This window comes from Phaseolus vulgaris, chromosome 2, assembly GCF_051622355.1.
Source record: "Phaseolus vulgaris cultivar YP4 chromosome 2, ASM5162235v1, whole genome shotgun sequence".
In the NCBI taxonomy this organism is placed as follows: Eukaryota; Viridiplantae; Streptophyta; class Magnoliopsida; order Fabales; family Fabaceae; genus Phaseolus; species Phaseolus vulgaris.
Window position 1 is genome coordinate 14790139 of NC_143499.1, and position 72089 is coordinate 14862227.

A 72089-nucleotide genomic window follows, 5' to 3' on the forward strand; every position below is an offset into this window, starting at 1 on the left:
TAGTTACATAATATCTTCCAATTCTAACTTAAAATCTTTATTGGCATATTTCAATATATAATGTAAAATTAACCCGTTTTATATTAATAAAATATATTTAATTTATTAGGTAATTAACCTAAAATAATTATATTATTTTTTTATCTTTAATTTTGTAACTTATTTTTACGTCATATATTTAATATTTTTACTTTTTATATAATTATTTAACTTTTATTCAATTGTTATTTGATAGTCTCTTTTATATAAATATAATTTATTTCTTGATATGACATGGAAGAAAAGAAAATGTGTATCCTTCGGACATTGAATACAATAATATCATGTTCAATTTCTATTTTTTACAAAAAAATATTTTATTAATATTTGAAAAAGAAAGAGTGCAAGTTCGGGCACAAGTGCAAGTATACTCGTTGGTGATGGGGAGGGAGATGCGAAAAAAATTCATACTCATTGGATATGGGTATAAGGAAAGGGATGAAAATAATTTTTACTTTAAAGAGACAGGGATGAGATAATCAAATCCGCATTCACCCCACCTTGTTGTCTTCCCTACTTTCATACATTTTTTTTTACTTTAGACTATGATTTTTGAGACTCAAGTTTTTGAGGAGATATCAACTTTAAAAGAAATAATAAATTTAAAGTTAAAATTATATTAAATATATAAATTTAAATCTTAAACTATTAACTATATAGATTTAAATATTAAATATTTAGTTATTTAGTTCTAAACCTTATTTCTTTTTAAATATCTTATTTCTGATGACATTTCATGTGTTCTTCTTGAATCAAAGTAGTGAAAATGATGCGGAAGCAATGGGTGAGTGAAACAAAGCCCTCCTAGGAGTTGTGTTGGCTTTGAAGGTGCATGATGAGTATGGGTTTGAGAGGTTCGGCCAGCTCAATGGAGAAAGGTGAAAGGAGTGAAGTTTATAGCCTAGATTTCTAGGAGAAGTAAAGCTAGTGCACAAAATGGGCAGCATAACAATACTCAATTAAACTTGTCAAATACAATGAGATAGCCTCCCTATTTATAGGCTATGTGGACGTAAATGTTAAGCCACATTTCTAAAGAAAATAAAACCAAAATTAAATCTAAATTCTAAGGTGCAATGACCGGCCATACACAACCCTAGATTCTAGAAGGTTTCCATAAAAAATGCTTCCTACACTATCCTATCTACTAAGTACCCCCAATGGGCCTTTATGCAAACATATACAAAGCCTTCTCTCTTCCATCCGTGGCCTCATTTGCTTGTGTTTGAATATGTTTGGCCATTGATCTTGTAAGGGGTCCTAGACGGTCTAGCTCCATGGATAGCCTCCCTCCTTCACGTCCTAGACGCTCACCTTCACGTCCTAGACGCTCACCTTCACGTCCTAGACGCTCACCTTCACGTCCTAGACGCTTACTTTCACGTCCTAGACGCTCACCTTGGTCTTGGTCTTGGTCTAGACGCTCTCCTTGGCTTGTGCCTTGGCTTCCTTGGGTAGGTGTGCTTGGCCCTCCTCCATCATCCCCTCCCCCTTGGAAAGGATTTGTCCTCAAATCCAGCTCGTCATCGTCATTGGTACCTACAAATGGAGAAAGATCAATTACATTAAAAGTGTCATGTACTCCATATTCAAGAGGTAGGTCCAATTTATAAGCATTGTTGTTGACTCGCTTGAGAACTTGGAAAGGTCCATCACCTCGGGGACTTAGTTTGGACTTCCTTTGAGTTGGAAATCTATCTTTGCGAAGGTGAAGCCAAACTAAGTCTCCTTCCTCAAAAAATATTTCTCTCTTCCCTTTGTTGTTGTATTTTGTGTACTTCTCATTTTGTTGTTGTATTTGAATTTTAATCTTCTCATGCATTTTCTTGATAAAATCAGCTTTGAGTACTCCTTCCTTATGCACAAAATCTTGTGGATTAGGAAGGGGTATCAAATCCATGGGCGTGAGAGGATTAAAACCATATACTACCTCAAAAGGAGAAGCATTAGTAGTCTTGTGAACTACTCTATTGTAAGCAAATTCAATGTGGGGAAGGTACTCATCCCAAGATTTGTGGCTGCCCTTCATGATAGCCCTAAGCATAGTTCCAAGAGATCGATTGATTACTTCGGTTTGCCCATCCGTTTGAGGATGACAAGAAGTTGAAAATTGTAGTCTTGTTCCAAGTTTACCCCAAAGAGTTTTCCAAAAGTGGCTTATAAACTTGGGATCTCTATCGGACACTATACTTCTAGGGAGACCATGGAGTCTCACCACTTCTCTAAAGAAGAGTTTAGAAATATTTTGAGCATCATCTACTTTGTGGCATGGAATAAAGTGGGACATTTTGCTAAAACGGTCCACTACCACAAAGATAGAGTCATGGCCTCTTGCAGTCCTAGGAAGTCCTAAAATGAAATCCATGCTAATGTCTTCCCAAGGAGCATTTGCAATCGGCAAAGGGGTGTAGAGTCCATGCGGCATTGTTCTAGACTTTGCTTTTAAACATGAGATACATCTAGAACAATGTCGTTGGACATCTTTCCTCATGTGCGGCCAACAAAATTTTGCTTTTAAAAGATCTAGAGTCTTATCAACTCCAAAATGGCCCATGAGTCCCCCTTCATGTGATTCTTTGACAAGGAGTTTTCTATGTGTTCCTTGGGGAATGCAAAGTTTTCCTTCTTTAAAAAGATATCCCTCGGACACATAGTAACCTCCTTGTGCTCTATGTAGACATTGAGCATAGATGGATGAAAGTTCTTGGTCTTCTTGGTAAAGCTCTCTTATGTGGTCAAATCCAAGAATTTGGGCACCTAGTTTTGAAAAGAGTGTGTGCCGTCTTGAAAGAGCATCGGCCACTATATTGGTGCTCCCTTTCTTGTATTTGATTACATAAGGAAATTGTTCAAGAAATTCCATCCATTTAGCATGTCTCTTGTTGAGCTTGTGTTGGCCCTTTAAATATTTTAAAGACTCGTGATCACTATGGATAACAAATTCTTTGGACACAAGGTAGTGTTCCCAAGTCTTTAGGGCTCGCACAAGAGCATAGAGCTCTTTGTCATAGGTGGGGTAGTTGAGGGTGGCACCATGGAGTTTTTCACTAAAATAAGCAATGGGGTGTCCACCTTGCAACAAAACCGCACCTATGCCTACCCCCGATGCATCACACTCTATCTCAAAAGTTTTGGAAAAATTTGGAAGAGATAGAATGGGAGCATTGGTGAGTTGAGCTTTGAGCCTTTGAAAGGCTTGCTCATGCTTTTCATTCCAACAAAATGCAACATCTTTTTTCACAAGTTCATTCAAAGGAGAAGCTAGACTAGAAAAATTAGGGACAAACCTTCTATAGAAGCTAGCTAACCCATGAAAACTTCTTACATCACTTACATTTTGTGGAGTTGGCCACTCGCGGATGGCTTTGATTTTCTCGGGATCTACATGCACCCCCTTTTTGTTAACTATGAAACCTAAGAAAACTACACTATCTACACAAAAGGTACACTTATCCCTATTGGCAAAAAGACTATTTTTCCTAAGAACTAGAAGAACTTCCCTAAGGTGACTTAGATGGTCTTCTAGGCTTTTACTATAGACTAAGATATCATCAAAGTAAACTACTACATATTTACCTATACAATCCCTCAAGGTGTGATTCATAAGCCTCATGAATGTGCTTGGAGCATTAGTAAGCCCAAAGGGCATCACCAACCACTCGTATAATCCAAATTTGGTCTTAAAAGCGGTTTTCCACTCATCACCCTCCTTGATTCGAATTTGGTGATATCTACTTTTAAGGTCAATCTTGGAGAATAGAGTTGACCCATGCAATTCATCAAGCATATCGTCAAGCCTCGGAATTGGATGCCTATACTTGATGGTGATGTTGTTGATTGCTCTACAATCACAACACATACGCCATTTTCCATCTTTTTTTGGCACCAACAAGACAGGTACAACACAAGGGCTTAGGCTCTTTTGAACCCAACCCTTCTCCAACAAGTCTTGAACTTGTGATTCTATCTCCTTTGTTTCCTCGGGGTTGGTTCTATAAGCAGGCCTATTTGGTAGGCTTGCCCCCGGTATAAAGTCAATTTGATGTTCTATCCCCCTAAGAGGAGGAAGCCCAATGGGTCCTTCTTGGGAGAATAGATCTTCAAATTCACTCAAAAGGTTTTCTACTTGAGGAGGTAAAACCATGAGTTCACTACTTGTGGCAGTGCATGTAAGTGCTCCTTTACAAAAGATAAGGCTTGGTTGTTCAACAAGAAGCAAGTTTTCAAAAACATTTTCAAGAGGTTTTTCTTGTTGACCAACCTTGTGGGAAGGAACACTCTTCTCCCACGCCTTTCTATCCCTAAGGATTTTCTCTTTTTCTAGCTCTCTTTTTTTTTTTGTTTTCCTCATCCCTCTTTTGTTTCATTTGTATTTGGTCTTTCACCACTTGAGAATTTGGTAAAGGACTAAGTACAAATTTCTTATATTTATGGGTGAAGGAAATCTCGTTAGTGAGACCATCATGCAAGGTTTTCTTGTCAAATTGCCATGGCCTCCCTAATAAGATATGGCAAGCTTCCATAGGCACTACATCACATAAAACTTTGTCTTTGTAGTTCCCTATGGAAAACTTGATTTCCACTTGCTTGTCTACATGTAGTTCCCCATTTTCATTAAGCCATTGAAGTTTGTAAGGTTTTGGGTGAGGAACTACTTGTAGCTTAAGCTTTTCAACCATCCTAGCACTACAACAATTACAGCTAGATCCACTATCCACAATGAGGGAACATATATTTTCTAAAACATTGCATCTTGTATGAAAGATGTTCTCCCTTTATGTTTCCATGGATGTGCTAGGGTGATTGTTGAGGGTTCTCCTAATCATAAGCAATTCTCCCTCTAGTGGAGCTACCCTCTCATCCTCTCCCCCTTCCTCTTTCTCACTAGGCTCATCCTCGCCACTAGTGTACTCGTCTACACCTTTTAAAAACAAAGTCCTTTGGTTTGGACATTGTGCTTGCACATGCCCCCTACCATAGCACTTAAAACACTTGACATCTCTAGCTCGGATGGGTGGGGTTGAGGTTTCTTTGGTGAAGGGTTTGGTAGGCTCTTTTGGTTTTTCCTTGGATGTACTACCCTCCCTTCTAAACTCTTTCTTGGGATAAAAGCTAGAATAGGGGCTCACCTTTTGACTTGAGGTTTTGCGCAAGTTTTGTTGCTCAACTTTAATGCAAAGTTGAACCAAATCATTCAAGTCTTGATAAGGTAAGAGCTCTACTCTATCTCTTATCTCAAGTGATAGGCCACTAAGGAACCTAGCTATGGTGGTTTCCTCTTCCTCTCTAATAGAGGCTCTCATCATATAGAGCTCCATCTTTTGTCTATACTCCTCTATGCTCATATTTCTTTGTTGGAGTCTTTGGAGCTTGTCCATCAACTCCCTATGGTAGTAAGAGGGTATATGTCGACGTCTTAGGGCTCCCCTAAGGTCATTCCAATATGTAATGGAAGGTTCCCTATGAAGACGTCTATCTCTTTCAAGAGAGGTCCACCAATACATGGCATTCCCTTGGAAACTAAGGGTGGCTAAGGGTACTTTTCGTTCCTCACTTACCCTATGGCAAGCAAAAAGTTGCTCTACCTTCATCTCCCAATCTAGATATACTTCTACATTTTCCTTTCCATGAAAATGAGGTAGGTCTACTCTTGTTTCCCTTGGCACCTCTTGTTCCCTTTGCCTAGTTCTTCTAGGGGGTGATTGGTAATAATCATTGATTCTACGGCTTCCCTCCCCTAGAGACTCAATACTTGGAGAATGGGATGCATGAGTTTTTTTTTATTTTTGTGATTTTTGTGACTTCTCTTCTTGAGCTTTAGCCAACTCATTGATTTTGTTCTCATTCTCCAATTGTCTAAAAGATATCAATTGTACCGCTTGGGATACTTCTTTTAAAAGAGTTTTCAAAGATTTTACTTCACTTTCTATATACTTTGGAGAGTGAGAAGAAGAAGACATGGCTAAAACTTTGTGTATATAGGTGTTTTACTTGGAGAAAGTTTAGGAAAGTTAGAGAAGGGAGTTTTCCAGGTAAGGGAGGTGAGTCACAATGGACTACTTAAGTACCAAGCCTTTTCCTTGCCAAAAACTTTCCTCCAATGACTTCACACAAAATTTTCTCTTAGTAAAACACTTAGAACACAAGAAGTTGAGAAATCAAAAAGCAAGAAAACTATGTAAGCTAGATATGCAGCAAAGCTAGTCGGTATAGCACAAAATTAAACAATACTAAGCATGCATAACGTTTCTACCAACAAAAGAAAAAAACAAGTTCAAACAAGCAACAAATTACTAAGCAAAATTACTATGCTATTCGGCCCTAGGTGAGGCTTCTTGGACACTTTGAGCCCTTGAAGACACACTCACCGTCTAAAACGTAATTTAAAAGAGGTAATTAACAATAAACCAAGTTGTAAAGGAGATAAGAAAACCCCCTTTGTTGTTCCTCTTTTTGGTTAGTGCACTTTCTTTGTTGTCTTGATTGTTGATCTTCTAGGTGTTTGTAGTGTTTGTTTCAAGGAAGCTTGTTTCGGCCTTAGCTTTGACTCCTCCTTAGAAAGTTGGCTTTAATTCTCCAATTTCCAGCACCTATTCACAAGGGCTTAACCTTAAACCAAGTCAATTTCCATGCACATAAGCACCAATAGAGAATTAAATTCCAGCACCCAAAATGAGAGGTCAAGAAACAAAAGCAAGAAACAAATTTAATTGAAAGAAAACAGTACTACCAAAAGGATTTATAATATGACAACTTAGAAAGAGATTCAAGAAATTAAAGCAAACAATTAAAGGTACTCAATAAAAGTTGGCACACAAAAGGAATTCCTAAAGAAAAGCACTAGATTAGATGACCAAATAAAAAAAAAAAACAGCACCACTGGAAAATGTTGTGGGCCAGAAAACGTGTTTGTTCCCCGATTTATGCTGAGCTGTAATTGTAAGATTTGTTTCTGAAATTTGGATGCAAGAAAATTCAGGATCTTATCTAAATTTTGGCTTTGGAATCACCTAAAACGCATGCACCATTTGTTTTTAATAATTTTTGCAAATTTGGTGTGCAGTTAGGCCAGCTGGAGCGCTCAAGATTTGCACTCTGATTTTGTGAGATTTATCATTTTTTTTCTGTTGCTTCTTTTGACCTCATTCTTTTTTTGTCTTTTCTATAACACTTTAAACTTGCATTTTCCAGAAAATCAGAATTTTCCTATGGGTGGAAATATTTTTTTAAAACAAAACAGCCCAGAACAGAGAGATGATACAGGGGAAATCTGGAAAACTGGAAGAAAACAGCAAGATATCCAAAATTAACACAATGGAAATGTGAGAATGGAAATTGTGTATGAACTAAGACACAATTATGAACTCAAACTAAAAATAAAAAGCACCAAAGGATCAAAATAACAGCAGATTAAAGCAATATAAAGAGACCCAAAACAAGAAACAATCAAGCCAAAAAAATAGGACTACTAAGAATTGTTGACAATATGGATGAACATGACTTGACAAAACATGTATAGATTCAGAAAATTAAAGACTCAAAGCATAATATGAAGCAAAATAATGAAAGCAATAAAGACTCAAAGCCTAAAACAAAAATAGCAACACAAAGGTGCATGGAATCCTATCACAAATTGCAGAAGAACTTGTTCAAGATCAAATGAACAAGAGTGCTTCGGTTGGATCTTCCACAAAGCACACCAAGAACAAATTAAAATATAAAAACAGCAAGACAAGTAAGGAATTGAAATGACAAAGATGAAATAAAGAAGAACTGAAATTAAAAAGACAAGCTACTCATCTTGAAGAACCAAAAGCTCATGATACCAAATGATGGCATTTCATGTGTTCTTCTTGAATCAAAGTAGTGAAAATGATGCGGAAGCAATGGGTGAGTGAAACAAAGCCCTCCTAGGAGTTGTGTTGGCTTTGAAGGTGCATGATGAGTATGGGTTTGAGAGGTTCGGCCAGCTCAATGGAGAAAGGTGAAAGGAGTGAAGTTTATAGCCTAGATTTCTAGGAGAAGTAAAGCTAGTGCACAAAATGGGCAGCATAACAATACTCAATTAAACTTGTCAAATACAATGAGATAGCCTCCCTATTTATAGGCTATGTGGACGTAAATGTTAAGCCACATTTCTAAAGAAAATAAAACCAAAATTAAATCTAAATTCTAAGGTGCAATGACCGGCCATACACAACCCTAGATTCTAGAAGGTTTCCATCAAAAATGCTTCCTACACTATCCTATTTACTAAGTACCCCCAATGGGCCTTTATGCAAACATATACAAAGCCTTCTCTCTTCCATCCGTGGCCTCATTTGCTTGTGTTTGAATATGTTTGGCCATTGATCTTGTAAGGGGTCCTAGACGGTCTAGCTCCATGGATAGCCTCCCTCCTTCACGTCCTAGACGCTCACCTTCACGTCCTAGACGCTTACTTTCACGTCCTAGACGCTCACCTTGGTCTTGGTCTTGGTCTAGACGCTCTCCTTGGCTTGTGCCTTGGCTTCCTTGGGTAGGTGTGCTTGGCCCTCCTCCATCAATTTCTCTCCAATTTTGGAGTTAATTCTTATTATTTTTTTGTATTAAAAATTATAAATGATGTGATAGTGAAGTGAGAATCGATTATAAGATGTCAAATTTTCATTTAAAGTTTTTTATCTCATTCAAATCTTTGTTATTCAAATCTTTGTTATTGCATATAAGATCAAAGTCAAATAAATTAATTTGTTATATTAAGTCATTAGTGATATATTTGTTTTGTGAATTCAGAAACACAAGAGAAAATTATGACTTATTTATCTTATTTAAGTTTTTCAAGCAATTCCTTGAATAATACAAAAAATGAAGGTATTTGATTGATGAAGGAGTGGGTGAAAAGTTTGAAGATCATTTTAAGAGGAAAGTTGGTAATGGGAAAGGTATTAAGTTTTGGGAAGACGATTAGGTGGGTAACATTACCTTGAAATGTAAATTCCTGAGGTTGTTTTCCATGTCTAGTGATAAAGATATGTTGTTGGAGCATTGTGGGGCTTGGGAAAATGGTATTTGGAGTTGGAATTTGGTGTGACGAAGAAGTCTGTTTGAGTGGGAGAAAACTCAGGTTTGCCAACTTTTTTAGGAGATTCAAGGGTTGAGTCTTGTATCGGATCTTGATGACAAGTGGTTTTGGAAAGGTGTTGTGTCGATTGAGTTCTCGGTTAAGTCTGCTTACGGCATGTTAAGGGGAGAAAGTGATGGGGCGCTTTCAAACTTTTACAATTTTTTCCAAAACATTAAGGCTTTACCTATGGCCCAGGTTATGACTTTGAGGGTGCTGTAAAACAAGATTTCTACTAAATTTAATTTGGCATGATGCAGGGTGGTGGTCGAAAGTATTATTTGTAGTTTATGTGGTTTAAAATACGAGTCTATTAACCATATGTTTTTTTACTGTAGCATTCCTTGGTTAGTATGGATTTAGTGTTTCTCGTGGTTAGGAGTGTCGTCAGTTGCTCCCATTGATCCCTTTGCACATTTCATTCAATTTTGTAATGCACCTAAGTCTATCAACTTTGTCTTGGGAAGTGTGTGGATCTTGGTGGTTAAAGAGATTTGGTGTCATAGGAATAAGGTCATCTTCAAAGGAAGTGTGGTGAATCATTCTAAAATCTTCACTTTGACCGAATGGAAGGTTTGGTCTTGGGTTACTTCTAAAGTTCCCACTACTTGCTTCTCCTTCTCTGACTGGTGTCTTGCCCCCTTATCTTGTTTGAATTCGTTATAAGTTGTCTGTATCTGTTTTGGGTTGACAGACCTTTATCTTTTGTTGGGCGGTTTGGAGGGGTGACTATTGGCTGTTGGCAAAGTTGGTTAAGGTTTTTTTGCTTTGGTGATCCTTGTTTTGTTTGTGTGAAGTGTTGAACCTGTTGATTTTTGTAGTGTCAGGTTGGTTTAGTGCTTTGGTTTCTTTTAGTGCTTTGGCTTCTTTTGTTAGGTGTTGGATTTCCTCCCTTTGGTGCGATGGGGTGATAGGGAAGATGTACTTTAATTTCATGATTTGTATAAGGGTTGGACCACCCCTGAAGTGGTTCTATTTATTAATTCTTCCTTGCTGATAAAAAAAAACAAAAAATGAAGGTAAAGGAATTTAATAAGTTGATTTTATTTTACTTTGATGTTAAAATTTATATGAACTCAAATCTTGAGTTATTCAATGTTTTAAAATAAGTTGACAAAGTGCATAGTTATTTGTAGTTTAGGAGTTTGTTTGCAATAGTCATTTTTTCTATTTGAAGAGTTCGATTGTGTTTCGATGTTTAAAACATGTGTGATGTAAGGTTTTAGTTACTTATTACTTTATATTCTAAATTAGTCTCTATTAGTCTTTTAAAGACTAATTTATAATATAAAATATTAGTAGTTAAAACCTTGGTAGCTAATTTAGATACCAATTTAGAAACCATAGAGACCACTTTATATACAAATATTTTTTTAGTCTTTAAAATGCTATTTAATTTAGTTAATATAGTGACTAATTATTTTCAGTCTTTTATTTAATAATATTTTTGTAGTGATGGTTCATTGTTCAAATTCAAAATTTGGTCATTGGAGAGCCAAATTTTGAAATATGTATTGCAAATGGCATAAATTATTTTGTGGTGAAGATTAGGTGAGCCAAGTCATAATCAAATTGTGACACTTGAACTATTACACTCTTAAGTCGAAATAGTTGTGTCATGACTATCAGTTATAACTTTTGGTCTTATTGTAAGCAATCGATCCAACAATTGGTATCAAAATCAAGGTTACAAGTTTGATTCCCATTGGGGTAATTGTTCAGGGGGAGATTGTTGCAGGTTTTCCAACTGTCATGTGGTGTAGGTTAGGTGGGTCGAGTCACAATCGAAGAGTTGAATTTCTAGTGCATAATTGTTGAGGGGGAGATTGTGGCAGGTGACATCAATTGTTTTGTGGCATGGATTAAGTGGGTTGACTCACAATCACAAAGTTCGATTTCTATGGGACAATTGCTATAGGGAAGATTGTTGTAGGTGACATCAATTTTCGCGTGTTGGAGGCTAGGTGGATCAAGTCACAATCGAATCAAGGAGCTTGGGTTGTTACGCTCTTAAGTAGAAAGGGTTTCTCCCTAAATATCAACTATAACTTTTGGCCTAGTAGTAAGTGTCTAATCCAATAATGTGATTAGGTGCATGGTGGCTGGAAAATAAGTTGGAATTCAATTCTTAGGAAATTGAATTCCAAGCTCGTTTTTGTTTTACTTTTTTTCTTTTTCATTTAAAAAAAATAGAAGGAAGGAAAAAATCAGGAAGAAATAAAGAAAAAAATAATAGTTTGCAAAATAAATAATTTGAAACATAAATATTTTCAATAAAAGTGTAGAAATATATATTTTTTGAAATTAAAGTTTATAAAGGTAATTATATTGAGTAATAATGTTTAATGAAAAAAAAATATTAAAGAATAGAAATTTAGAAAAGTAAATTTGGTAAGAACAAATTTATGGAAATAACTCTTCTTCTAGTAGACTTCTTTGTGATTTCTTCTTTGGATGGAAGATAAAGGAAAGTTGAGGAACGAAAGTATTCTTAGAAACTCAAGAAGAGTTTCAATGACTTTAAGTGGAGTTAGAAATATGTGAGAGTGAAAGGCGAGACAAACACATTAGGAAAAAGTCTAGGATAAGTCTTTAAAGAGACTAACCTGGGTAGAACTTAGGAACAAGTAGAATGGCAAAAAATGGGCAGTATGGTTAGAACTTAGGAACAAGTAAAACGTGATCCTTCATCTTTCACCATGAAGCACAGATTGGTTTCCTCACTCTCAGTTGAAGAGCTACTGGTTGAAGATACTTCATTCTCTTCCCAAGAAATGTAATCTCTGCTCCCCTTGCTCCTTTCAACTTTCTTGCTGGCTGATATTTCCTTTGATTGATTGTTTGCACAATCCATCCTGATGTGCCCTGTTTTACCACAACCAAAGCATGTGTAGTTAGAGGAATTTGATTCATTCTGTTTAGGATACCTTCTTTTTTGTTGGTTCCTATCTCTGCTTTTCTTCTTCAGGAATTTGCTGAACCTCTTTGTGAGTAGGTTGATTGTTTCATCATGTTCAGCATCTTCTTTCTCCTTCTTGATGTCACTCTGTGCACTTGCTTTCAGTGCAAGTCCCTTGGGTTTCCTTTCCAGTATTTCTTGCTCTTTGAGTCTCTTGAGCTCCAGCTCATGCTCCATTAATTTCCCAAATAGTGCAGCAGTTGACAGCTTTGACAGATCATGACTTTCTGATATGGCAGTCACTTTGGGTTGCCAGCTTCTGTCGAGGCACTTCAACACTTTTATGTTAAGTTCCTCTTTGTCAAATATCTTTCCCAATCCAGTAAGATGATTCACAATGTGGGTGAACCTTTTCTACACATCAACAATGCTCTCTTCGGGTTGCATTCTAAACAATTCATACTCTTGGATAAGAGAATGTTTTCTTGATCTCTTCACATCCTCAGTGCCTTCATGAGTAACTTCCAAGACTTCCCACATCTCCTTAGCTGAACTACATTGAGATATTCTGAAGAACTGATCCATTGTTAATGACGAAGTAATGATGTTCTTGGCTACAAGATCATATTGAGCCTTCTTCTTTTCACTCTCACTTCATTCAGATCTTGGATTTGCCACTTCTTCATCCTTGACAACCTGCATTGGCACATAGGGTCCATGGACCACAGCCTCCCAAATAAACGACTCAATAGATTCTATGAAAATTTTCATTCTAATTTTCCAAAAAGCCTAATTCATCCCATTGAACATAGGGGGTCTATTGATAAGCGATCCCTCAGCAAAAAACACTTTAAACTCAGACATTATTGCAAACAAACTTGATTAAAATACAAGTCCTAGCTCTTGATACCAATTCTTGGGTTCAATAATATCAAAGTTCAAGAGGGGGGGTGAATTGAGCTTTTAAAACTTTCGCACAGATTCAGATTTTATCACAGTACACAGAAAATAAATCGATTTATTTAGCAATGAACAGATTTATTTTTATACTGTTTATGTACTTTAAGGCATTTATCTCAGTTGAATGATTTTCAATTTTAAGATTGAGTTAGATGATCTGCAGGCAAAGTTCAAATTGATTTTCGCAAAATTAAAACAGAGAGCTACAACAATTAATCACAACCTTTGAGTATAAAGTCAATGGTTGTTTTTTAAAACACTTAACATATTGTATTAACCTTCACAGAGCATGAATTTCAATGATGTTTCAACACATATAGATTTATGCAGAAGTTCTTTAGAATGTTTTTCAGAAAATCAAGAACAGTTTACATGTGCCCAGAAAGAACAGATTCAATCACAATTGAATAGATTTATTTCTTGACAGATTGGTTTATTCAGCAGTTTATTAATTGCAGGGATTAAGAGAGAATGAACACAAAACAATTATACTGGTTCACTCAAATGAGCTACATCCAGTCTTCACCTAATCCAAGGTGAAATTCACTAAACCACAATTCAAAACAATTACAAAAACCATTGTTCTTGAACCCTACAAGAACATGACACACTCTGCTGAAAAACACTATTCCAGCACACACAAGTCTTCAAGAAACCCTATCAAGAAGAGATTACAACCACACTTTACACGAAATTGAAGAAAGAGACGAATACACTTGATAGAGAATGCAGAAATCTGCCTTAGACCAGTAGAAGAGATTGCTCACACAGTGACAACACCTCTAACCAAGCCTTAGAACCAACCAAGAACAAGCACACTATGTGATTTTGAAAATCTTTGAAGAACTCGTGCTAATCCTCTGAAATCTCTTATTACTCTTTTGTAAAACTAGTTTTCTCAATGATATGAACAACTTTTAAAAGCCAGAACAAACTCTCCTTTTATAGAAAACGTTTTATAACAAACTTTCAAAAAACAATTAAAGCTGTTACAAAAAGAACAGATTGCTAATAAAATGAACAGATTTATTTTGAAAGGCTATTACAGAATTTGTTATATGTAGGAGACTTAGTCAAACTCCCTGGTGCAAGGACAAAACGTTAAAAGCCTTTTAAGACAACCATGGCACCAGACTAAAAAGAATCTATTCATTTACAAAAGAACAAATTTATTTTCAAAACGATAACAAAATTTTTTAAACAAGTGAAACACAGTCGTTTTGATGGAAAGAAGACTTAGTCAAAATACTTGATGCACAAAACATGATTTTCAAAACCCTTAATCAAGGCATCAGCTTAAGAAAAAGAATCTATTTATTTAGAAAAGAATAGATTCATTTTCTATGCAATAAAGGATATTTTGTAAAACATGTGAAAAACAGTTTCATAAAACTTGTGCTTGCTCTTATCACATGGTCAGGGGTTAAGAGGTGAGTTACCTAGCAAAAAGCCTACTTTAAACACCCTCTAATCTATACCTAAGACATCCTTAAAGCAAATGCAAATACTAAAGAAAATTACACAATTGGCTTCATCAAACACATGTCTTGAAGGGGCAGCATTCATCTTCAACATATGCTATTGGGCCTAATACATGACCCATAAAATCCTAAAGTACTTTATACATTTATTTTGAACTAAAGTTTGACCCAAAATGATGATGACTTGTCTTTGTTGAAACCAGCTGAGTTACATTCTTCTTTGTAGTTTCTATCAAGGCTCTACTATTCTTTCATGGTATGGAGGTCTTCTCTGAGATGCTCTGTAGAATCCTTCATCCTAGAGTTGTCCTCTTTATTGGGCCTACAAAAGATAGACAAAAGCCTAATTAGGCCCATATGTACAAATAAGTTCTTGAATATTACTCTAACTTTTCATCCTTCTTAAAAATATTATTATTTTGGTTAAATGGGTTTCCACCATCCCCTCTCTTAAAAAGAATTTATCCTTGGATCTAATTGTCGTTTCAGGATAACAATATTATTATTGTTTGAGATTCATGTTTTTCCTCCATGATCAAACACCATCTTGTAGAAACAATGAAATAGTAAAACAAAAGATATATGTACAAAAATAAAAGTATAAGACAAGAACTTTCTCTCAAGTTCAATGTATCCCTTACCTGTTGATAGATAAACAAAGTTGCCTAATCTTTTGATCTTGATGTTTCTATTCAAACAATTCTTCACAAGGTTTTTCTCTAGATGGGTTTATATCAATGTCTCGTTTAGATCTAGATAGTGGTTTTTCTTCAATCAACACCTAGAATTGTTCTAAAGAAGATGATTTTATGTCAATGTCTGGTTCAGTTTCAGATAAAGAATTTTCTTTTATTTCTTTTTCTTTTCTCTCTCTTCTTTCCTATATCTTTTCTTTCTCTAAGAGCTTGTAATTTTTCTCTAAATTCTTTTTCTCCTCTTATAAATTATTTTTCTCCTTCTACAATTTTTCTTCCTTTTGCTACTAGCTCTTTTATCTCTTCTTTCTGCCTTAAAATTCTAAGTTTCTCATCATGAATGACAAGTTTAACATTTTTTATCTTTCAAAATTTTCTATTTATTTTTATGAAATTTAGCATCCAAAAGTTTGAAATATTTTTCTAAAGATCCTAAGTTACTTACTCTATGAGTTTTGTATTAAAATATTTTTTACAAGGAAAGTGAGTTTACCACACATGGTAAATTTCCAGGAAAAATCATAATGGATATTCTTAAGTACCAAGTCTTTGTAGGAAAAATTGGCTCCGAAGGAGCAGGGGTTGAATGAAGCCAAAACTCAATTCACTTTTATCAAACTCGCGATAAATCACAAATTATAGAGGATAAGAGATAGAGAAAAGTATGCATAAAGTTGTATACTGGTTCACCCCAAACACTAGGGCTATGTCTAGACCCCTCAAGCAACCTACTCAAAAGTCTTTATTAAAGTATCATCCACCTCTCCAGGTAACAAGTATTGTCCACCTCTCCAGGTAACAAGTATTGTCCACCTCTCCAGGTAACAAGTATTGTCCACCTCTCCAGGTAACAAGTATTGTCCACCTCTCCAGGTAACAAGTATTTTCCACCTCTCCAGGTAACAAGTATTGTCCACCTCTCCAGGTAACAAGTATTGAACACCTCTCCAGGTAACACGTATTGTCCACCTCTCTAGGTAACAAATATTTAAATCCTCTCCAGGAAAACAGAGATCAAGAATTCTCAACAAGTGAGAAAACACTCTCAATCAGAGAGCAAATAGTGAAATCTCACAGGATTATCTTCACACAGTGAATGATTTACAATACAAGGCTCGCTCCTTAAACAATAAGTTCTCTAAACGACAGATTAGAAATATTCTCTCATAAAGACTATTCACACTAAAAATATGAATTCTCTACAATCATATTGTACTTGTATGCATTTGTCGTGTATTTCTTTACCACTTTCAAGATCTTTATATAGTTTTCTGAATGTGACTGTTGAAGATTTAATTCTTCTCCTTATTCCCACAGTCGTTGGATGATGTATATAGAAACTCTTGCTCATATATGATTCTTTTGTGTCTTGGACTTTAAATGTATTTTTTATTAGTTTCTCTTTCTGTCCTAGTGTAAACATTCAATCATTAATATTGTAATATTTTAGTATCCTTCATTCTCGTGCACTTGTTCATCATCTTTTACAGGTCAAAAGTTAAATATGAAAACTTTTGCTTTGATTATATTTTGTGTGTCTTTGAGTGTATGAAACAATTTGAATTGTATTCTTTATTGTTTTTTTATGTGAATATTAACCCTTTAATGCATGTGACTGATTCTTCAATCATATCTCTGTCATGTTGCTTCATTATAAATACCTTGGACTCTTGATATGGAAATATTTGCTTTGTTGATATTTGCACCTCTTTGCCATTTGTAATTTTAATGCTTTCTGAAATTCTTTCTAACTTTGTTGTGGATTTGAACGTTGGATGCAATGTTGGATTTTCTTTGAAACTCGTTGTCCACTTGAGCTTTGCTACATTTGACACTGATTATGGAAAGTTTTGGCTTGCGTCTTTAATGTTCTTTTTCTTCATTATTTGCAACTAGTTTGAATATCTTCAATTTCTTCTCATGAATCTCGCTTTTTGCACTAACTCCATTTTTCCCATTAGACACTCAATAAGGAAACTTGTGCACATTCTCCTCTATGTCTTGATGGTTCCTAAAATCACATTTAGAAACCTTTATGGTTACCAGTGATATTAATATCTTCAATATATGTCACAACAAATATATCATTGAACAAAAATTTCTTAATATCTTAGAATTACATATGAATTATCAATACTTTCATTCTCGTATATTAATTCACACATAATATCAATATATTCATGTTTATACATAATAACACTTTTTCAATATAATCACAATTTCTCTTGAATATATTTCACAAAATATACTTTTAAGAATTAAGACATGTGTATTTTGTTTTTCAAAATCCTTTTTCAAACACGAGTTTAAATTATAATTAATCATAATTATATTAGAAATCAGTGCATAAAATATCTTTCATTAATCATTCTAAACATATTAGTTTTGCTCATAGTATTTCAAAGAATGTTTTCATATATTGAACAATTTATTTACATGATATATTCGTTAAAGTTCATTTGAAAACATTTTTAAATCTTAATTAAAACATTGTTTATTTTATCAAGGAAGATTTGTATAATTTAGCTTAATCAAAATGAGTTTAAAAAAATATTTGATAAACATGTAAAATATATAAAGTGAAAGTATTATGTTTGGAAACTTCCCTAACACTTGATCATCCAGCTTGTGATCATCATTTGATATGTTCATTTGATCATTGTGTGGTTTGTGTAACACTCATGCTTCATATGTTCTTCTCAGAGTATCATCCAATGCATCTCTTTAGAGGATCGACTGCCACTGGTTCTATTACATGTTCTTGTTTGACAACACAATTCATTAAGTTCCCTTTTGTAGAAATCGTCTACTAGCTTGATGAGACTTTTGATATATCTATGTCATCGTCTGTTGCTCTCAATCAAAGTTATTTTCTCATAAGCACAGTGTTTGTATGACGTTTCTTCAACTGATATTTTATTTTATTTTATTTTTGTCATCATTTGGCAAGGATATGTAGTATACCTTTAGGTAACATCATCTTTTTCCTTTCCAGATTGTGTTTGCTTGTGTTATGATTTTATATTTTAGCATGTGTATTCATTGTTTCATGTAGCATGTATGTTGTTTTTTCATCTTCACAACATGTATCGTTTGATATGTCTTTCATGAAGTCTATTAATTTGATATATAATTACTAATTATTATGTACATGAGTGAGCGTGGTTATACATTACAACATATCTTATAGTATTTTGTTATCGTCAAAACTCTTAGAGTCTTAGTCTGATAATAAATTGTCTAGTATCTTTACAGTCTTTCCTAGACAAAACTTATCCCAATGCACTTCACAAATCTTCTTCTAGTGAAATATTCTTCAGCATAAATAAAGAGGTTTCTAAAGAAAGAAACTAAGAGAAAATCTTAAACACTAAGAATTTAAATTGCAAAAGTTAAACTAGACAATTCCTAATGGTAATACTCCAAGGCACACTCACCTTCTAAAAGCGTTTTCTAAAGAAAGTGATTGAAGTAAACTTTTAGGAGACGAAAGGACACTAAAGGCTCTCCAAGATACCTAAATTAAAGATAATGATCAAATTACAAAAAAAAAAACGAAATAACACAAAAAAATGTATAAAATCTTCAAAATTCTCTTTTCTTCTCTCACAAGTGTTTCTCTCCAAACCTCTACTTGTTTGTCTTCCAAAAGTGAGTACCCCTTGCAAAGTCATTTGTCTTCTCTTAAGATGCTCCCTAAAAGTTAGATCAATTTTAACAAAGAATAAACTCAATGTATATTCCACTTCAAGAGATCAGTAAAAGAACCCTAAAATTCTAAAGATTTATCCTAAATCTTTCCTTTGTTATTTATAGAATGGCCCCTAGACCTCCTACCCCTCCCTAACCTTCTTCTGAGATGAACTAGATTTCCAGGGCTATTAAGATGATGGCAAATGCTATCCAACAGTAGAATATGGAAATGGCTCATAATCACCAAGCAACGATGCATCATTAGGAGAATGCTAGATCTACTGCATCAGCTTCCCACGTCAGTCAATCGTAGGAGCAAATGGGACTGACAGAGTTCATCAGGCAAAACCCACCCTCCTGACCAAGCAGACCAATGGATTAGGCAGTTAGAGACGATCATTAGGGCAACCTCCTGCCCTGAGGATAAGAAAGTGGTTTTTGCTACATATTTGTTGTCTGGAGAAGCAGAATTCTGGTGGATGGGAGCTCAACAGATGTTGGAAGCCAGAGCTTAAGTATTATACTAGGAGAGTTTTAGAGTGAGGTTTTTGGAGAAATATTTTCTAGATAGTGCAAGGTTTGCAAAGGAAGCTAAATTTCTCAAGTTGGAGCAGGGAGAGATGTCACGGAATGCATATGTTGTTAAGTTTGAGTACCTAGCCAGATTCTACACCCAATTTACCTGTGAGGCTTGGAGGTGTAAGAAGTTTGAAGAAGGTTTAAAGCATGAATTGAAGAAGACCATAACACCTACGTGCATTAGGGAGTTTCCTGCCTTAGCTGAGAAGGTGAAGATTGTGGAGACCTTGGAAAAGGGTAATTCCAGGGTAATCAGATCACACCCAGGAGGGTCTTCCAGCGGGAAGGCCAAGGGGCAGCATCCATAACACAAGCCTTATGCTAGACCTCCACAACATAGAGTAGGAGCAGCTCCACAATAGTTTCAACAACAACAAGCATGGAGACCCACATGTTATCATTGTGGTTGATCCCATTTGAAGAAATGTTGTCCTCAACTTTCATCAATGAGAATGTGTTTCACTTGTCAGAAGGAAGGACATTTATCAAAAGATTGTCATGAGAGGAATAAGAACATTCCTGAAGATAACTTATAGTTAGGAAGATGCACGAGTGGTAGACCCCAAGCAACTAGAAGAGTTTTGCTATGTCAGGAGTTGAAACATCTCAGTCAGGTAACTTGGTACAAGGTGTTTGTCATATAGCTGGTAGATGTGTAAAAGTTGTGTTTGATTCTAGAGCGATACACTCTTTTGTGTCAAGTTTGTGTGTAGCTGAGTTGGGTCTTCTAGTGAAGGAGTTGTCGTTTGAACTGCTAGTCTCTCCACTTGCATCAGGAAAAGTATTGACCTCCACAGTTTGCTCTGAATGTCTAATAATAGTAGAGGGATGCAGGTTCAAAATAAATTTGATTTGTCTACCTCTTCAGGACCTTGATGTTATCCTAGGAATGGATTGGCTATTTGTCAATCACATTCTCAAATATTGTGGTCAACAAAAAATAATGTTTTCGAATTCTAAGGAGTCAGATGTGATGTCTGCTTAGCATGCGTTTCGAATTGAAAGAAGGATCAAGATGCTTTGTAATCTCAACTCAAATGTAAATTAATAATGAAAAAGAAATGAACAATATACATGTGGTGAAGGATTTCATGGATGTATTTCCAGAAGAAATACATGGATTACCTCCTAAGAGAGAAGTGGAATTTTATGTTGATTTGGTACTTTGAGTTGGACCAGTGTCAATGGGACCTTACAGAATGGCTCCAACTAAGTTGATAGAACTAAAGGAACAAGTTGAAGATTTGTTGGAGAAACAGTTCATCAAGGGGGGCTCCGGTGCTTCTAAATAAAAAGAAAGATGGAGGGTCTCAAATGTGTGTGGATTACAGGCAGTTGAATAAGTTGACCATCAAGAACAAGTATCGTTTGCCCAGAATTAATGGACCAGTTACATGTAGCCTCAGTTTTCTCAAAGATTGATGTTAGATCTGGATACCACCAGATTTTGGTGAAGAATGAAGATGTTCAGAAGACAGCTTTTAGGTCTCGTTATGGACACTATGAGTACGTGGTGATGCTGTTTGGAGTAACAAATGCTTCAGCTCTGTTCATGGATTACATGAATAGAATTATTCGTTCTTTCTTGGATAAGTTTGTTGTAGTTTTTATAGACGACACACTTATTTATTCAAGGACCGAGGAAGAACATGAAGAACATCTGAAGACAATGTTGAAGATTCTGATGGAGAAGCAATTATATGCTAAGTTCTCTAAGTGTGAGTTCTGGATGAAGGAAGTCAACTTCTTAGGGCATATAATATCAGCTCAGGGGATCTTAGTGGATCCAGCCAAGGTGGAGGCAGTGCTTCAGTGGGAACGCCCTAAGACAGTCACAGAGATAAGAAGTTTTGTGGGTCTAGCTGGCTACTATCGTAGGTTCATTGAAGATTTTTCCAGGATAGTAGTTCCTTTAACACAGTTAACTCGCAAAGATCAACTGCTTGCTTGGACTGACAGATGTGAACAGAGTTTCATAGAACTGAATAAAAGGTTAACTAGTGCTTCGGTGCTAGTGATTCCTAATACAAGAAAACCTTTTGAGGTTTATTCTGATGCTTCACATCAGGGATTGGGCAGTGTCTTGATGCAAGAAAAAAGAGTAGTTACATATGCTTCAAGGCAGCTCAAAGTTCATGAGAGAAACTATCCTACTCATGACTTAGAGTTAGCAGCTGTGGTGTTTGCTTTGAAGATTTGGAGGCTTAATTTGTATGGAGCTCAATTTCAGGTGTTCTGTGACCATAAAAGTCTAAAATATTTGTTTGACCAGAAAGAGTTGAATATGAGACAAAGAAGATGGATGGAGTTTCTGAAGGATTATGATTTCCAATTGATGTATCATTCAGCTAATGTAGTTGGAGATGCTTTGAGTAGAAAGTCAGTACATATGTTAGCCATGATGATTGAAGAGCAGAAGTTGATTAAGTAGTTCAGAGATCTAAATTTGGGAGTGAAATTGAATGTTAATAATATTAGTTGTAGTAAGTTAACTATAACTAATGATTTCATTGGAGTGATAAAGGAAAATCAGTTAGAAGAACCTAGTTTGAAGCGTACTGTGGAATTACTAGGTACAAATCAGGCTAAAGACTTTATGATGGGAGAAGATGAGATTTTTAGATTTAATGGAAAAATTTGCATACCTGCAAATGAAGAGCTGAAGAGAATGATCCTAGAAGAGGGTCATAAGAGTCATCTTAGTCTACATCCCGGTATGAATAAGATGTACTGAGATTTGAAGGAGTCCTTTTGGTGGTCAGGCATGAAGAAAGAAATAACTCAGTATGTTGTTGCATGCTTGACATGTCAGAAAGCAAAGGTAGAGCATCAAAGACCTGGTGGATTATTGTAGCAGTTGGATATTCCTGAGTGGAAATGGTATATCATTGTTATGGATTTTGTTACTCATTTACCTAGATCAGTAAGGGGTCATGATGTAGTTTGGGTAATAGTTTATTGACTGACAAAGAGTGTTCACTTTCTTCTAGTTAATTTGAGGATATCTATGGCCAAGTTGGCATATATGTACATAAGAGAAATTGTAAGATTGCATGGAGTTCCTTCCAGTATTGTTTCGGAGAGAGATCCCAGGTTTACTTCATGGTTTTGGCAGACTCTACAAGATTGTTTGGGAACTAGGTTGAGAATGAGCTCTGCATATCAACCTCAAATAGATAGGCAGTCTGAGAGAATGATCCAGTCCTTAGAAGATTTGTTGAGGACATGTATTTTGGATCATCTGGGAAGTTGGAATGAGATGTTGCCTCTAGTGGAGTTCACTTATAATAATAGTTATCATGCTAGTATTGGGATGGCACCATATGAAGCTCTTTATGGGAGGAAGTGCAGAACTTCTTTATGTTGGTATCAGGATGGTGAAACAGTTTTGGTTGGGCCAGAGTTAATTCAACAGAACACTGAGAAGGTGAAGTAGATACAAGACAGAATGAAAGCTTCTCAAAGTAGGAAGAAATCCTATGTAGGTAAGAGGAGAAAACCTTTGGAGTTTGCGTCTAGAGACCATGTGTTCATGAGAGTGACACCAACCAAGGGTGTAGGACGAGCTATCAGATCAAGGAAGTAATATCCTAAGTTTGTTGAACCATATCAGATCCTAAGGAAGATAGGTTCAGTGGCTTATGAGGGCTTATGAGACTGCTCTACCTCATCAGTTAGCAAATCTGCATAATATCTTTCATGTATCACAGCTAAGAAAGTATGTCCTAGACCCTAGTCACATGTTGGAGTGGATAATGTGCAAATCAAGGATAACTTGTCTTTTGAAGCAAAACCAATTAGGATTTAAGATCATTAGATTAAAAAGCTCAGAGGCAAGACCATCAATATGGTGAAGGTGGTGTGGGATGATAAATCTGGTGATTCAACTTGGGAATTAGAAGAAACCAATAGGGAAACCTATCCCTATCTCTTTTATGGTAAGTCAATTTTCGGGGATGAAAATTCTCTTGTTGGAGAGAATGTAAGGATCTAGAAAATTACCTTAGAGCATAAGTGATATATTTTAAATGACACCTGAATATTTTATTATTAAAATGAAAAGAACATATAAATAGAAAATTCAGTTATTCAGGTTTCATTTCAAAAGAACCACCATCTCTCTAGAAATTCCTTTTTTTCCTTTCCTCTCCCTTCTCTTTAAGATTATAACCTCCTCACTCATCAGTTTGACGATCAGAGTCAGCCATTAGACTCCTGGTAGCGAGATCTACAAGACTACCTTATCAGAATCTCTGATAGAGTAAGTTCAATTTGTACTCTTCTCTTTGAGTTAAATTTTGAACTTGTAGATCTATCTCGATCTAAGTTTACGCATGTGAACCTTTTTGCTTTAGGATTAGTCTTTGTTAGCTCAGAGACCTAGTGATATATTTAGATTTTTTATCTGGACTTTGTGGTACTGGTTAAGCTACTCTTAAAGCTTTTGGTAGGCTTGAGGCTCCTAGTGAGCATCTGCTCAAGTAAAGGTAAGGAAAGTAACACGACCCAAATCCGTAAGAAGATGACCATAGATGCCAACTTTGAAGGGTCATCTCAACAAGCCAAAGAAGATTCCATCAATAGGAAGAATAATCAAGGTGTTAGAATATATGGTCTTAAACGAGAGAGAGGGTGAATTGTTTAAGAGATGTTTTTGAAAACTTTTCAAATGTTTAACAAATTCTTTGTGTGAAACTAGAACATAAAATCAGGTTATCCAAGAATATAAGCACTAAATCAGCAAAGCAACAAAAAACAATCAGTTGTTTCTTTGAAACAATCGGTTGTTTATACCAGAAAAGCTTAAAACAAAATTTAAATGAGTTTAGGCTAAGAGAGAGATACACCAACAATTTATATTGGTTCACTCTTAAGCCAAGAGCTACATCCAGTCCCCAGAAAACTACTGCGTAATCCACTAAGTAATCAAACTAGATTACAAAACACAAACCACCAAAGTGACCTTGAACCCTTCAGGAAACACACTCCCTTTGGCAAAACACACACCAAGAGTATTGATCTTGACAACCTCAAGAGCACACAACACTCCTTGGCAATACAACACCAGAAATACAAAAGGTTGATAAGGGATTACACTTGTTTACAGAACAAACTGAAATCAATACAATTGCAATCCTATTCCACTCTCTTTGAAAACCCAAAGCTTGATGTGAATGTTCAAATCTTGAAATCAACTTTTTTACAACTGAAAAACTCAAATCTTTTTCTCTTGCATGTTTGAAAACATAAACAAACTATTAATATTTTCCAACTATTGGTCAAAGCAATTAATGAAGGAGCGTATTCAGTTGGAAATCATTTAAAGCACATTCAACAACCAAAATAGAATTTTGTTAGGATTTTCACAGAAACTATCGGTTGACACCACAAAACAACCGATTCTTTGGTTTGGCAGTTAAGTCAACCAAACTAAAACAGTTTTCAACCTTTTCAAAAAAACTCCTAAGAGTAAAATAACCGGTTGATTCGACAAAACAACAGGTTGTTTCTCACTTAGTTGGAAAAACACCTTATTTTCTAAAAGGTTTTAAATCACATCAGTTTTAGATTCAACAAATGAGTGGATCACATTCTATTCTACCCAGATCCCTCCCAAAACAAAGCAACAACACCAACCTTGCATCAAACACATTGGATTTGGATTCTTCAAAGCACTTGATCACTTTTGATCAACAATCTCCCCCTATTTGATGAAGACAAATCCCTGGTTGCTTGTGTTGATTTTGATTGAATCTGAAACTATACCTGCAAAACAAAAGTTATGCAATCCAGGGCATCTCTCATAGCAAGTTATGATCATACATCAACTAGTTTTCTGCATAAACACAAGAGCAAAAAAACCAACCAAAAAACAAAGCAAAAATAGCTTCATACAAACCAATAATGCAGCAAAAATTAAAAAACTGAATAAAAGCATAGTTATAGCAGTGTGTAAGACAACACAAACACTATATTCTCCCCCTATTTGTCTTTACAAAGAGATTAAACAGAATAGTTCAAAATAAAGCAATATAAAGATAGAAAGAACAACAAAGCCTTGATATCCAAGCTTAAAAATCGGTTGTTTCGAGAAATCAAACGGTTGTTTTTCTTCAGTCTTCCTTTCCATACTGCAGCTCGAAAATTTGATTCTGAACAACTTCAATTTGTTCATCAAGCGTTTGAAATCGTGTATCCATGCTTTGGAATCTATTATCAAAGTTTTGAAAGTTTGAAACACAAAGATCATGAAGATTCCTTTGATTTTCCGCAAAGTCATCTAGCCTAGTAGCTCTCAAAGGGAGACATTGAAGGAGTCTCATCTCCTTGATGTCCAACACTTGTCCCAGCACCAAAATCAGTAGCAGGTTGTTCTGTATCTGGAAAATCCATATCAGCACCTTCAGCATCTTCTTGATCTTCTTCACCATGTTCAGCATGAAGGCCACTTGAGGAACCACCTTGTCCACCATCCTTACTCACCCATTTTCCATTGATCTTGGTAAAACCCATCTTGCTTAGTGATCAATTGTTCACTTCAAATGTTGACTTCACCAACTCAAATGTTTCACCATCAAGATTCACTTCAAAATAATGTAAGAATTTATAAATCAAGATAGCATAATGGTAATGATAATCACTTAACCTCATAGACTTTTGCATATGCTCCTTGAGATATGTATCCAATTAATCTTAACTTTGTTCATTATGCAGTAGATGTAGACAAGATCTTCCTCAGTTAGTAGAGAATAGTTGGTTCTTGTTGGTGTTAGAATTCAAGTGACAAAGAGAGCCAACAACCTTTCATTTAATTTCAGCCCTCCAACCGAACAAGTTCTTACTTGAGCATGAGGTTCTTCAAACAACTTTTGTAATATTGAATCTTGTTGAAATTTTCCACCACATCAATGTTTCCTTTGTTGATTCTCAACCCAGCATACTTTAGACCAGCCACAGCAGCCCACACCTCATGAGTGATCTCCATATCCACACCCTTGACATGAGAAACAAGATTGTTACCTTCAAATTTCAAGTTGGTGTAGAAAACCCGAATGAGATCTGGATAGATGTTTCCTTTCATCTCCAAGAACCTTTTCAACAGTTGTTCTTTAAGAAGCCTCCTCACATCATCCAACTTTTGACTATTCAACCAGCCAAAAGAGACAACTTTTGGGTTGTTTATCACTTTTCTACTTGTTTCAAAGCGATATCTCTCAATCAATTCATTGTCTCCTGAAAACCAGCTCTCAAGACGTCCTCCTGATCTTACAACCCTGGTTTTAATCCTTTTTTATGTAGGAGGAGTGGCATCCATGAAAACAAAATGAGAAAAGGCACACACACAAAGGATAAAATGAGATGTAGCAAGAGATGGGCCAATGGGTTGTTTTTGTGAAGAAACAACTGCAAAGGGTTTTGTAGCAAAATAGAATCCCTCTTTGATCCTTTGGTTGAAGTGGGTTTCAGTCTTCAAGGAAGAAATCTGGTCCAACTTTTGCACAGAAAAACGTCAGCATAGAACAAAAAAACACATGGTCAGCACATGTGACTTTGACTAGACATAAAGGCACTTGAATTTCCAAGATATGGAATACATTCCTTTATGACAAGAAGTTACTTCCTTCAGAACCAAATCAGGCTTTCATGATTGCTTTATTGACTTGAAGACTCTTTAAGATTTAGATCTGCAAAAGATAGAATGCATAAAGAAATTAAATCCATTTATGCAGTGCTGTCAGAGAAGAAACAATCGTTTGTTTCGAAAAAAACAATCGGCTCTTTTTCTGCAGTAGCAACAGTGTTTGAATTTTAAGCAGAAACTGAGAAGAGTTTAAAACATATGCAATTTCTCTTATGTAGATGAGGAATTTAATATGAATTTATAATTGAAAAGCAGAGACAGGGAAGGTCTTATCCTTTGTTATGAGGTTCCTTCAATGAGTCATCATTTGTGATCAAGAATCCTTCTTTTGGCTTTCAAGACATCTTAGACTGATACATACCCTTAGTTCAGTTCCAGACACATTTATTTTCTTCCAAAGGCTTGATCAGATAACTCAAGACTTCGTGCTTCTCTTAGTATCCCTGCATCATAATGAATTCAAGCAACAAGATTTGGTCCCCTTACAAATGTGGGTCCTTTTAATTCATCTTTATCATTTGAAACCTTACAATCTTTGGGAATCCATTTCAAAATACCTTTAGGAACAGAATATTTCCTAATTTTACAGAATCTAACTGAGTGGCCTCTTTTCATGCAGTAAAAGCATGTAACAACCAGTTGTTTCGATCTTTCAATCGGTTGTGTTTCTGGCACTTTTGAAAAAGGCTTTGAAATCCCATTTTTCTTGTTTTGAGAATAAAACCCCAAAGCAGATTTTCCAAAAACACATTTTTGGGATGCCAAGACAGTTTCAAAATTGGATTTACCCTTTCAAAGTTTATCCACAGTTCTTACAAGATAGTGGATCTTACTCTCAAGAATTTTACAATTTTTACAAAACTTGGAGTCAGTCAAGTGATAAGAATTTTTGCAATGCATTTCAAGTTTTTCAAAATCAATTTTTGACTTTTTCAATTCTTCTTCAAGAGTTTTGACTCTGTTTTCAAGCCAGTTATTTAACCCTTTCAATCGGTTGTTTGAGAGAGTCAATCGGTTGTTTGAGAGAGTCAATCGGTTAGCTTCTTCATGTGTTTCTTTAAAAGCTTGAAGTAATTGGCTATAATTTTCAGCACTTAAGGAAGCACAAGAACTTACACTGCTTGAGCTGCTTGAATCATCATCTCCATCTGCCATTAAACATAGATTGGCTTTTTCATCTTCACTTAATGAGGAGCTTGATGAAGAGACTTCATTTTCATCCCAAGCAATATATGCTCTTTTTGATTTCCCTTTCTTTTCCTTATTGCTTGACTTCTTTTCCTTGCCTTCTTTATTTGGGAAATCAGCTTTTATATGCCCTTGTTCTCCACAACCAAAGCAAGTATAATTGTTAGAATTAAAATCACTAGTTTTCTTGTTTCCATACCTTTCTTTGTTGGATTCTTTATTGCGATTTCACTTCAAGAATTTGCTGAACTTTTTGGACAGCAAGCTAAGGTTTTCTTCCTCGCTTGAATCTTGCTTGTTCTTATGCTTGACAACTTTCAAGGCAATGTTCCTTACATGCTTGTCCTCACTTTCTTGAACATTGAGTCTATTCATCTCCAACTCATGTTCTCTAAGCTTTCCAAACAAGGAGGTTGTAGTCAAAGATGTCAAGTCCTTTGATTCAGAAATTGTCGTGACTTTAGGTTGCCAAGATCTATCAAGACACTTGAGAATCTTGATGTTTAGCTTCTCTTTGACAAAGTTTTTTCCAAGACTCATTAGAGGGTTGATGATGTGAGTGAATCTCTTTTGTACTTCAACAATTGATTCTCCCTTGAGCATTCTAAACATCTCATACTCTTGTATTAGAGTATGTTTCCTAGCTCTCTTCACATCATTTGTTCCTTCATGGGTGACTTCTAGAGTATCCCACATTTCCTTAGCAGATTCACATTGTGAGATCCTGAAAATTTCATCTGAATTCAAAGCAGATGTTATGATATTCTTGGCAATACAATCAAACTTGGCCTTTTTATTTTCAGCATCATTCCATTGGGACCAAGGTTTTTCAATAGAAGATCCATCCTTTTCAAATTTAAGAATAAAAGGGTCATTTTCAATTGCATCCCAAATTCCTTTATCAAAAGATTCAACAAAGATTTTCATTCTAACTTTCCAAAACTGATAATTCAAACCACAAAACAAAGGTGACCTGTTAATTGAGGCACCCTCCACAAAAGGTAGTTTTTCATCCATAGAAAAAAGATTTTATGATCAAACTTGAATATATTTCAAATATCAAGCTCTTGATGCCAATTGTTAGAATATATGGCCTTAAACGAGAAGGGGGGGGGTGAATTGTTTAAGAGAGGTTTTTGAAAACTTTTTCAATGTTTAACAAATTCTTTGTGTGAATCCAGAACAAAAATCAGGTTATCCAAGAATATAAGCATTAAATCAACAAAGCAACAAAAAAACAATCGGTTGTTTCTTCGAAACAATCGGTTGTTTATACCAAAAAAGCTTAAATCAGAATTTAAATGGGTTTAGGGTAATAGAGAGATACACCAACAGTTTATACTAGTTCACTCTTAAGCCAAGAGCTACATCCAGTCCCCAGAAAACTACTGCGTAATCCACTAAGTAATCAAACCAGATTACAAAACACAAACCACCAAACCCTTCAAGAAACACACTCCCTTTGGCAAAACACACACCAAGAGTATTGATCTTGACCACCTCAAGAGCACACAACACTCCTTGACAACACAACACCAGAAATACAGAAGGTTGAGAAGGGATTACACTTGTTTACAGAACAAACTGAAATCAATACATTTGCAATCCTATTCCACTCTCTTTGAAAACCCAAAGCTTGATGTGAATGTTCAAATCTTGAAATCAACTTTTTCACAACTGAAAAACTCAAATCCGTTTCTCTTGCATGTTTGAAAACATAAACAAACTATTTATATTTTCCAAAGATTAGTCAAAGCAATTAATGAAGGAGCGTATTCAGTTGGAAATCATTTAAAGCACATTCAACAACCAAAACAGAATTCTGTTAGGATTTTCAAACAAATAATTTGTTGAAACCACGAAACAACCGATTGTTTGGTTTGACAGTTAATTCAACCAAACTAAAACAGTTTTCAACCTTTTCAAAAAAACTCCTAAGAGTAAAACAATCGGTTGATTCGACAAAACAACAAGTTGTTTTTCACTTAGTTGGAAAACCACTTTATTTTCTAAAAAGTTTTAAATAACATCAGTTTTAGATTCAACAAATGAGTGGATCACATTCTATTCTACCCAGATCCCTCTCAAAACACAGCTGCAACACCAGCCTTGCATCAAACACATTGGATTTGGATTCTTCAAAGCACTTGATCACTCTTGATCAACACAAGGACCAAAGCATTTGAAGTTCTTCCTATTAGTCTTCTTAAAATTGAGCCCCAAGCCAACCCATGATCTCATCATCCACCATGCTTCAGAGGATTACTAAGAGCAGGGCACAAGCATTAATAGATGAGCATCAATTGGTGTCTCTCTTTTGTAATTTCTTTAGAGTAGATTTAAATAGAACATAAAAGGGAGGTGTGGATAGGAGTTTAGGGCTTATGAGAAGAAGTAGCAAAGTCACACTTTCCATGTGAAGTCACACCTTCCATGTGACTTGTTTTTAGCGTCATTTTCAAATGGTTTGCATTATAAATTTTCCACCTTAAATCTGGCCTTCTAAAGCTATAAATAGAGGTGCTTGGCTCATGTAAAGATACATGGAAATTGAAGTAAAGTTACTATACTCAAATTGAGTGAGAATTAGTGAGACTTGTTTCTCCTAGCTTAGTCTTATCTTGTGAGTGTTTGGGAGCTCTCAAGTGGCGGCAACCTCACTTATCTTGGAGCCTATTCACCTTCCAAGTGGTGGCAACCTTACTTATCAAGCTCAAGTGGACATGGAGGCCAATCACCAAGATCAAGAAGAGGTAGAGGCTCAAATGGAGGACGCCCATGGAGGTCAAAGCCCTCCTCAAAGGCTTACAAGAAGCATGTTCAAAGCTTTAGGAGCTAGGGGACGTTTATTTACTCTTTTTGTAATTTCTTTGGTTGAAGGTGCTTAGAGGGAAACATTAGAAACCTCTATTGTTAAAGCATCTTTTAGTCTTTAGTTAGGAGTCTTAGGAGGGGGGGTGCGTTAGTAGATAGGTGTAGGAGTAAATAAGGAGGTGCCAAAGTGAGAGAAGAGGTCACACCTTCCTCATGCTTGGTTTAGGCGCCGGTTCTAGTAGCTTTTAGGAGGGAATTTTGAATTCTTTTAGTTTGATTTTCAGCACCTCTAGGCTATAAATATAGGTGCTTCCCTTGTACATTTCAGATTTGAATTTAGAGAAAAGAAACTATACTCAATTTTTGAGAGAGCATTGGAGAGCTTTGTGCCTTCTTCACTAGTCTTATCTTGATGGTTCCATGGTTACCTCAAGTGGCGGCTTGCACACTCATCTAGGAGTCTCCATCCTTCTAGTGGCGTGATCATCCAACCATACATCCATCTTCATGAGCTTTCTCCTCTCCTTCCTTCCTTCTCTTTCAATTGTTCATGTTTAGCTTGTTGTTCTTGAATTTCTGTTCGGCAGTTTTCAATTCTTAGTTGTTTTGGTTCGGTGCCTTTGTTTCCTTGCTATTCTTTGTTGTTCTTATTCATTTCCAGCCTTTATGTTCGGTTCATTTCAGTTTTTAGCTAATTCTATTCGGTGCATTTGCTTCTTCTTTCATTTTAATCGGTTCAATTTGACTATAATTGGAACTTCCATATGAGTTTGGATTTGGTGCTAGTTTTGGTGAGTTCTTGACTTAGAACATTGATCCAATTCTAAGAGAAAGTGCCTAACTATTGTCCAACTCAAGTTGATTCCTAAGAATGTCAAGAATCATTCTCTTCTTTGCTATTGGAATCACATCACTGTTCACCTTCCAAGTGGCGTGAACCTCTTCCCTAGCTTCAACCACATAAGTTTTCCTATCATTCATCTTCCAATTCCATTTCCATTCCATGTCAATTGAAAAATATGTCTTATGTTGTTGTTCTTGTTTTCTATTCGGTTCTTTCAATTTTAATCGGTGCAATGTGTTTGTTTCTTAATTTCTAATTGTCATTTATATTCACCTATACTTGTGTTTTTCCTTTGGTCTTTGGAAATGAACCTTCACATCTACTTAACACTCGTTAAGTTAATGTCCAGTGACGATTTTCCTTAGACTTCTCACCTTAATTGCTTAAGAATTACCGATCCTAATTCTAAAAAAGTGTTACCTAATGAATCAACCTAAAATCAACTCACATCAGGAAGCTAGTTTAAATTTTCAATAGAACCCTATGCTAAAAGATCTAAATATGGAGATGACATGGTCACCAGTTCAAAAAAATTGTTTGCGGGATTTTCTTGTTTTGAGTCGATTAGAAATTGATTTAAATTGAAATGGGTTTATAGAATTTCTTGTTTTAAGTTGATTAGAAATTGATTGAAATTGAAATGTGAAATGGTAGATATTGTACATGTTGAATGTAATTGAATGGTTTGTTGAATCAAGTTAAATGAAATGTTGGGTTAGAATGTGAACAGGTTTATGCAGAATTTTCTACATATCTCGTTCAGGCGTGATAATTCTCGCTCAAGCGAGAACAAAATGGAAAAAAATGGGGTGCTTCCAGCTTGATTCTTGCTCAAGCGAGAGAATTTTCACTTGAGCGAGAACCATTCTCGCTCAAGCTAGAATCTTTGTAAAAAAAAGTAAATTTTTTTTTAAAAAAAACTTAATTTTTTTTTATTTTTGCTTTTGAAAGCCTAATGTATTATTGTTTATTGTTTTTAAGTGAAAATTCTAAATCTTATTTAAAAATATAATTAAAGGAACTTAGTTCTGTATTTAAGTGAATTTTGATATATTTTTAGATTGTTTTGAAAAAGTCTAAAATATGATGTGATTGAATGGTACATGGATGTGTTACATGAGATATGGAATGGTGTGAAAGTGTGATCAAGACATAGTATTTTCAGGAAAGGAAATACCATATTGAGATTGTTATTAGGGTGTATTGGTATGTGAGTATCATGTGAATGAGACGATCATGACTCTACTGATATAATGGAATCACATAGATGAAGTTATTCAGTTGGTGAAAATCGAAGGAGGTCCATTTGGTTGAGTCTGATGTTTGAAAGAACTGATCAAAGCAGATAAAATGGATTTACCTTGTCATATGAGATTATGAGACATTGAGATGAGTATGCGCATGACTACGTGGATTTCACAACGAGTAGTATGACAGGTGCAGGTCTCTAGATGCTAATTTCAATACACGAGTCTTCCGAAAGTAGAGTCAAGTGTCTATGTGTTGTGAGTTAGTAGAAGTCTGATATGTGAAAGATGAATTATGAATTTTAATAGACACTTGATGATTTGAGAAATTGTATGAGACTTGAGGAAATATGTTCACTAAATTGAGATTGAAATTTTATAGAAATTTTTATATAACTAGCTTACCCTATTCTTTGTTTGTTTTTTGCTTTCTTTAATTTGTGATGATCGTGTAATTACACGGGAGCAGATGATGTTGTAGGTAATAAAGCTCATCAGTGAGCCATCGGAGGAGGAAATGCTTTTAATTTTGAGTGCTTTCTTTTGTTTTAAAGCTTTTGATGTATATATTAAAATCCCTATGAAAAAGGATATTTTTTTGAGATACAATTATGAGATTGTTGTATATATTCATATGTTAATGCTTGTTTCACTTTTATTTTATTATATATGGGTAAAAATTAGGAATGTTACATTTTGGTATCAGAGTAGTTCGAACCTTAGGAGACCTATGGGTTATGGGGTTGTTTGTGTGTGCTTTAATTGGTTTGTTAGTGAAACTACATAGTTTAAAATTCTAAAGATTTATCCTGCATTTTTCCTTTATATTTTATGGAATGACCCTTAGACCTCCTACCCCTCCTAATTCTTCTAAGATGAACCAGATTGCTAGGGCTATTGAGATGATGACAAATGCTATCCAACAACGGAATATGGCAATGACTCAGAATCACCAAACAACAATGCATCATTGAGAGAATGCTAGATCTGTTGCAGCAGCTTCCCATGTTAGTCGGTCACAGGAGCAGATGGAATTGACACAGTTCATGAGGCACAATCCACCCAAGTTCCAAATAATAGAGCTCAAGTGAACCATTAGAGGAGGAGATGCTTTTAATTTTGAGTGTTTTGTTTTGTTTTAAAGCTTTTGATGTATATATTAAAATCCCTATGAAAAGGGATATTTTTTTTAAAATATAATTATGAGATGATTGTATATATTCATAAGGAGATAGTGATTGTTTCACATTTATTTTATTATATATGAGAAAAAAATTAGGGATTTTACAAATTTTGTGTGGAAAATTGTTAAGATCATTTTCATATTAATTGAATTATATGTTTAACGGAATCGATTTCTTAAATATTAAATTATCATGTAAAATTAGTACTATTTCATAAAATTTATTTGTTTTAGAAGCATTATATTATCCAGATTACAAATCTCGTAATCCGATCTCTGTATTTGGGGCCGTAATTCGTAATTGGAGGGAATATTTTATTGAGAAGATAAAACAGAAAAAGGTGTATTATTTGAAATGCTACAAATATTTATTGAATTAATTAAATATAAAAGAGTGAGATCGATGGGTGACAGCTGGCAATGATAACCCTATCAGTATCACTGCGCAACAGTGTCCATGTAACGTACGGTCCACAAGAAATTGAAATAACACATTTAATATTTTCCCAAAATCTCTTTTTTGGACAAACTATATTTATATATTAATACAAAAAATGCAATAAAAAATGTAATGAAATAAAAACTTAACATATAAATATTCAAATTGGTCTCTCTGGCTAAATTTCACATGCAAATCAATTTTTTAGGATTCATAAATAAATTTTGTATCTGCATATTAAATATTAAATACTTAAAAAAAGGGGATAATTTTTTAAAATTATATAATATTTTTTAATCAACATATCAACCATATTCCTAACATTACATTGCTATGTGAGTAAAACAAAAACATTACATTGGTACAATAGATCTCCTCAATCTTTAAATAATCTTTTAGGTGTATTTTGTAGAAATGAAAAATCGGATGGGAGGGGAAGAGATTTTATTAAAAATCTAACGCTCTAGCAGAAATTAATCTTAAAACAATAAAAATAAATATATTGATGTATTTGTAATTTTTTTTGAGACTATGCCTATTTTTAAATTATTAAATAAGTTAATGTAATACATATTAAATGTCGATATAATATTTTCTAAACAGAAGTTACATGTTTTATCCATTCATAAAATATATGACAAAAAAATTATGAATAAAAAACAGAAACTTTTTGTCAAGGTTTTGTCAACAATACTTTCATTTTCTTTGTTACTTTCTAGTTTCCTGTGTCCCACTTTTGAAGCCTCTCTGTTTTCCCTTGTCTCTCTTTACTAACCCTCTTTCTGTGTTCCACTCCACACAAGGATCCATAACAACATTGCATCAAATGGGTACTTCTGGCGACAATTTTCTCCAAGTTCTCTTCAAGAACTTCGATGTTCTTGCTCTGTATGCTTCTTCTCTTAGCTTGAATGCCATTGTATGATGTAGATTCACATAAAAGTTTTAAACTTTTTGTGTATCTTACGTTGAATCATTTTGATCTGAGAGTTGTGTTTTTGCTTTTTGTTCAGGCCCTTGGTCACCCTGGTTTACCCTTTGTAAGTATGGCTTTTGTTTTTTGAATGTGACTTTTGGAAGAAAGTGTGTGAGGTTTTGGTTTGTGAGTGTATCTTTTGGTGTTTGTGGCAGATATGCTTCGATAAAGGCCATAGAGAGTAGGTCTAGTATTGATGATCAGCAATGGCTCACTTATTGGGTTCTCTATTCTTTGATCACTCTGTTTGAGCTCACATTTGCCAAAGTTCTTGAAGTGTAAGTTAATTACTGAATCTCAACACTTTTTGGATGCTATATGGTGGTGGTATCATATGGATATTGAAGTATGCAATTTGTTTGTGGTGCATTGTTTGAACCTTAATAAGGCTATGAAAGGGTAGGGTAAATTTAAGGGTGTGTTTGATTTTCTATCTTCTGTTTATAGTTTTCAAAATACAACTAAACATGATGTTCAAATAACTGGTGGAAGGTAAAAGAGTGGTGTTAAGCACAGAATAGAGTGTGAACTTGAAGGAGAGGTCTAACAATATGGAAAAATGTCTCTCATCAGTTCTTTCTTTCTCTTTTTTAACATGCTTGTTTAGGAAACAATTTTGGTATCTTCATAGAATTTAATGAAAAATATCATTGCTGAATAGTACAAAATTATTTTAAAACGAAATAATGAAAACAAATCGTGCACTTCAATTTTTATTTTGGATTCTGAAAATATAATGATTTTATTTATTTAAAGTTCAAATTTTAAGTAATAAATCATGAGTTGTGTGTTTCACAGGTCTTTTCAGATAGCTAACATATCTTATTTATAAGTAGTATGTTTTGTGAACATGTTCAGCTGACTAATTTATAATATTTTTTCAAATGATAACTAATATCAGAGTTTAGAACTTATTATAATTTTTATTTTTATTTTATCTTCAATATTTGATTGAAATTCATCACTATCTATCTGTTTTCAAATTAGATTATTTATTTTAGTTTTAATATTTATTTTCATACTCTTTTTTAATGAAATATTCTATCCTTGAAAAAGTAAAAAATAAAAATAAACTTATAAACTTAAAACTATAATAATCTAAATATATAATATAAAAATATGTACACATCTCCTTTTTATGTTATTTATATATATCTAACAATTTAACTTATTTTTCACTAACATCAATTAGTTAGTTTAACAAAAATTATCGATAATTATCTAACTTACAAACTATTTTTATCAAATTGGTCTACAAAAAATATAAACTTTATTTTGACTAATTTATGTCATTTATAATTTTCTTTCTCTTCAAATAATTTGTTGAATTTATTTTCAAGTTATTAAGGAAGGTAGAAAGTCTTTTAGTTAAAATATAACTCTCAAACATTAGAGTAAACTAAATTTTTGATGCAAGATTGCAAATAAAATTACAAGTGTGTAAACAAAATTACAAATGTTTTAGTAGTGCACACATGCATAAATTATTAATAACAACTCTATAATGTTTAGTTTGCCTCATTTAAATAATCAAACATAATCTTAAGTTTGAGTTTATTCATTAAGTACATGACCATGATTTAGTATTTACTTATTCAAGTTCAAGTAATTTAGCAATACCATTTAGACGTTTAGTTATCACTTTGGGGGAATTTTCATTTTCTAAAGGTTCTCATACAAGTTCTTTGCTTGGCAAGAAAAGTTTTAAGAAACTAAACTTCAGTACCAGTGTAACTTTCCAATGTAACTGTGTTCCTAATTTCAGGCTTGCCATTTGGCCTTATGCCAAGTTGATACTTAGTTGCTGGCTGGTTCTTCCACAGTTCAATGGGGCAGCACATGTTTATAGGCACTATGTTAGACCATTCTATATGAATCCACAAATGCCACAAATGCCAAAAATCCCAGGAGCTTCTCAAATGTGGTATGTTCCTCGAAAGAACATATTTAGTAAGCAGGATGATGTCCTTTCTGCTGCTGAGAGATACATGGAAGAGCATGGAACAGAAGCATTTGAAAGACTCATAACCAAGGTACACATTTTTCAAATTTTGTGGTGACCATTAGTTATGGAAAACAAGAATCTTATGGAAGATTTTAGATGTAAATTATAGTTACTTTTGTCAATTTCATTGAGCACCGAATTCATAGGAACTATCCCTATTTTAGTGCAATTTAAACATGGAAAGATAAGCAACTTTTTAATCATAAAAAACACTTATGGATTGTTGATATATGCAGGCTGACAGAGAAGGTAGAGCACGGAGGAATGGAAGTTATATGATCTTTGAGGATGATTATATATATTAATTAACTGTGTTAACCCTTAAACTCATCTGTAATATCACCATGGCAATACTTTAATAGTGATTTAAGTGTATGACTTATGAACTTAGTTAATTTAGATATATGACTAGTTAAGGTTGAGATATTTCGTCTAGTTAATTCAACTATAAAGACAAAAGGAGGAAAGATAAAAAAAATGGAGAATGAGATAAATAATTGTCGTGACCAAAGTCAGTTGTAATCACCAACTTCTAGCCAACGAAATTTGCAAAGTTTATTCCCACTTCAAGTATGTAGATATGAACACACTGACTTTGCTTTTCGCTGAGCTAAATTTGACAAGAAAAATGGCATATATTCAGAACTTATTCGTTGAAGACTAATAGAAATGCAGGACAACAGTTGTGCAATTCTCCCGTGCGTGAATACAAGGTTCTGATTTTCTTTCACACTAAATTAAAATAGAAAAGAACAATAAGTTACTAGGTGCTTCTAAATGTAAAATAGTATTAGAATTGTATCTCGATAGGTTGCATAGAATGTCACATTAAAGGTAAGTATAGTATGGATGTCCATGGTAAAAATCAACTTTTAATGAATAACTCAATATTTAAGGAAGTGCATTTGGAAAGAAAATGCATTATATGAAGTGTGGCGATATTGGAAGGTTGTACTTTCTCCATTTCTAATTATAAGATTTTGATGAGTCCCTTTTTATAAAATCATTTTATAGTTAAAGGATGCATAAAGTTTCTTTCCTTTAAACATCCTTATGCAATAAAGTAACTTGAAAGAGCTCATGATTTATCTTGCAACCTAAGTATACCGTGGGCATTTCTTTTGAGATTTGTCTGAATTTGAACAACTGAGTCAGATATATTACCACGATATTATCAGTTGAAATCAAACGGTCATTATGCTTAAAAATAGTCAAACGTCGTTCTCCATTAAATTATTATCTCAGTAAAATTTTAATTGAAATGTTATATGGCCTGCAATATTCTATACCTAAAAATTAAGTTTAGGTAACAGATATTGAAAAAACGTGACAAATAGCAGGCTAAATCTGTTTATTTTCATAAACATACAAGTAGAAGTAGGACGCCCACGTTAAGATATAAAACCAATAAAGCTGGTACTTTTACAAACCAACAACAGAGTGAGACAACTTATGCAAAACCGCAATAGGTTTGTTCTGAACCTCAACCAATCGAACAGGATTAATTGTTTATAATGCTTTGATAGAGGCACAGGGGGCATTAATTATTTACTAATTCTGCATTATCAATGAATATAATATAGACCATGTTTCTATTTTGATGCATCAACAATCCTGGATGCAACCTCTAGTGCTTTCTTCATGAGATTAGAGTAACATTTAACATGGCAAGAGAGAACACTCCTTTTGCTTTTAGGTCACATTCATCCTGGGTCATATCGTCACTTGCTTTTGCAATTCACCCAGGGTTTTGAACCTTAACCGAGATTGCATGCGAGCATCTTGTTGTCAATAAAGGCTAAGTAGCAGTAACTGTCCTTTATTCACCAACATGACCAAGCTACCTTCTCTGAAGGGGAAGATAAGTCTTGCCAACCGAATTTCTCTCCTCCTTGAAAGGTTGTGTAGAGGGATCAGATAGAGTTGGTACTCTCGAAACACTACCCTTTCCTCTCTTAGCATTTGGTCCCACCACCTCTATCATATATTTCCACCCATCAATTGGCCTCCTCCGGCTAAATATGTGAGTCTTGATAAAACTAGCAATCTGCATCCAAGTTTTATCAAGTTGTGAATGATAAAGAGCAAAACTAGGTATCTAACATTATACTCCAAGATTCCTAAAAACAATACCAATGCTTTGTATTAGGATTAGAAAATCAACATGGTAATCTATTGTTTTTATACACACCTGAAATTTACTATAGGCAATACGTCGTTCAAATTCCTGTAGAAGTATATCTTCTTCTCTCTGGGACATCTCCCATACATTTCCTTCTTGATTTTTTGATATCGTTTCCCATCCATCAGGCATATTTTTGAACTCAGCAGTTTGCACTTGTGCATTGTTGAGATCATTATTGCCAGGGTCAAAAATGCTGCAGTTGTTCGGGCATTTAAGTTCAAATGACACAAGTACATAAAACTAAAGATGAAAAAGCTATAACTTCGATGCTATGAGAACTCAATGTGCACAGAAACAAGAGACCAGAAAATGTATAGTGTACAAAAAACAGAATGGCCATACATCTACATTAATGAGCAAAACAAAGGAGTTAATAGATAGTCACCAGTTAATACCAAGTCATAGCCCTATCTGGGATCTACAAAGGAGAATTCTGAAGTGAAGAAAAAAATATTTGTATTCCCTTCCCCACAAATAAAACACAAGTACTTCTTCATAGAATGTCATTTGCTACTATTACTCAACGTCTCTTGAAAGCAATGCAATATTAATGGCATTTAAAAGAAACGGTACATATTATAGATGCAAAACCATTCCAGAATTTCCATCATAAAGCTTATGCTAAAAAGGGAGTATTAGGTACTTGAGTCATTGACATGGCATTTTAGATATTTCTATAACCAACTGGTCAAAAGTTCAATCCCCCTACCCCATTTCTTATAGATCGAGTTACAATAAAAGGAAAACTGACGGCGTCCATGCAATCACAATTCAAACACGACGAGCTCATTGAGCGTGCACACAGTATGAATATTCCTATTCCAACACGGTTTAAGCCATATTTAAAGGGACATTACTAGGATTCGAACACCCAGGACCACATAATTAAGAAACACAAACCACTACCACTTGAATATACATGCACACACTTCAGTGATTTTCAACAAATTTCAACCAACAATATAAATGTATTATTAGCAGTTCTTTAGACGTATAAAACTAAGAAAACTGTTAACAATACATCTTCCAACACACTACTATTAACCGAAGTTTTCTGCAATGCAAATCATGAAAATAATTAGGTTTCACTCTTTATTTAATGAGTTCCACACTAATGAATTTGAAGTTTTTAAAAAAGCCCAACAAGAGAGAATATGTCAGAGAATAGTATGTAGCTAGCACTCCTCATTAAACTAAATCTTGTATTCCCAAGCCTTAACCTTTAGCTCAAAATATTGGGAGAGATGGTGATTGGTCAATTATAACACAGTACACAATAATATAAACAAACAATACACATGAGTAATCCGGTTCTTAACACACCACACAACATGCTTCATTAGAAATTCCCAAGGTCAATAACTAGTTTACATAGAACACTCTACTCGGGAAAATCTGGTTTTAAATTATAAAAACAAAAGAGGTTTAGGGGTTTAGAAGTTAGTTTTAGGGTTTTAGATTATAAAAGATGGACTATAACCACAATGCTTAATGAGATTTCAGTATCAGGAACTTAAATCAACAACAAAACCACAAACTCAAATACCAATATAAAGCAGCATCTCAAGAATCATAATCCAATTTAAAAGTGAGTGAGAGAGAGAGAGGTATACTCGGAGCAACTATCAATCAATCTCTGGATGTCATCGCCAGCAGCAACGTCAGAATCCGCCAATTTTGCCTCCTCGAGCTTCTCAATCTCCTTCATCCACAATCCAGCGTGCATCCTCTGCTTCTTCAGTCGGTAATCCTTCTTCATATTCTCCACGCTGTAAAGCGCGCCGTTTTCTTCCCTCTTCTCCTTCTCCTTCTCCTTCGATCCTCTTCGCCGCTCGTTCCAATTCTCGTTCATCTCCGCCACGAATGCCTTCGTCTCCTCGTCGGCCTCGGCCACGGCGTCAGCCGCAGCAACGGGGGAGGAGGAGGAGGAGGGGAAGTTGACGTCGCTCTCCCACGGAGCTCGCGTCTTCGGCCTTAAGTCCTCCGGCAGCCACGCCGTTTCCCAAGCCTCGTTCCACTCGTCCTCGCCGCTCCGGGACTTGCGGCTCGACAACCAACGTCTCGTGACCAGAACCTCGCCGGAAGGATAGAATAGCGCATCGGCGGAAATAATGGATGGTAGAGCGTTGAATTGCTTTGCCGTTGAGATGGTCGTTGTTGTTATTCGTCGAAACGCTTGCATTATCGATTAACTGCTCAAGCACAAACAAACACTATGCTTACATCTCACATCTCAGTTTTCGCTCTGAGGAAAAAGAGAGGGTAGATTTTGGGCCATGGGCCTTGTTTTTAATTTCAACAAGGGCCATTAAATGGACCTGCAGCAGAACCCGGACAACCAGATTTTGATCTTTGCTACTCCCATTCCTATTTGGCAATTACTTCCTGCATCCGATCAATTGCTTCCTGCACCCAACAAAGTTTTTAAAATCCAACTATGTCCTTGTCTCTGGAAGCTATAAACGGGCCTACGGATGACAATATCTAGAACACATTGTTGTGGAGTGCTTCTTCCTGCACCTCCATCCCTTCTTCAGCCACCCCATATACTTTTAAAATTCCAAATTTGTCCTTCAGTAAAAAAAGATAAAAATAGAAAAATTGTTTTACTTTCTACTCATAGTGAAAACGAAGAACGAAGGTGTTTGGTCTTGGTGTTTAGTGCTTGGTGCTTGCCGGTGGTGATAGTGGTGCTTGTGGTGGTGCTTGTGGTGGTAACCGTGGAGGTGGTGCTGTTGCTATGGTGGGTGGTCTTCACTGCGCTCGTCCGTTCGTAGGTAAGTCTTCGTGCTTTAAACACATTTCTCCGGATTGGGTTAATCTGCTAGATCACCGGATTGTATAATCCGTGCAATGAATCCACCCCTATAATCCGGAATGTTTTTACAATCTGTAAGACAACATTAAATTGTTCCGGATTAGTTAAAGCTGGGGTAAACCGGATCCGGAACAAAGATATTCACTTTTTCGGATTGTGTAATCCGGTACATTAAAATGAACTATGGATTACGTAATCCGGAAGTCATTTTAGAACTTTAAATATGACTTACGGATTATGTAATCCAGAATGCAATTTGCTGTTTTAATTTGACTTATGGATTAAACAATCTGGAAGTCACTTTGAAGTTGTGAAATGCATTACGGATTATCTAATATGGAAGGTACTATTTTACTTATGGATTACACTATCCGGAAGGGTAATTGAATGTTGTTTTTATTTTGCATACTTGTTTGAATTTATGAAAATTAGAATAAAATAGAAATTTATGTTTTATGAATGAAGGTGTAAGTATGGACATGGAGGTTGGATTGATTACAAAAAGATCGGATGAAGTAGAAATGATATATATGGAAGAATTAATGAATTTTGTGCATCAACATGAATTAGTTGAAGAGGATTATGATGCTCATTTTACAACAGATGAGGTGAATACAATTTCATTCTATTTATGTTTATTGCTTTATAATTTGAAGAAGTGTTTTTGTAATATTGTTGGAATAACTTTGTGTAGGTTTTTCCTTCGCGAGAAGACTTACTTGAATGGGTCCGTAGGGTTGCTTATAGACTTGGTTTTGTTATTGTCATTATTAGGTCTGACATAGCAAATGGGAAGCAAGGGAGAAAAACATATGTCTTGTTAGGTTGTGAAAGGGGGGGGGGGGGGGGGGGGGGGGGGTAGTTACAGAAAGTATAAGGATGGTTTGGAGGTTACTGTAACTGGTACTCGAAAATGTCAATGTCCCTTTAAATTGCGAGGTAAACCTATTGGAAAGGGTCAAGGTTGGGTACTTAAGGTAATATGTGGTACTCATAATCATGATTTGTATGATACATTAGTTGGTCATCCATATGCGGGCAAATTAAAAGCGAATATGCTTGTTGATATGACTAAAAGCATGGTTAAACCGAGTAGCATACTACGTACTTTGAAGGAGAATAATGAGGATAATATGACAACAATAAAGCAAGTATACAATGCAAGATACTCATACAAGAGATCAGTTAGAGGACCACAAACTGAATTACAACAATTAATGATGTTGTTAGACCGTGACAACTATCTTCACTGGAGTACGTGTCATGAGTCTTCCAATATTGTTAGTGATATTTTTTGGACTCGTCCTGATGCTGTGAAACTTTTGAATGCATTTAACATTGTATTCTTGATGGATACGACTTACAAAACAAACAAGTATCGATTGCCTTTGTTTGAGATTGTTGGTGTGACTTGTACAGGTTTGTCCATTTCTGCTGGTTTTGCATTCTTATCTAGCGAGAAGGAAAAGAACTTCATATGGGCACTACAAAAATTTAGAGGGTCACTTTTGACATCGCATGTGGGGCCTGAAGTCATTGTTTGTGATAGAGATCTTGCTTTGATGAATGCCATCAATATTGTGTTTCCTAAAGCAAGAAACCTTCTTTGTCGGTTTCATATCAATAAAAATGTTAAAGCAAAGTGTAAAATGTTGGTTGATTCTGTCGAGGCTTGGGAAGTTGTGATGGATTCATGGAGGACTATCATTGATTGTACAGATATTGCTCAATTTGATGAGTTTGATAAAAGTTTTGAAACTATTTGTTCACCGTGGCCATTACTTGTTGAATATGTGAAGAACACATGGATTATTCTGCACAAAGAAAAATTTGTAAAGTGTTGGACAGATTCATTAATGCATTTGGGAAATACAACATCAAACAGGTATATCAATGCCTTTACTTTGTTTAATTCATTATAACGTCTAATTGTTTTATGTTTTATACTTATACAGGGTTGAATCAGCTCATTGGTCTTTGAAACGAATATTACAAAATAGCATGGGAGACTTGTGCTCATGTTGGGATGCTATCAAGCATGTTATTATACTTCAACATAATGAAATCAAGGCATCCTTTGAAATGAGTCTACATGTGATAGGACACACATTCAATGTGCAGTTGTACAAGATATTGGTTGGCTTTGTATCTAAACATGCTTTGATTCTCATTGCTGAAGAGTTTGATCGGGTCAATGATGTGGGGTTTGATAGTGAATGTTGTGGATGTGTACTTAGACGGACTCACGGATTACCATGTGCTTGTCAATTAGCCAGATATGCTATGGGTGTCATTCCTCTTAGTGAAGTTCATGTTATGTGGACGAGACTAAGCTTTTCAGATTTATCTGAATGTGATTCATCATCTGAGTTGTCAATTCAACAAAAATGGGATGTCATTCTATCCCGGTTCAAACAGGTTGACATGTGTGGCAAAGTGACAATTAAAAACAAGTTGCGTGAAATTGCCTACCCAGACATGACAACATTATGTGCACCACTTAATGTAGTCAAGACAAAAGGATCCCAAAAGAGTCAAACAAACAAATTTCAGAGGTCTACAAAACGCATCCCTTCATATTTTGAGCATGTAGATCGCATCCATATTGTAAATGATAGCTCATCATCTTTGAAGACTCCTAAGGGAAAGGTTAAGGTGACAGCCAACACCAATGCAATTCCCATGCTTAATCAATTTCATCCAAAATGTCACCCTTATATTTTGGATGTAATAGATGTTAAAGCATATGGACATTGTGGGTTTCGTGCTATTGCCTCCTTGTTGGGGATGGGTGAAGAGTCATGGCCACTTATCAGAATGGATTTATTCAAAGAAATATCTCAGTGGCGTGAAGAATATGCAACATTATTAGGTGGTCATCAACGGGTAGAACATATCAAGAGATCCCTACTAGTGGATGAGTTGTCAGTGGTAAGTGTATATTCATAAGAGTCATGTGCATTAATTAATTGAACTTGTATGCTATCTAATTTCATTATTGTATTTTGCAGGCTAGTGTTGACAAATGGATGACAATACCGGATATGGGATACTTAATAGCAAGCAGATACAATATTATCTTAGTTTGTTTGTCTTTGAAACAAAATATTACTATTTTCCCATTACGTACTGCACCCCCTACCGATGTTGGTCTACACCGATTACTATGTATTGGTCATGTATATGATTCACACTTTGTGCAGGTAAAAATGGTTGATGATTGTCCCATACCTACCGCTGACATTTTATGGTGTACACATTGTTACCCAGAGGCAAGGTTATGGTTATCATATTATGTTGGTAGGATGCAATCTTTTACCCAATTAATTAGTATTAGTCCGACATATGTGAACCTTGGAGACGATTGATGTAGACATAATTTATAATGTGAGGTTCTTATTCATAATTTATTACTTAACTTTTGATTCATAATTTATTACTTCATTTCCGATTCATAATGAATTCGTGTTTATGTCAGATAAAAATAAAATAGCAAACACTACAACATAAATTAATTAAACCATATTGTACACATACAAAGTTATTATTATTACAATCATGTAATAAAACAAAATATCAACGACGTCCACGAACATTACGTGATCGTCTAGTGTACACCGCCCCGTCATCTGTCACGCTTCGGGCTAAATGCAGTGTTGCCCCTGTACTCTCATATGCGTCAGTGCCTTCAGTAACCTGACGACAATCTATCATGCGTTGGAGAATACTAACAATGCGCCTAAATATACCCTGCACCAACTTCAAAATAAATTAAACTTCTCAAATATATTGTTTAATCACATAACAATAAAAAAAAAACTTACCGAATGTGCACGCTCATCTTGAGACGAGAGACCTGCCTGCTCAGCATTTGGACTACGAAGGCGACGACGTGGTACAACACTGGGTATAAGAACTTCACCTATGGGAAGGTGGAAGGAGTTTGTCTCAGCATGCCACCTTTCAACAAAGGCTGAAATCAACCCCCTGTCCCCCACCTCATAGCTTATATTGCACAGACTAAATAATCCAGAATTTTGTATAAGAACTTCAATCTCAGCATGAGGCATCCCAAATTTACGTAATTTCCTACCGTGGGATACCAATTTAAGTTCTCCCCGATCCTAATACAAAATTTGTATATATTTAATATAATTAAATCAATTAAAACAATAATTAACAAAAACAATTTAATTGAAGGTTTTTTTGTTCTTACCTCACCATCCCAAAGCTTAACAGCAACATGGTCAGCAAAATTTACCAGCAAAGACATATCAGAAGGTCCTCCAGGAAACCCTTCTCCCTGGTCCATTTGCCTATCATCATGTAATTCTTGTTGATTGTCATTATCAATATTAACATCACCAATTCTTTCCTCCACAACACCTCGATTTCTTCTACGGACGGATGCCGTTGGTCTTGTTCGATCATGACCTTGAGATCCACCACCTCTTGTTTTAGCCATATCCGTCATAGGTGAACCATGACACATAATCTAAAAAAAAGTTTTTCAACTGGAAACAAAATAAACTAAACAAGATTGCATAAGTGAAACTCCAAAAAAAGTCATTACCGGATTAGCCTAAAATTAATACTACCGGATTATCTAATCCGAAACCAACAATTAAAAAACACATACCGGATTATCTAATCCGGAATCAACAATTAAAAAACACATACCGGATTATCTAATCCGGAACCAACAATTAAAAAATACATATCGGATTATATAACTAATTAATCACTATCGGATTATTTAATCCGAAAACCTATGTAATCCGGAACTATTCAAAAAGACTATCGGATTATTTAATCCGAAACCTATGTAATCCGGAACTATTCAAAAAAGACTACCGGATTTGGAACTATTGAAAAACACTACCGGATTATTGAATACGGAACCTAACTACACACTACCGAATTTTAGAGATCTCTGTGATGCAGAACAAAACAGTGCATGCTTTAAAACAATTCCTTTAAAAAAAATCCGGAACTAACCTTGGATGAAGAGGCTCAATGCTTGGAGTTACAATGAAAGTGAATGGTGACGAGGATGGAGCTGCTGGGCGAGAATGGAGGCTGCTGGGCGTTTGAAGAAAAAGAACGTGAATGGGAGGGGTGGGTGCCGCCGCACCCTTCTGCTGCTGCTGTGAAAGGAAGCAAAGAGATAGTAAAGTGGGTGGGTAAAATTAGGTTTAGTTTTACATTTTTAATATTATTTTACTGAGGGGCATAATAGTAAAATCACGTTTACTATGAGGGTGGCTGAAGAAGGGATGGAGGTGCAGGAAGAAGCACTCATTGTTGTGTTTATGGATGGAATTATCCAGAACCCATATTGGTGCTATGGATGGATTTATCCAGAACCCAATATTGGTGCCTATGGATAAAAAAATCCAGAATTCATAAAGTTACTTATGGATGAAAAAATCTAGAAGTCATTCACGTGTCTATGGATGGAAAAATCCGGAAGTCAAGTAGGTGCCTATGGATGACAATATCCAGAAGATATAAGTGTTTTTCGAAAGCCAATTATTATAGGACCACCCCGTCTTCTTCTCACCAATGCAGTTGGTCACACACAGTCCATATTAGAACTTCCTCCACCTCTAGCTCTCACCATCTTACTTTTCATAAAAATAACATTCAATCCAAAATTACAATGGAACATAGATAGTATAAAAGAACAAACCAAAAATAACATATTGCGAACTGCCCTAACTACTTAACACAAATACGAATATTAATATATGAATTAATTCACAAAACTTCCAGACGAAACCATCCGCAGAACAATAACAAATATCGGATAAAAATATCCGCTAGTCAAATATGACTTCCGAACAAAAATATCTAGAAGCCACAAACTATAATTCCACATAAATTTATCCAAAAGACACAAACTACAATTTCGAATAAAATTATCTGGAAGCCACTTTCCTTGTCTTCTCCGACGATGGTTCCTTCTTTGACGTTCGCTCTTGGGTTCCTCTCTGTTCAAGGGCTCCTTCAGAGGAAAAGTGTGAAGTCCTTGGGCGTAGCGGCTGCTGCTCTGTCTGCGAAATCGAACGGGATGAAGGTGGTTGATGATTGCGGGTTCACTACGAAAACGAAGAGGAAGACTTGGGTGCAGATCTCTCACTTCGGCTGCGGGTTGGGTGCATTGCATTGGATGCACATCTCTCACTTAACCTAATGTCAAATTCATTAAGGACAGTTTAGTCTTTTCCTATCTACAATCGGGTGCCAATTTGAAATGATCGGGTGCAAGAAGAATCAACCTTCCTATTTCTATTAAGCTCACCACAGCCTTTTCAAAAGAAAATGACAAAATTACTATTGATAGGAATCTGTTTTCATCGTGTTTCTGTAAACACTTATTTAAATTAGCACATACATCAAACACTGAGGCATCTAAATTGAAAACTACAGACAAAAAACATAATATAAATTTCAATGCAATTTTATAATACATATTATTAGTCATTCTTTTTACACAATATAATTTCCTCAAGTATCAAACACGATTCCTCTCTCCTGCAGAAATTACCTTTAGAAATCGAGATTGGATCAAGTTAGTTTAGTTATATTAATTATCATTTCTGTTAAAAACTATGCTTACATATTCATAATGTCAAAATTTAGTATCCATTTCAGCATTTCTTATGATAAAATTTCTACAGTCATTGTCGGATTAATTATTTGAATTTGTGTTTATGATGTAAATTGAAAACTTGTTCCTCCATACACAAGAAGTTCTTTATTTTTGTGCAACCTTATAAACATGAGTGACTAAAGATTCCTTATCATTTACAAATTCATGTTCATTTCAAAAGTGGATAAAAGTTTCTACAAAAATTGTAAATCATGTATAGTTTTTAAAAGGATAAAACATGATGTGGAAAATTCATACTAGTATTTATGAGCGTGGCAAAAAACACCAAACATCATTAATAGTTATTCCCATTTACTTAGTATATAAAATGTAAATTTGGTATTTTAATCACATACCATCATTATATTCCATGTTAAAATACACTTTTCTTACAATGATTCTTACCTATTTACTACAGTTAACCATGCAGGAAACAAGTTTAACATCAATGTCTTTTATGTCATTTAAGAAAATCATTATACTTGATCAAATTTAATTTAGTGTTTTAAGTAGATCAAATCTCGAACCACAACTAACATGAGATCATAAACTCGCATGTCCTTTCACCTCTTTTCTCACTTGTAGAGCTCAGTCATCCTTAACTTTAAACAACTTGAAATATGTGTCCTCAAATACATATACACTTATTTATATGTTATGTTCAATTTATCATCTCATTCCAAATTAATTCCACATTATAGTATAACAAATCAACAAAAGTGAACAAAATAAACTATATTCTTTTGAATAAAAAAGATGAGAGAAAACATCATTTTTTAACTTCTAGAAGAATGGTCACATTATTTTCTGTAATGTATAAAAGGATTAATTAACCTACAAGGAAGAGTAATATTATATATATATATATATATATATATATATATATATATATATTTAATAAAAAACACTTAAAAAATAACAACTATTAAAACCATGATAGGAGAAGACGTAAATTTCTTTAAAATGTAAATTGTAACATCATAGTTTTCTTTAAGTATCTCTCTTTGTTTCTCACTTTCTCCCTTTTTTTAAAGATTTTGTCTTCATACTTTATCTACGTCAAAATCTGACTACATGCCACAGTAATTGAGAAATTATGGATCATTTTTATTCTATTAGAATTTTAAATCGAATAAGTTCATATTTAATCTAAAGATCCTTTATTCTTTGTCAATTGAGAAAAGTGATCATCTGTCAGTTGAGAAAAGTGATTTTCTCAACTTATTTTATTATATACTTAAATTTGTGATGTTTGCATAATTTACTTTAGGTCTCTATATTTTGGAGTGGTTCCCTTACTTGAGCTTGAACTTCCAATGGAATGAGAAATTTAAGGTAAGGGAAACTAACTTTAACTTTCAATAGTACCCCAAGCTAGAAAATCTGGATGTGGAGGGGGACGTGTCCCAAGTTTCAATTTTTCTTGCACAGGGATGTTATTTGATAAAATTATTTGATTACATGTTGTGTAAACATGTAGAAATATTATATTGTGATAGTTTGGTAATTAAGTGTTTTTTATGTTGTAGTAGATCAAGTAATGAGGAATGCATATTTTTTTTTTCCATAAAAGATGGATGAAGTTTTGAAAGATTATGATTATTTTAGCGGAGGTACTATCCTGGGAAAGGAAATGTTGTTGTAGATGCTTAAAATCACAAGGAGATATAGGTATCAACACTTAAGGCTAGATAAGTTTCAATAGTTTGAATTTGGAAGGTGTTGTACCTTCCTGTCACATTAGTTGTAATAAACTTGTTATGATTGATGAATTTCAAGAAAAATTAGTAAAGTAATTTGTGGACTTGAATTTGAAGAATATTCCAAATTTATTAAATAATGATAAAACTAAAGAGTTCTTTGTAGGAAGTGAATGAAATCCTAAGATTTATAAACAAAATATGTGCGTCAAAGAATGATAAACTGAAGCAGATGGGTTATCTAAGAGAGCCTAGTTTACATCTAAGTATGACCCATGGTGATGGATATCCAATAGGAGAGGATTTTATTAATGAAGGAAGAGGATTTTCACCTACACATTTGAAGTTCTTCCTTCTAGTCTTCTCACAAATTAAAAGAAGTCAAAGAGAAGATCAAGCCTAAAGATAAAGAAGTCTACAAACTCTCAAATAATAGGCTTCATTTTGAATATCTCTCTTTAAGTAGAAAATATATAGAATAGTCTTTAGGAAGGTGCTTAGAGGGAAACATAAGAAACCTCTTTTGTAAAAACATCCTTAGTTGTAGTTTAGAAATAGTAGAAGCTTAGGGGGGTGTGAACTTAGTAAGGGATGCTAGGGGGAGTGTAGATATGAGCTAGGAGGTGCCAAACTAGGAAGGAAAGTCACACTTCCTTCATGCACTAGTTGGCGCCGAAATTACATGTCATTTAGGGGGCACATTTGCATTTGATTAGCTTTGCATTTCAGCACCTTATAGGCTATAAATAAAGGTGCTTAGCTTGTACAAATGAGATTTGGAAATTGTAGTAAGAAAACTCTACTCAATTTGAGAGAGAAATTGGAAGAGCTTTGGTGCCTTCATCAAGTCTTATCTTGGGTGTCTATGGTGAACCTCAAGTGGCGGCAGCTCACTAATCTTGGAGTATCCACACTCTAAGTGGCGTGATCACTCACCTCTCCTTCCATCTCCATAAGTTTTCTATTCTCAAGCTTTGTTTCCTTTTCTTGTTCTTCATTTCAGCTTACTTGTTCTTCAAATTCTGTTAGGTCCTTTGGCTGCAGTTTAATTTCTGTTCGGTAGTTTCTGTTTTTGGCTGAATCCAATTGTTAAATTCTTCAATTCTTGTTGTTTGATTCTATTTGACAATACATGGACTTCCATGTGAGCTTTGGTTCGGTGCAAAGTTTCGGTGAGTTCTTGAATTAGAACATTGATCCAATTCTAATTAAAGTGCCAATTCATGACCAACTCAAGTTGTTCCTAAGAATGTCAAAGAATCATGTATTCTTGCTATTGCATTCACATCATGTGGTATCTAGAGTTTAGGTTTTGTGTTGCTTAATTTTTGAGTTGTGTTGCACTTTATTTTCAAGAGCTTTTTAATTCAAGTTGTTTACCATTCTATTTTAGGCTTTATTTTGAGTTTCCTTGCTGTTTTTTCTTTTGTTACACCAAGTGTTTGTGAAAAGGTTTATGACACTCATTATTCATATGAGTTTGGCTGCTTTTTGGAACGACATTCACCTTCCTTAAGCTGACCTTAAGCTTCCTTTTACTTGTTGTTATATCTTGTGATATGTCTTCTAATTTTGTAATCATGTCAAGTTTTGTCTTAGTCATGTTATTCCATAATTGTCATTACTTCTTGTAGTACTTTTATTGCTTTGATTGTTTCTTGCTTTGGTTTACTCTCTGTTTTTGAGTTTATTGCTTGATCCTTTGTGCATTTGCATTTTTAGATTTGAGTTCATGCTTGTATTTTCATTCTATACAAGTTCCTTTACACAATTTCCATTATGTCTTTGCTAGTTCATCATATTGTTTTTCATTCCTAAATAGGATACTCTGTTTTCTTACAAACGTGCTACTGTTTTCAATTTACTGCAATTAATTGGCTCACTGGAAATTTGTGAAAATTTGGATTTACGTTCTTCAAAGTGTTACAAAACCATAGCAAAAAGAATTACTCAAAAATTCCAAGTACACAAAAAATGATAAGTAAAATACGGAAAGTGTACAATTCTGCCGAAAAAAATACGGTAATCTGGCAGCGATTTTGAAAAATTTATTTCTCTCAATTGGCTTACCGTTTTTACCTCATTCCAGTGCCATTATTGAGTTGAGACATTGAAGTTTCTGTGGTTAATTTTTCACATTCCAGTTCGCTTTCAATCAGTACATTTAAATCTGTAAACATAGCACAGTTTGCATAAAAAAAAAAATATTTTCCAGTAGCTTGTTTTTTGTTTCTTAAATCTACTCTAGTACTTTTCTCTAGGACTCTTTTGGTGTGCCTTCTTTCTTCATTGAGTTCTTTATTTTCTTGCTTGTCTTTCATTCATTAATCTTTGATTGCAATTACCTTTCCTTGCTTATACCTTTGCTTGTTTGTCATTCTTTCTTCTTTGGTTTTGTGGTGAAGTACTTTCAAGATTTTGTGCTCTTGCTTTGGCATTTTTCACTTGAGGTTACTAAGGCCTTGAGATAAGCTTGATGCAGAGAGCATTCTTTCTTTGAGAGTGAATTTCAGTGACCACTTCACTGCGGTTTTGGTTCCAATTTCTTTTAGCTGACTGTGTTTCCTAACATTTGTTTGCTGTTTTGTGTTTGCTGTTTTCTTTGATAAAATGGCTCCATATTCTAGTGAGGAATCTTGCAAGCAGAATTCATCTTCTAAAGCTTCTCTTCGTGGTGAATTGCTGGAAGCTCAACACCATATTAGAAGATTGGAGGAAAGGTTGCAAAAACTGGACATGCAACAAGCTGGACCGTCTAATGCTCACAATGCAGTACACCGTTCACATAGACATTCATCTAGGGGTTCTTCCAATGCTTATGGCCGTGAAGATGGGCGAAGAAGAAGGGAGCCAACACACTCCTTTCATGGCTATGATCCTAGAGGAAGAGACCACCGTGACAATGGCTATTACCGAGAGGCTAAAGCTAGACTTCCTTTGGTCAAGCTTCCAAGCTTCAATGGAGATAGTGATCCTAACATCTATCTAGATTGGGAGGCCAAGTGTGAGCAGATTTTTGATCTACATGGGGTCCAAGATGAGCATAAGTATAAGTTAGCTACTTTAGAATTTTGTGATTATGCCATGCAATGGTGGCATGGACTTGTAAAGGACATTATGTTTCACAAGGGTCCTCCCGTGGACTCTTGGAACTCTCTTAAGTTTCAAATGCGCGCTAGATTTGTACCGCCCCACTTTAGGAAAGATCTCATGTTGAAACTCCAACGGTTTCAACAAGGCACGCTAAGTGTGGACGCTTATTATAAAGAATTAGAAACGCTTTTATGTTAGTTAGAAATACGTGAGGACGACGAAGCTTTGATTGCTAGGTTTGTTAGTGGGCTAAGAAAGGAAATCCAAGATATTGTGGAATTACAAGAGTATTCATCATTTGGGTCTTTAATTCATCTAGCAATGAAGGTGGAAGCCCAACTTGCTAAGAAAAACTCTTTTAAAAACTCTCCAAATGATGGTTACTACTCCAAATCTTGGACAAACAAAAAGTCTTTTTCAAAATTTCCTTCCCAAGATTCTTCTTTCCAACCCAAGGAATCTAAGCCATCTACTTTTAGGCCTAAATCCCCAACAAAAACGTCTAATAAAAAATGCTTTAAATGTTTAGGATATGATCACATAGCTGCAAATTGCCCTTCTAAACGAAATATGTATATGCATGATGACATTGTAGTTAGTGAGCATGATTCCGACTCACCTAGGCATTCTTCACCTTCTAAACCATTTAGTGAAAATGAGAGTGTAAGTCCTTGTGAAGGTGACTTGTTGATGATAAGGCGTATGTTGGGAACAATTCCAAAATCTTTGGACGATACTCAAAGAGAAAACATTTTTCATACTCGATGTCTTATCAACAACAAGTTATGTTCCTTGATTATTGATGGAGGAAGTTGCACTAACGTGGCTAGTACAAGAGTAGTGGAGAAGTTAGCCTTACCCACTATCTCTCATACCAAGCCTTATAAATTACAATGGTTAAGTACCGAAGGTGAAATAATGGTTAACAAACAAGTCCTCATTAACTTTACAATAGGAAAGTATAAGGATGAGGTTTTATGTGATGTTGTGCCCATGGAAGCAACTCATCTTCTTTTAGGAAGGCCTTGGCAATATGATAAACATGTTTTACATGATGGCCTATCCAATACTATGTCTTTTTCCTTCCAAGGGCGCAAGGTTGTCTTAAAACCTCTCTCTCCCAAAGAAGTTCATGAGGACCACATCAAAATGAAAACTAAAAGAGAAAATGAGAAAGAAAAAGAAGTAAGTACTTTACCGAGTCAAACCATTTTCTCCACTAAATCCATCATGTTGACTCGTGCTATGCCTCAAATGGATCCTCCAAGGTCTTATTCTTCTTTATCTTTTTCATTACCTAAGGTTCCTATTGCAACACCAAATTGGTTAAAACGTGTTAGGGATGATTTTTTACCTCCTAATGGGTTTCACCATTTAAGAGGTCTTTTTCCAACAGATATCATCATTCCCAAACACATTTTTCCAACTTGGTCAGTTTTTCAAACCTCCTTTTCTGCTATCCCACCATTTGCTAAAGCTAAGTCATGTTTATCTTTGTCTTCAACTTTTACTTGTACACATAAACTGACTTTGTTACGTGCAGGGTTTCAGAATTCGAGGTCGAATTCTCTCCAACTCGGGGAGTATGATGGATATCCAATAGGAGAGGATTTTATTAATGAAGGAAGAGGATTTTCACCTACACATTTGAAGTTCTTCCTTCTAGTCTTCTCACAAATTAAAAGAAGTCAAAGAGAAGATCAAGCCTAAAGATAAAGAAGTCTACAAACTCTCAAATAATAGGCTTCATTTTGAATATCTCTCTTTAAGTAGAAAATATATAGAATAGTCTTTAGGAAGGTGCTTAGAGGGAAACATAAGAAACCTCTTTTGTAAAAACATCCTTAGTTGTAGTTTAGAAATAGTAGAAGCTTAGGGGGGTGTGAACTTAGTAAGGGATGCTAGGGGGAGTGTAGATATGAGCTAGGAGGTGCCAAACTAGGAAGGAAAGTCACACTTCCTTCATGCACTAGTTGGCGCCGAAATTACATGTCATTTAGGGGGCACATTTGCATTTGATTAGCTTTGCATTTCAGCACCTTATAGGCTATAAATAAAGGTGCTTAGCTTGTACAAATGAGATTTGGAAATTGTAGTAAGAAAACTCTACTCAATTTGAGAGAGAAATTGGAAGAGCTTTGGTGCCTTCATCAAGTCTTATCTTGGGTGTCTATGGTGAACCTCAAGTGGCGGCAGCTCACTAATCTTGGAGTATCCACACTCTAAGTGGCGTGATCACTCACCTCTCCTTCCATCTCCATAAGTTTTCTATTCTCAAGCTTTGTTCCCTTTTCTTGTTCTTCATTTCAGCTTACTTGTTCTTCAAATTCTGTTAGGTCCTTTGGCTGCAGTTTAATTTCTGTTCGGTAGTTTCTGTTTTTGGCTGAATCCAATTGTTAAATTCTTCAATTCTTGTTGTTTGATTCTATTTGACAATACATGGACTTCCATGTGAGCTTTGGTTCGGTGCAAAGTTTCGGTGAGTTCTTGAATTAGAACATTGATCCAATTCTAATTAAAGTGCCAATTCATGACCAACTCAAGTTGTTCCTAAGAATGTCAAAGAATCATGTATTCTTGCTATTGCATTCACATCACATGGCTAGTAAGATTTCGAAAGGTTTTATTGGTGACATGGTATGAAGAAAGATATATTCAAGTTTGTAGTTGCTCGTTTATCTTATAAAAAATTAAAGGTTAATCAATCAATGACTTAGAGGTATGTTGACATAATAAGACATCCCTAGCACTACAAAAAAATCTATAATTACATACCAATTATTACATACGGATACATTACACACGGATATTTACATACGGATTCTAATCCGTATGTAAGATATTTAAAATTTAATTCAAAAACAAAAATTATTACATACGGATATAATCTATATGTAAAGTATTTAAAAATTTAATTAAAAAAAACTATTACATATGGATATAATCTGTATGTAATTTATTTCAAATTTAATTAAAAAATAATAAAAAGTGTTACACACGGATTATATCCGTATGTAATAATTTAATTAAAAAAATTGTTACATATGGATAAAATTCGTATGTAACTTATTTCAAAAATTTAATTAAAAAATAATTGAAAATATTAAATACAGATTATATCCATGTGTAATTTATTAAAAATTTAATTAAAAAAACTTAATCTAATATGTATATGTAACTTATTTAAAATTTAATTAAAAATATAACAAATAATAATATTAATAATATTAATAATAATAATAATAAGTATAATAAAAATCATAATATGACAAAAGAACTTGTCTGGTGTAGTGGTTAAAGCTTCTTTGGTCACCCCCCGTCTTACCTGCCATTAGGTAATCATTTACTCACGGGGCGTCCATACTCGAGTGGTCGTACTGACACCGAGTTAGGTCGACTTATTGAGTTTTAATTCAAGTAGATCAACAAAACTTTACCATCACATTGTTAAAAAAGAAAGCATTAAGCAAGAATATCTTAACTGAAATGAAACTTGAGGTTTGCTGCATTCCACGCTCGAGGAATGGCCTAAACTGGTCAGCCTTGGCTTCTTCGTTTTCTGATTGGAGGGCTCTCATGGTCTCCATGATTTGCTGCAAAGTGGGGTCCTCGCTCCCTTCAGATCCTAGTGGACCTTGCCCCGTGTTCCTCAATACGTCAGAAAACTCAAACACAATTGTGGATGGGATCAGGTTTTATCGAGCACCAGGTGGGCGCAAAATGTTCTTACCAGTTGACTTGCTCACCTGTTCACTCTCGTGACAATCTCTAGCTCCGTCTGTCTCTTCAGGAATCTGTTCTATCTCTTGTTGCTCTGGAACCTCGCTCCTTTGAAAAAGATGGGGCCCTACCTATTGATTGCACTCCGACGATCAAGTCAGTAAAGGGTTTGCTAAAAATCAAGAAGTGTTCATTTTCAGTGTCAGAAACAAAGTACCTTTACTTGGGGTCTCAAGCCCTTTTTATAACTATTCGTGTAACAACTTTCGTTCACGAGAATATAATCTCAACTGAAAGAAAACTGAAAATATTTAATCTTTTATCTCTAAGGAGAGCATAAAATAATAACAAAACAACCACCTGCCAGCAGGGCACCAACTTATGTGCCAACATCAAGGGAATATTTTGCCTACGTGGGCACCCTACTCATGGTGAAACGTTATCCTTTGTCATGCTTGCAACTTAACCACTTTGTGCCATAATGCACACGTACTTAAGTTAAAAGAAACATTTACTTGACCTAGGCACCAAATGTACAATAGTACCCCTAGGTTCAAAAATACCCTTAGGTTAAAAACACATTTTACTAATAACCTTATATTAGCATATGACAAAAATATTACTTTAATTATTCTTTAACAGGCTTACTAATATGACTGGGCCAAACTCACGACCCCCTTTATGGGCCCAAGAGCCGAGCTGACCACACCCGTGCAGCGAGCCCCAAGCACTGGACACTTTGTCCAGTACAGTGACCAAGTCACCTTCACATCCAGATCTTCTAGCTTATGGTACTATTGAAAAATAAAACTAGTTTTCCTTACCAAATTGGATGACTGAGTACTTACAAAAAGCTCAAACTCCTAAAAAACGTAAGGATAACCTAACATGTACCACAAAGTTCTTATCAATGATATGAACACATCACTATGATCCTAAACTAATAGAGACTAATCCTAGAACCACAAACACTACATGCAAAGCACATTTTCTTAATTAAATAGGGAAACTCAAAATTGTCTCAAAGAAAAAATGAGCATAATTGAACTTACTCATATAAAAAATTTGATCGTCTCTAATTGAGCATAATCGAGCAGTTTTACTTTAGTTAGTGCCAGAAGTTCAAAGATGGTCTCTTTGATGGTCAATCTAATAAAGAGTAGAAAAGAATATCTTAAAAGAAAGAAGAAGAGAAAATAAAAAGTCTTTTTAGAGAGATAATGCACTACAAGAAAAAGAGTTTTAATGGATGTTATTTAGTGGGGGTTAATATAACGTCAACAATGAATTTAATTAACAGAGGTTTTTTTAACTTTCGTTAAGTTCCAAAGGTTTATTCTAAAATCTCAGCAAAATAATGGACGTTTTTTTTTGCTTTTGTTAAGTTTCAAAAGTTTATTTTAATACCTCAGCAAAATAATAGAAGTTTTTTTTAACCTTGGCTAAGTTTCAAGTGTTTATTCTAAAATCTCAGCAAAATAACAAGATTCTTTTAACCTTCGTTAAGTTCCAAAAGTTTATTATAAAATATTAGCAAAAAACGGAGGTTTTTTAACCTTCGTTAAGTTCCAAAGATTTATTCTAAAACCTCAGCAAAATAATAAAGTTTTTTTTTTAACATTCGATAAGTTCCAAAGGTTTATTATAAAACTTTTGCAAAATAATGAAGTTTTTTTTTAACCTTCGTTAAGTTCCAAAGATTTATTCTAAAACCTTAAAAAATGATAGAATTTTTTTTAACCTTATTAAGTGTTCCAAAGGTTTATTATAAAACTTCAATAACATATTTTAATTTTTTTTTCAAATCTCAATAAATAAATTAAATTAAATTTGTTCATAAATAAATAATTATAAATATTATTTTAATATATTTGATAACTAAAGTTTTAAAAAAAATTAAAAGTATAAGTTTAGATATGTAAAACTTTTTTAAAATCACTAAAAGAAAATTTAATCTTTCAAAAAACTTCAACAATATACTCTAAATTTTTTATAAACCTTAATAAAAAAATAATTTTAATACTTTTTTATTATTTTTTCTCTCATATTTTGCTAATTTTTTTCTCTTTGTATTGATGTAAACTCATATCTCCTTTCCGTCTATCTCTTCCTCCAAACCGATGTTCTTGTGCCTCACCACCATATCATGGTATCATTTAAATAAATTATTGTTATCTTTCTGTTGTTAAGAAAGTAATGCATCCTCATCAATACTTCCTTATTAAATCATCCCCTTTAATTTTAAAATATAATTTATTAGAGAATTATATTTTAACATTCACCCAAAGAGAAATTACAACAATTAAAAAACTATTTCAATAATATAATAAAAAATACCACTATTTTAATAACATAATAATATATATTAATATTTGAAGTTAAAAAGTTAAAGAAATTTATTTAAAATATTAATATTTTAGTTTAATTTTTTTAATTTCCTGTAGTTTGTAGTTTGAATTTGAGTTATTAGTACTGTGATTCTGGTTCCTAGGATTGAAAGCATTCACTTAGATAAGAATAAGAATTAATTGATTTCACTGGAACTTCTATCATATATAAAATTTTGTCTATAATTATTATTGATTAGTCATATATTTTGTAGCAGTATCTTAAATGCATGTGTTCGGAAATGTTGGTATGCAATTTATTCTTATATCTCACTTTGAATTGGGAAATTGAAATTGACTGCTGAAATGGCTGTTTTCTAGTTGCTCTTTTGAGAATTGTTCTTGCTTGTGTTGAGAATTGACTGCTGAAATGGCTTGTGTTGATGCCACTGTTCTTTGATCGGATACGTTATATTGCTCAAGTAGGTTGTAATATGAAAAAAAGTAGTTTGAATTATTAAAACCTAAACATCATGAAGTTAGCTGATATAAGATTTAGGTTGGAAAAGAGGGCAAGAGGGGATGAAGAACAAAAGAGAGAGAGAGGATAGAGAGGCACGACACAAACCGAGAGATCAAAAATACTTTTATTATTATATCATTCCATTGGTTAAAATATACAACAATCATCTTCAAGAGGCATTTCACAAAGATATATTAATTTAAGATTCATTAGTTATATATGTATCATTTTTGTGTAGATTAGTATTGTATCTATCTATTTATTTTATTTATTAAAAATAATTACTTTATCATATATATGATATTTTTTTAAGATTTTCAAACCAATGATATTTTAGAAATTTTAAAATTCATTTAGGAAGGTTGTTAAACTTATAATATTTTATAGAGATTTTTAAAATCATAATATTTTACACAAACTCTAAAACATATCGTATTTTATTTAAATTTTGAAACTCATAACATTTTATATAAATTTTTGAAGGATTTTAAAACTCTCGTTAAATATTGAGTCTGAAAAAAATCCCAAAGAATTAATCGAAATTCACTCTGCAAATATTTTGATAGACGAGTTAATCGAAATTTTAACCTTTAATAATATAAAAATAAATTTTGATTATTTTTTTTTATTTTAAAATAAAATCCGAATAATATTTTCATTTATATAAAATTTTCACTTTAATTATTAAATATTTAAGTATTATTTTAATTATAATATTTTTTACTCTAAAAGTATTGTTTAGTCCTTATAGTAATTTTATAAATTTAAAATATATTTGTAAGTTAAAAACTTACAGGTAATATATTCTTATATTTAGAAATTTAAAAAAAAAGTAAAATTGTACAGAGAAGGAATCACGTTTTTATAAGTAATTTTCTACCGTTACTCTAAAATTAACTTTTGCACACGTTAATGCAACAACTTTACATCAAATAAAAGAAATGTTAATATAAGTTTTTTTAGGCTGTTAATATAAGTTAATATCTAAATAAATGATAGAGTAACTTTAACATATTGTATGGCAATTAATTATCTAATTTGATCAATCAATTAAATCGATTGATTTTATGAAACAAAATTGGTTATGTTAAAACAATAAGTAATTATATTTTATCCTGTAAGTTTATTTTTCATTATCAACATGACCCATATACATAGTAAAATTGTATATATTTTTGAAAATAGAATTAATCTTGAGAAAATATATTTGGAAAATGAAAAGTTTTAGGTGATTCATAATGTTGGTTATGTAAGTCATAGATAGAGAAAGGTAGATAAGTAGTTTAAGAGTTAGAATTAGATTATGAAGTGTATTATTCAAACAAAACCTTTGAAAGTTTGAATGAGGACGTGAAAGAGATGAAGAAGAAAAAGTAAAGAAAGAGGCATGCTTTGAAGTTGATGGAAGTTGCAATTCAAAGAAGAATGGGTGAGAAGGATTAATGAACAGAAGAAGTACATGACGGACACGACACGGGGCCTATTTTTGTCAAAGGTCGTGCTCACCATGTTTCTTCCATTTCATTTGTGTTTGTCCTCCATTTATGGAATTGCATTCAATTCAACATCTTTTTTAAATTATACATTTTTTTATTATTATAAGGTTTTTTCTTTTTATAAAATTCAGGAAATATAAGTGTTTTTTTTTTCATCAACAACAAAAACAATATATTAAATAAATAAAGCATTCCTAGATTCCCTAGAACCAAAAACTGAAGGAAGAAAACTATTGTATTTGAAGACTCAACGACACATACATCACCATGTAAACAAATGAGGCATGCAAAAGACAAAACTATAAGGTGTGGTGCGACCAGCAGCCCCTCCTTCAAAGAATCTAGCTTCTTTTCCAACATCCTTCCACGGCATGCCACTCAAAAGAGGCTTTCAACTAACTTCCACAGCATGCCAAATGTCTTATGTCTGCATATAATATTTATTTTGATATAGTTAGACTAAACTTGTAAATTTGAATAACTTATATATATATTTAAAAAATAACATATGTTGTAATAGATTAATTAGTTCAATTTTGGTAACTACCTTAATATTTCTCTAGACCCAAAAATTTATAAGTATAGTATTATTATTTAAAGAAAGTACTTATTCCATCTTATTTAATTACTTAAATAATTTTATGTTTTCACTAACTTGAATGGCGGATAATTTTTTGCAAGTGGATCACCCTTCGATCTTTATCAAACAAAGTTCAGTAACCCATCAACAAAGAAGCTAACTTGTCCAATAGCTCAGTCATCCACCTCGAATGATTCCAACTCATCTCCGATAAGAATATTTGGCATTCGTCATGGGACTCAAGGAAAACTATTCTCGTATCACAATGCTTATGATACTCACCGGAAGTCAAATTGTCAACATCGTCATATCGCAAGATGGATCCATCTTCTCTTGAAGCTTTAAAAGTCCATATTGATGTGAATGCAATAACAAGAATACATGATTCTTTGACATTCTTAGGAGCAACTTGAGTTGGTCATGAAATGGCACTTTACTTAGAATTGGATCAATGTTCTAATTCAAGAACTCACCAAGACTTTGCACCAAACCAAAGCTCATATGGAAGTCCATATATTGTCAAATGGAATCAAACAACAAGGAATGAAGAACAAGAATTGAAAGCTGAACAGAATTGAAATATTAAGCTACTGTACCAAACAAAAACTGAAAACAAAGCTGGAAAACACAAATTTAAACGGTGGAAATGAAAGGAAACACTAAGCAATAAGAAACTACCGAATGGAATTGAAAGGAATGGAAGAAAGAACACTTATGGAATGAAGCTTGCTGGATTTGAGACTTTGGAAATTCAGTCACGCCACTTGGAGCCTTGTTCCAAGATAAGTGCAAGGTTGTCGCCACTTGAAGCTCACCATTGGCACACAAGATAAGGCAAAGGAAAAAGAAGACAACAAGACTCACAATTTATCTCTAAATTTGAGTATAGTCTCTCTACTTCTAAATTCCAAATCTGATTTGTACAAGGGCAACACCTTTATTTATAGCCTATAAGGTGCTGAAATGCAAAGCCAAATGTGCCCCAAATGACACCCAAAGGCGCCAACTAGTGCATGAAGGAAGTGTGACTTTCCTTCCTAGTTTGGCACCTCCTAACTCCTATCTACACTCCCCCTAGCATCCCTTACTACTTACACATCTATTTATTACATCCGCACTCCTACTCTATAAAAGAAATAAGAAGAGCCATCTTTTGATACTCTTGTCCCAAAGCTCTTGCCATGCTCCTAGTGATTCGTTGGGCTGGGCCCCTTGTTGGGCTTGGGTCCCTTGTTGGGCTTGGGCTTCATGGGCTTGAGCATCCTCTACTTGGTTTCCATCACACATGGAGACTATCCTCTAGAGGCATGAAACTAGCTTCTAACATGTCATCGCTGGCATATAACATAAGTTTGACAAGGATATGGAACTTTTGAAAAATCACCGAGACGAGATGCAGGCCCAATAAGATTAAATGCTTGCACAAACACCAACCAGAACAAGCAAATTCGTGTGGAACGAGAAGTGTGAGAAGATGTTCCTTAATATCAAAATGAATATTTCCTCTTTACCTATTTTGGTAAGTCCACCACCACACTCTACACTCATACTATATTTAGCAGTGTCCCACTTGGCGCTGAAGTTGGTCTTAGTGTATAAAGATGGAAAAAAACATGATATTGTATATTTCACCATCTGTACTTATAATCGGCTGAAGAAAGATGCCAAGTACTTCAGAAACCAGAGCTTGCTAGTAGAATGACTGCATGTTCTGTAGAACTGTCCGAGTTTGGATTCAATTACGAAGGCAAAGGACTGATGAAAGGCTAATTCTTAGCTAACTTCCTTGTCAAGTTTTCACAGTTGGGAGAAAGGAATGAAAGGTGGACTATCACTGTTGATGGATCTTTCAACAAAAAAGGAAATGGAGTTGGTGTAATCCTTGAGGGTCTTGATGACATTACTCTCGAACAAGTAGTTTAGTTCAACTTCAAAAACATCCAACAATCAGGCCAAGTACGAAGCCTTAATTGTCGGACTACGACTTACAAGAGAATTAGGAGTGAAGCATCTCAAAGGTCAAAGTGATTCTCAGCTTGTAACAACGACAATGTACTATTTTCCTTAGCTCATATTTTATTCCTAAGGAGTTTTTTTCAGACAAGATTTTAGCGAGACACATTCTAGAATAAATTTTAAAAATCCAGTTTATAAGCTTGTATGAAAAAAGTTGATAATCAAATCAAACCAGTTCAATTAAGTTAAAAATGAACACAATTTGATGTTCGAATAAAAATAATTTGATAATCAGATCAAAGTAATTCAATTAAGTTAAGTTTGTAAATGAACACATTTTGTATGATCAGATCAAAGTAATCCGATAATTGAATCAAAGTAATTTGATTAAGTTAAGTTAAAAATGAACGCAATGGATCAAAGTAATTTGATAAGTTAAGTTTGAAAATTAACACAATTTGATGCTCGGATCAAAGTAATCTGATAATCGGATCAAAGTAATATGATTAAGTTAAGTTAAAAATAAACGCAATTTGTTGCTCATATCAAAGTAATTCGATTAAGTTATGTTCAAAAATGAATGTAATAGGATACTGATAAGTGTCAAATTTCAGTAATATTTCATAATAAAATATAGGGACTTATGAATATTAATTGATAAAATAAGTATAAAATAACCCCTAACTTATGAAATTATACATTTTTACATATTTTGTGATTTTAATTTAAATAAGAACAATTTATTCTCAAATTTTTGATAATTTCAGGATTCTAGGGAAGAATATAGATAAATGGGAAAAAAGAGAATATACAAAGATGCCCCAAACTCCCAAAAAGCCAAGACGCCACTAGTGGATCTCGCTCAAGCGAGCTCATTCTTGCTTGAGCGAGATTGCTCCAATAACATTGGGCCTTTTTATGTGAAACTCGCTCAAGCGAGCCCATTAGCAAATTAGGTTAAATAGGGGCCTTGAGGCACAACCCTAAACATCGGTGAATTAGTGATTGAGAGAAAAACACCATTGAGTGAATTGTAATCCAATTGGAAGAATAAAAGGTGTTAGAAAAGCCTAGAGCAGGTAGTCGTCAAGGAGAAACATTCTGAATCTTCTTTTCTTGCTCTCTCTACCTGTAACAATCATCATGCGTGGCTAATTCTACCCTTTGGGATTGAGAGTAATATGTTCAAAATCTTATGTATTGAGGTGATATCTAAACATAATATTTTGTTCTTGATTGATGTTTGGTATTATTATTTTGTTTGTAATGCTTTGTTTTCCATGATCTCGGAACTTAGATTTGACTAGAAAGTACTTCTAAGGTTCTAACCCAAACGATAATGCTTAACATATTTGAATGTTAGGAATAGATTTTAAATTTTAATTGCTATCAACGTCTAATCTTAATGATAAGTTGTTTTTATAAATATGCGAGGAATCGATATTTAGGAAGCATGTTAATAATTTTATATGCGAGGAATCGATATAAATGATTTTTATACGGACATCAATATCAATCAAAGGACACAATATTGTTGTGTTAATCAAAATACAAAAGAGTGAGAAATATGAACCCTAATCCCTAATTTTCCAATTGAAGCAACAAACTCTTTGACTTGTTTTCTTATTAATCATTGTCATCATAACAACTCTCAACAAACTTTTATTATTCTGTTTTATATTTAGTGAATCTTTTACGTGATTATTTAATTGTTCCTTGTGGATTTGATATCCGTCCTTATGGACAAATTATTACTTCTGATAAAGCGGTGTACTTGCCGTAAAAAATCATCAGATACTTGGATCAAAGTAATTCAATGAAGTTTAAAATGAACAAATCACATGCATTTGACAAAAATGGGGGTAGTTTAGGTGAAACATCAGCCGCCTAAATGATGTAATTATCATAAACTCATCATTAGATATAAATATCCCTCATTAATGGTTATAGGGATTCCAATCATTTCAAATAAGTTATAATTACTCTTTCATAATTACATTAAGCTTAGCTTCAAACTAAATGAAGGATCGTGAAGTCGTGAAAATATGACATTTTTTTAAGCTTGACCAAAATTATGACCAGAGCTAGTTCAAAATAAATTCATATCATCCCGTAAATTGGGCTTTTGAGTTTAAGGGTCTTGTGTACTACCTAGTACCGAAAAATATTGAGAATGTAATACCGACTTGAGACAGTTGCTCCAAACCACCTACAAATTTGAATAATTTGGCTTAAAAGTTGTTTTCTATTACAACAAACTAATTAACTCAATCTTTGGTAACTACCTTATTGGATATTTCTCTAAGCTCAAAAGACTATAATTCTCCAACACTCAATCTCATATAATTACTTAAATACTTCCATATCCCTAAGCTTTTACTAACTTGAACATCAGAGAATCTTCTATAGGTAGATCACCCCTTGATTTTCATCAAACAAAGTTCGACAACCCATCAATAGAGAAGCCAACTCGTTCAATAGCTCGGTCATCCACCTTGTAAGGTTCCAACTCATCTCTGATAAGAGCACATACAATTTCTGCCTTTCTATATATCAACATTTTTCCTTAGTGCCCTTACCCTATTATACTCTCTTATCTCCTTATTGTAGTCTGAACTTGATCCAGTTTCTTCTATCTCCTATGTATGTCATTATGCGAACTTGACTTAGGTTGTCCTTATTGTTGACCACCTACATAACCTGTTCTTGATATGGTAGTAGTGTAATTAGCTCCTCCATTCTAAGCACCTGCAATATTAAAATATGGCATACCGTCGTGCAACATTTTGTCAATGTGTTTCATCATATAAAAGAACAACTGCTAAGAGATCATACTCCTGTCAAGATAGGACCAACTTTACAACTATTCAATTCAATTTACCTCGTAGGGTCTTATTGTGTTTTTGCCATGAGTCTCCCTCTCTTAGTTTTCCAAGCATTACTTAGTAATATATTATAATAGGGATATTTGACAGTTTTCTCCATCCTTGCCATATAGATGCCATGTACTCATACTTCTTTATGTTTCTTTTCTACAAACCCCTTCACATTCCTCTCACTGTTTGAGAACCTAGAAATTCACGTTTTTATTTGAACTAAGACGAACACTTCATTTGCATCGGTTTCAAATTCCTAAAAAATATATTGTTTCTATGAGTCCATATATTCCGGTCACCCACACCATTCTTCATACATGATTTCTTATTCTACTTAGACCCATCAATTCAAAACCTAGAAAATGATAATTGACTATTTTGTGATGTACTGATAACACTCTTATCCACATATCACTCATTTTCCAGATTTTGTTTGCTATCTTACACATAAAAAATAAGTGGCTTATGGACTCTTCACATGTCTCACATAATACACACCTTCTACTTGTCATAAAATTCCTTTACTTGTTTTGTAGTACTCTCCATGCATAGAACATAGTTATTCAATTTGTTTTTCCAGAATTTCTCATACAAGACCTCATCCTCCCCTCTAAATTCAGAAATAATTTTATTATATGCGAACCTCTTCATGCACTCTAGTTTTTCCTCTCCTTTCCAAACCCATTCATCCTCCTTATCCCTTTGCATTCAACGCCCCTGAAGTTGTTGTTGAAAGTCTTCTAACATTGATTTCTTCCATTCAAACCAATTTCTTTTCCAAGTTATATTCCACTCCCACTTATTTTCATCTCATTCTCCAACCTCCTCTACTTTAACATCCTTTTTATTTGATTTAGAGTGTACTTACCAATTTCTTTTCCAAGTTATATTCCACTCCCACTTATTTTTCACGTCACTCTCCAGCCTCCTCTACTTTAACATCCTTTTGATTTGAATTAGAGTATACTTTAGGATATTTGTCCCTTAACAAAGCCTCCCCTGCTTTCCAAAACAAAATTCTGGTTCATCTTCCACTTTTTCATATGATGTTACCATCAAAGTGTAATTTACTTTAAAAACTATTATATAGAGTTTATTTGTAAATTTTACTTGAATTTTATTAAATAAAAGTTATAAAAGTTTGAACAAGATTTGATAAATTTTCAAAGGTTGAATCTTCTTGGAGACTCTCTCGGTCTCCTTTATCTTTCTATGCTTTAGTCTTATATAAGAAAAATGGTTTATTCTTGTAATCATAATGACTTGTGTACACATAATTGTGAGAAATGACATGGAGTGTTGTTTAAGGTGATTGGGAAATTCCGTGAACTTATAAATTAGATTGTGATAGGATGGGCAAGGATTCAACTTTATCTAATAACAATAGGAATATATTCAAATCGAAAACTTTTTTTTATTGAAATTATTGGTTTCGATTAGAGTAAAAATTATAAATCTTATTTATTTGGTTTGGATCTTAAATTTTGATCAAACCAATTAAAATTATAATTCACCAGTTTAAAAAAAACAAATTTCAAAAACTCAATCGACACCAAATTATTATTATTATTAACCAAATTTATGATATTTAAATAATGAAAAAAAAATAGATAACCAAATTATTATTATTATTATTAAAAGCAATATATAGATGATATTAAAATTTAACTTAAATATACTTGGATGACATTATCATTGTTATTTTTTTATTGGATACTATAATCACAATCGCTATTATCATAACTATAATATATAATTTTTTTATATAAAACTTTCATCTTAGACATCACTATATAACTTGACATCTCAGGTAGGTTGACACATCAAGTAACAATAGTCGTCTACCATCACATGAAAAAAAGAAAGAAAATACAAAAAAATATAGGGGGACTAAACCAAAACTCATATGTTAACAAGAACGATACATAGGTAGAATATACCTATTCATAAAGAATTCTAAGAACATACTAGATGAAAGCTTATTATATCAATGAAATGATTCTTTATGAATAAATCCTAAATTAGCTAACATATCATCACACGCATTCTCTTCACGAAAAATATGAGTAACCCTAAACTTGATTTTCCCACGATAATTAAGATAAGTATTCCATTGATTACGAAGCAACCACGAAACATTAGTCTTAGCAGTAAACGCAGCACAAACCAAGGCAAAATCACATTAAAGCCATACATTAGTAAGCCCCATCTTTTGAGCTTCCTCCATAGCATGTATAACTCCATAAAACTCAGCTACCATAGCAGTCTGAACTTCAAGAAATGCAGAGAAAACACCAATAAACTCCCTCATACTCCCATGGAAAATACATCCACAAGTAGCAAGATCATGATATCCCCTAACAGCCCCATCAATGTTAATTTTAACCCAACATGTTGAAGGAAACTCCCATCTAATAGGAAGAGGACGAAGAACTTTACCAGTACAAGTATTAATACCAAAAAACTTAATCACATTGAAATTCAACATATCATTCTTCATTGAAGCTTTAGACGAATTTCCTCTAGACAAGTTAAATCTTTAATTACCAAAATAGCCCTAGAAACATCAATCTTAATCTGAAATCTAGTATAACTCCTCATACGCCATATCATCCAAATAGAAAAAGTTATTACATCAAGCTTAATCAATTTAACCAAAGGACTACCATCACTCTTAATAAAAGAAAGAAGATCATCCTTATTAGAGAAATGAGAAGTAAGAAAAATCTTTCGAACCCAACTCCAAATATGCAAAGCATTAGAACATTAAAAAAAAATGATGAATAGATACCTCGTACTTTTCACAAAGCGCACACATAGAACATATATGCAAACCTTTATTCTGAATATGATGATCTGTAGGGAGCCTCTCACGAAAAACTTTCCAGAGTACTAGAGTTTTGGAAGGCGGAATATATAAAGACAAAATGAATTTACCCCAACCATAGGGAACTCCTGGTTCCAAGAAAAAAAAATCCTATCCGATTTAAAAGTGAAACAACCAGACTCATCTAGAATCCACTTAGGAATATCTTGTTCCTCCCTAACCATGATATGATTAAAAAAAATGAGGCATCTGTTGTAAAGACAAGGGAATATTCCAATCACAACCAGTCCAAAACTGAGAGACTTTATCCAGAATGCTAGCACCATCAGATAACCCTACAATATTTGCTAAAGAAGTAGTAAAACATCATTTATCATTCCAGAAAATTAATAAAAGTACTTGTACCAACAATTCAAAAAGTATAATAGAATAAAACTGTTTAATTCCAGGCTAAAGAGATGAGGATCTATAAACCATTCTAAACTCATATTTTGATTTAAGAACCCTGACTTTCAGGAGAAAAGACCAAGGTTTGTTGCTATAAGCAAAGTTCCAAGCAAGCTTAGGAAGATACACATTATTTTCATGATGAAGGTTAATAATCTTCAAACCTCCATTCTCAAGAGGAAAAACAAATCGTAGCCCAATTAACGGTAGCTATGCCTTTTTCCAAAATATCATTAGTCTAAATAAAATTTTGACACTACTGCTTAACTTGCTTAAGAAGTGAAACATGCCATTTATACATATTAAAACTATAAATTAAAAATCCAGTAATCACCGTATTGACCAACTGAATCCGACCCATCATGCTAATAGATTTACCTTTCCAAGATGCTAGCTTCAATTTGACTTTATAAGCCAAAGGTTGAAGAAATCGACACTTTGGAGCACCAACAAAGATAGGCACTCCTAAATAACTTAAAGGCAAACAACCATGGCTACAAGAAAGAATACATTGAATTTTTGTGCCTCAAGCCCCCTATTTAACCTAATTTTATTGGACTTAAGTGGATTCTCACTCAAGAGAGAATGGGCTCGCTTGAGCGAGCAAAACATCGTCCAGCCCAACTTCATCGATGCTATCTCGCTCAAGTGAGACATAGCTTGCTTGAGCGAGCTTCTATGGTGGTGAGATGGCTCTTTTGCACATTTAGGCAACTTTGGTGAGTGTTGGTGTACTCCAACCTTCCCCTTTTAGCTTTGTATATTCTTCTTTTGCCCAGTTATCTCCATTCTTCCCTAGAATTATGAAATTAACACAAATTTGGGAATAAATCATTCTTATTTAAAAAAATATGTAAAAAGGTATAAATTCATAAATTATGGGCCATTTTATACTTATTTTAGCAATTAATACGCATAATTGCCTATATTTTAATATGAAATATTACTGAAATTTGGCAAAGGGTAGAATTAGACACACATGATGACTATTGCATACAGGGAGAGCATGAAAAGAAGATCCATGATGTTTCTCCTTGATGACTGCCCCCTCTAATGTTTCTCACACCTCTTATTCTTTGAATTGGGTTACAAGCCACTC

At 34.2% G+C, this 72089-nt stretch overlaps 3 protein-coding genes across 3 annotated transcripts; 2 read left to right on the top strand and 1 right to left on the bottom strand.

Annotated features, from left to right (window-relative positions):
- Positions 1–35494: 35494 nt before the first annotated feature.
- HVA22C (HVA22 homolog C) lies at positions 35495–38213 on the top strand. Its single transcript, XM_068612191.1, has 5 exons — positions 35495–35694; positions 35820–35846; positions 35938–36060; positions 37548–37815; positions 38024–38213. The coding sequence occupies exons 1-5, from the start codon at positions 35633–35635 to the stop codon at positions 38090–38092; spliced, it is 549 nt and encodes a 182-aa protein (XP_068468292.1). The 5' UTR covers positions 35495–35632; the 3' UTR covers positions 38093–38213.
- A 908-nt stretch (positions 38214–39121) lies between these two features.
- On the bottom strand, positions 39122–42252 carry LOC137810770 (mucin-like protein). The gene is made up of 3 exons (XM_068612192.1): positions 41586–42252; positions 39979–40165; positions 39122–39834 (listed from the first exon to the last, which is right to left on the bottom strand). Exons 1-3 carry the CDS (start codon positions 42152–42154, stop codon positions 39628–39630), a joined length of 963 nt encoding a protein of 320 aa, XP_068468293.1. The 5' UTR covers positions 42155–42252; the 3' UTR covers positions 39122–39627.
- Positions 42253–43263: 1011 nt separating this feature from the next.
- On the top strand, positions 43264–46158 carry LOC137809067 (uncharacterized). The gene is made up of 5 exons (XM_090297890.1): positions 43264–43398; positions 43485–43604; positions 43681–44675; positions 45346–45721; positions 45802–46158. The coding sequence occupies exons 1-5, from the start codon at positions 43264–43266 to the stop codon at positions 46156–46158; spliced, it is 1983 nt and encodes a 660-aa protein (XP_090154016.1).
- Positions 46159–72089: the final 25931 nt, after the last annotated feature.

What these genes read in the sequence shown, in the direction of transcription:
- LOC137809067 (XM_090297890.1), top strand. Translation starts at nt 43,264, where the DNA reads ATGGACATGGAGGTTGGATTGATTACAAAAAGATCGGATGAAGTAGAA. An exon ending in GGAAATACAACATCAAACAG is followed by an intron (nt 44,676 to 45,345) that starts GTATATCAATGC and finishes CAAATTTCAGAG; the next exon opens with GTCTACAAAACGCATCCCTT. An exon ending in TAGTGGATGAGTTGTCAGTG is followed by an intron (nt 45,722 to 45,801) that starts GTAAGTGTATAT and finishes TGTATTTTGCAG; the next exon opens with GCTAGTGTTGACAAATGGAT.
- LOC137810770 (XM_068612192.1), bottom strand. Translation starts at nt 42,154, where the DNA reads ATGCAAGCGTTTCGACGAATAACAACAACGACCATCTCAACGGCAAAG. An exon ending in TTGATTGATAGTTGCTCCGA is followed by an intron (nt 40,166 to 41,585) that starts GTATACCTCTCT and finishes GAACAACTGCAG; the next exon opens with CATTTTTGACCCTGGCAATA. An exon ending in TTGCCTATAGTAAATTTCAG is followed by an intron (nt 39,835 to 39,978) that starts GTGTGTATAAAA and finishes ACTTGGATGCAG; the next exon opens with ATTGCTAGTTTTATCAAGAC.
- HVA22C (XM_068612191.1), top strand. Translation starts at nt 35,633, where the DNA reads ATGGGTACTTCTGGCGACAATTTTCTCCAAGTTCTCTTCAAGAACTTC. An exon ending in TTTGCCAAAGTTCTTGAAGT is followed by an intron (nt 36,061 to 37,547) that starts GTAAGTTAATTA and finishes TCCTAATTTCAG; the next exon opens with GCTTGCCATTTGGCCTTATG. An exon ending in TTGAAAGACTCATAACCAAG is followed by an intron (nt 37,816 to 38,023) that starts GTACACATTTTT and finishes TGATATATGCAG; the next exon opens with GCTGACAGAGAAGGTAGAGC.